This window comes from Ictalurus punctatus, chromosome 7, assembly GCF_001660625.3.
Source record: "Ictalurus punctatus breed USDA103 chromosome 7, Coco_2.0, whole genome shotgun sequence".
Taxonomy (NCBI): Eukaryota; Metazoa; Chordata; class Actinopteri; order Siluriformes; family Ictaluridae; genus Ictalurus; species Ictalurus punctatus.
This window is the reverse complement of record NC_030422.2, coordinates 2,024,302-2,084,061: the sequence shown is the minus strand read 5'-3', so window position 1 is coordinate 2,084,061 and position 59,760 is coordinate 2,024,302. Positions and strand designations below refer to the sequence as shown.

The window sequence follows — 59,760 nt, the reverse complement described above, 5'->3', positions numbered from 1 at the left end:
ATCAGGAGGTGGTGGTGCCATCAGTCACTACAGGCATTTCCTCTGGCAAGGTATGATACTCATAACTATAGTTTGGATGAAGATGTCCATTATGTGCATTCCCAGTATGCAGGTCATTTGTAATAAATAAAAAATAATGCACACTGGAAAATTTTTTACTGTTTTGTCACTTTTTCTTCAAAGTCAAATCCAACAGTCAGTCACCAAACAAACAATCTTACTGGCGCTAAACATCATGGAGGTCACCCCATCTGTGTTAGACCTCATGGAGGTCACCCCATCTGTGTTAGACCTCATGGAGGTCACCCCGTCTGTGTTAGACCTCATGGAGGTCACCCCGTCTGTCTTAAATATCATGGAGGTCACCCCATCTGTGTCAGATGTCATCGAGGTCACCCCATCTGTGTCAGACCTCATGGAGGTCACCCCAACACAGAGAATCCATGTATATACAGGGAACGTTTATGTATTGTTTGACTATTGTTTGTTTATGTAATTACCTTTCTTGTTTCATAAAAGTGTTTGAGCAGCACTTGACTAATTACATGATTATTGAAATGTCTTATCTTTTTGTACAAAGGACTTGGCGGTGATGAAACAGACTCTGCTTGCCTGTGAGTGGGTGGAGGAGAACAGACCCCACTTTGCTGGGAAAGTTCACTTACCACGGATCATGAGGATGAACGAGGATGATGCCTTGTTGGCCATCACAATGCAGGAAGAAAATCCGGGCTCCCTTCCTTTTCACCTTCGAGAGATTAGAGGACATGGAGTTTTTCATGCAGGAAATATACGATAAAAGAAATATTCATGTGTCTTGCCTGCACAACCCTCACTGCTAACAAGCTAATAAGAGGGATAGATCTGTGAAAATATTTTTACGTGTAGTTTTCGGTTTTGTAAAAAATTTTTTTTTTTTTAACCCATTAAAGTTTTGTGGGAAAAAAATGTGTTCTTGAAACCTAATATCCTAAAATTTAATTTTGTATCTTTTATCTTATTATATATTTTTTTCCTAGAGTGAAGAGTGATTTTTATGTTAGATGTACATTTTGTTAATGAAGGTGAATAGAAATAAAATAAATTCAGCAACACTTGAGGGCAGTGGAGTATGTGACTAATAAATTGTAAATTATTAACACTCCCAGTCTACTATCAATGTTCATGGAGTTGGTTGCCTTGCTACCAGTCTCAGACCACACGTGTCCTCTTGTTTTGTTCTTTAGTGTGACACGTGGCTGGGTTCAGACTGCAAGACAAGTTGCTAATTACCATTTGATGAAGACAATCACATGTGGACTGAGTCCATCCAAAATTATATTCACATATTTCCATCTAAATTATATTCACAATGATACTCTTGTTGTACATGCATTCATTTTTCTTTCATGAGGTGGAGACCCTAAGTGTACATTTAAATGCAACAAAAGAGATAAGACAAGCAGATAGGTGATCATTTTATTTATTTATTTATTTTTTATCACACCTGCAAGGGTAACTCAGTTCCCATGTTTAAAAGCAAAGAGCATATTAGGAGCACACTTTATTACATTAATGAATCACATGACTGAGAAAATTCACAAATAGCTTACATAGCCTTAATACAGTGGGGGAAAAAGAAGGTAGTCTAGTCATGCAGTTTGTCACAGAAACAGTGCAGAAAAATCATGAAATCATGAAAAATGTTAAAGAAAGGTAAGGCAGTATTAGCTATGCCAGCATCTCCAGTTCCATGCAAGTCTCATGGTTACTTTGACCTAAACTTCGTGCATTAACAATCAACATTTTTTCCCCTTTAGGTAAGTTTGATCTAATGAAGGGCTTGCATTGATGTTAACAGCCAGTAGATGGCAAAATGAGCCATAGAGGTGGAACTAGACTAGATCCATAGATTACTAGACTAGATCAAGAGAGGTGGAGCTAGACGTCCAGCTCCATCTATTTGGCTCTGCAGTGAGCAGTAGTGATGGGAAGTTCGGACCATATTTGACTCGGATCTTTGAATCTCGTTCAGCAAAATGAACAAATCTTTTTTCAAGTCATTTCTTTCATTTCAGCAGAATATAATTAAAATGTTACATGTTAAATTCACCAACACATCTAGTACTTACGCAAACGATCACATTTAGAATAAAAAATAAAATATAGGCTATTGCAGCCAAGGCCAAATTATGAGAAACAGAAATGATTAATTAATAGCTTAGCATTAGGTCTTCAGGCTATACAGTCTGTTAGTTCACCTCACCTCCCGATCCAAGTCATTCTTTCTTTTGTCACGTCGCATTTCTCACGTCTGTTCCCTGGAAACAGAAATGATTAATTCAGCTCTCGAGTCCTCGGGTCAGAGTCGTTCGTTCACCACGTTACAGCTCCATGGGCTAAATGCAGTGTTCTCTGTTGCACGGGGAGCTGCTGTTATATAAAAGCTAGATGATAAAATAATGTAAACACCTGAGACTGACAGACGCTTCAGTTTCTATCACTCTGTACGGTCTGTTGTCCTCATCAGGGTCAGCTGTAAAATACACACTCATGAACACTTCAAATTAGACTCATTAAATGTCAGGGTTTAATTTTAAGGCTAATGAAGAACACTGTGAGGTCTTACTTCGAGCTCTGTAACATTTCACTGCCAGAATGATGGTCACCAGCACATACGGAGAGGCCGCTACTGCACTGCTGAGGAGCTTCAGTACCGACAGTGGAGCTTTTCCATCTGATAGAACAGGAGGGGAAAATACCATGGATAATAAAATAATTATAATCATACTAATAATAAATTATAATTAATCATATATAAAGCATAAATGAACAGGCCATAGATCTAATACATACAAGTTTCATGAGTATTCAAATTTCAAGATATGAGTCTGAAAAGGTGTCTGAAACTTAATATGTTTCTTTAACCATATACAAGCGTTTCTCTGGAATATTTCATTGAACATTAGGACCGTTATATTTGTGCTTTACTACACAACAACACAAACGGGGTCAGGCAGAGAGCGTAGTCGAAACCGGAAACAGGGGTCGAGGATCACGAGAAGACTAACTAACTAGATCGGCTTGGTAACGCAGAGAAACGAGTTGACTGAACGTAGACTTCACATTGACTCTAGGTGAATGACATCCCTAAGTACTAGCGGTGTGTGTGTGTGTGTGTGTGTGTGTGTGATTGGTGCCAGGTGTGTCTGATCAGAACTCCGGGGATGGTGAGCGCATGCGTGCATGAGAAGTGAGTGTTGCATCTTGGGAAATTAAGTTCTGATCTGACTGAGCTGTGACAATATCATTATACTTTATATATACTGTACATGGAATTAATTTAATACATTTTTTCATAACTGAACAAACACACTGAAGTTTAAAAGGTTTTTCTTTTTTTTTTTCAAAATGCAATTTATGAGTGGTGCATAAATACACACTATTAATGAATTCACCTTCATCAGTGTGTTCACTATTATGAATGTTGAACACAGTGAATGTACAACTACACCATTCATCATTACTAGACACAGGATAAGTAACTAAACGTTGTTTTTTTTCCGGATCTGTGACATTTTAAATAAATCTTGTGACTTTAATCCACACTGCATGTAGTGATGTGATGCTGAAGGTAATAAATATTGGTGTGAGAAAGAGATTAACACACACACACACACACACACACACACACACACACACACACACACACACCTGACACAGTGAGTGTAACAGTGTTGCTGGTCTCTGAGGTCTGAGAGTCGCTTCTTCTCCGTCCGCTGCAGGTGTATTTAGCGCTGAGAGACTCTACAGCAGTGAATGAATATTTCCTGCTCTCAGTGTAGGAGGATATTTGGACACCATCTTTATTCCAGTTGTACATCCACTCAGTGTCAGCATGTCCTCGTATTTCACATGTGAAAGTGACTTCCTGTCCACTGAATATCTGTCCATCAGGCTGCAGAGTCAGAACGGCTTTTGGTCTCTCTGTACAGTTACAACAAATACATCAAACCAGTCAAACACACCCTTCTCTGACCATCTGATATTTAATCAGTGTGTTTTGTAATGATTATGTGTATCAGTGCATGTTACAGGAGTGTAAGATCAGACATGTACCTATCACTGAGAGAGTCACTTCATTACTCCATGGCGTTGACCGTACATCAATAGACCCGTAACATCTGTATTTGTGACTCTGATCTACTTTTATAGTGTAGTAATTTTCAGCAGAACTGTGACTATAACCACCATCTTTGTTCCAGTGGTACGGTCCATTTCCTCCTGAAATCCTACATGTGAGTGTAACCGTGTCTCCTCTGAATATTTGAGGTGAATTCGGCTCCACAGACAGAACTGGTTTAAACACTGCTGGAAAAATCAAAAAGCAAACACACACTGTCAATGTAAACAACTTACATTCTGCATGACAATGTACAAACAATCTTCTCCACCTTAATACAAATCCAACATGTACACAACATAGGCAATAAAATATGTATAAATCACCTTGAGCTTGTCCGACTCGGATAAGTGAAATAAGCACTAAAAAGGGAAGAGGAACAGAGAATATGATGTAACGCTGACTTGTTTCTTTTCTTTAAGAAGACAAATGAGAACAATGTCATATACTGCAACAAAATCTGTATTTAGTTTCACTTCAGCTGTAAGAAATGCAATATATCGACCTGTTTCAGTAATGAATGGTGTTTAGAAAAAGCTATTTTCTCTCAGGTCACTATGCTGCTCATTACTGTCTCATGTTTAATGTCACGTCTCGTGACGTAAGGGAGATAGGGACGGATGCAAGTGCAGTAGGAACAGTTTTATTTAATAAGAAACACAGGCAGGTAAATCCAAAACGAGATCCAAAACATGCAAGAGGTCAGGCGATCGGCAAACAGGCCTACACGGGGCAAGGCAGGAAACTATGTCGTGGTCACCGAAAACAGGTCGAGATACAAAACATGACACATAAACTATGACTATGAACTGGGAGCGGAGAAACCAGCGTGAACTACACATGAAGACTGACTGACTGACTGACTGACTGACTGACTTAATCTAATCTAATCTAATCTAATCTAATCTAATCTAATCTAATCTAATCTAACATTCCACGCTGTGTGCTGGGAGGCGCGCGGTATATATACACAAACATACTCAGCCTCGTAATGTCTGACGGCTGAGGGCAATTCAGACACACGTGAAACAATAGCCAATGACAGAGCAGGGAGGAGACATAACAAAACATAACAAATGCACGTGTCCAAACGTCACGAATGTCACCAAAGGGAAAGCAGGTGCTCGCGCACCTTGCTCGTCCACGCGCGCTCACATGTTCTAACGCGCGCGCTGCGCTGCGTTTCCTATGAGGAAAAAAACCCGATCTCAGTAGCACGTACAGGTAAATGAACACATTCAGGCTTGGACTGTGCAACGTACTGAAACATTTCTCTGAAAAAAATGTCTATGAGGATGACTGTCGAGTGTAAAACTGAAAACTGGCATGGCTTTTAAAGTTCAAAGATGTTCTCTTAAAGCTAAGACAATATAGAAGGTTCATTCAGTCTTCACTTTCTTCTGAAACAGGTGATCCTATCACAGAGCAGGACAGAGTCAAAAGGGAAATGAAGATCTGCAGGGCTGGATTACATGGTCAAAGTAGAAGTAGAAGATCTTGCTGTAGCAGATTCGGCAATCATCAGATTTTCTCAACAAGAGACGCACAAGGGAGAGATTGCTGCCTTGCAAAATGGAAGATCTGGAGTAAAGAGCAGCTGTGATATTCATAACCTTCATCCAGTGTTGATGGATGGTGTGCTCAAAGTTGGTGGAGGACTTAGTAGAGCAGCGATGCCAGAAGAGATGAAACATCCTGTTATCTTGTTAAAGGAACACCATGTATCCAAACTCATCTGGCCACATGTTCATAAAAACTAGGTCATGCTGGAGGAAGCCACATGTCAACACTTCAAAAAAGGTAATGAGTTATAAATTGAAACTCTGCCTGTAGAAATAAATTTTCAGAATGCGTTGTCCGTCAACGTCTACAGGGCAAGATGGGAGAATAAAAAATGGCTGAGACTCATGCATTAAAGTTTGATAATGGCACAAATTTCATTGGAGCAGAAAGAGAGCTCCAGACAGCTTTGAACACACTGGATCATGACTAAATCCTGCGTACATGTTTCTATCTGAGGGACTCAAATGGACTTTAATCCCCCTGCTGCATCGCATCACGGTGGCGTGTGGGAGCGGCTCATTCATCTGGTAAAGAAGGTCCTGTACTCCACTCTCCAACAACAATCGTTGGATGATGAGAATTTTCACACCATCCTTTGTGAAATTGAAGCTATTCTTAATGACCTCCCCATCACAAAGCTTCTGATGATTTAAACAACTTGGAAGCTCTTACGCCCAATCACATTTTACAGCTGAGATCAAAACCACCTCTTCCACCAAGGCTTTTTAAAGACAGTGATCTGTACATAAACATGTAAAGAGCGACAAGTCCAATACTTTGATCTTTTTGGAAAAGGTGGGTCAGAGAATTCCTTCCACTGCTCCAGGAATATCCGAAGTGGACGAACCACACAGAAGCTTCGCTGTTGGTGATATTGTGATCATCATGGGTCCAGCAACTCCATGGGGTTCTTGGCTACTTGACAAAATAACTCAAACATATCCTGAAAGTAGAGGACTAATACGAACTGCACAACTCAACACTAAAACAGGATTACTGGACAGACCTGTGATTAAAATCTGCCCGTTTTTAGAAGACACTGAGGACTGATCTTTAATGTAAACATACACACATACATATTCCGGCTCCTTTGATAATTTAATGGATTGTAGTTGCACACCAGCAATTATGGGGTCGGTGTGTAGGAGCCATTGTAGATACAGGTGTATCTAACAAAAATTTAATATGGTAGAAAAGTGTTTTTTTTCCATAATTTAATTCAAAAAGTGATGCTTTCATATTTTCTAGATTCATTACACATAACGTGAAATATTTCAAGCCTTTTTTCTTTTAATCTCAATTGGAAAGATAGGTTTGCAGTACGTTCCCCTAATGTTCTCTTAATGCTCCCATGATGTTTTGTTAATGTCCCCATAATTTCATAAATGAGAATTGAAAACTACTCAAAGTGTCTGCATAATCTTTCATAATCTGTTTGTAAAAACCTTGCTGATGGACCTATTTGATATGAATCACAATTCCCAATTCAGTGGTACAGGTAGTAAAACTTGAGGTAAAGTTCTCCAGCTCAACATTCTCAACTCAGCTAGTAGCCTATTTTTTTTATTGAAGGCTGTGGTAATTTACCTGCCAATGTATGACTTGATCAGATAAAAAGCTGGATTTATCATAAAACTTGCCTCAGGTGTTTTCATTGTTTGCAGGACTACCAGACCATAAAATATCAAAATTTTTGGCTAACACGAGACTAGGCTAGTTTGGTGTCAAGCTAAGCTAACTAAGCTATCATTGTATGGGTTTAGCTGCTACAGAACCATGCAGAGTACATTATCTGTCCTTGTGTAGCTGCTCCCAAACTTATTCTTCTGGTCAGATTAAAACATACGCTTCAACTGATTTTTGTCGTTTCTTTTATTGCATTCCTTCACAACTTAAGCGCATTCAATCACCGTCAAACACCGTAAATCACCATCAAACACTCAGTGAAAAACTGAACTAAAGTACATAACACATTCTCACATGAGCATATTGCACATAAGCATGTTCTTAAGAGTCCATGAGTATTCATTCATCTTGCTCACATATTAAACTAGCATTAATGGCCTTAGGAAACATTGCACAATTACACTACAATACAAACATGAAACGCACAACATCACAAACCAACATACCGTGTGCGCCTTCCGACCAGAAATCTAGGAGTAGCTGTAACGCTTTACTGTTTAATTATTCTCTTCTTTAGCATCTAACTCCGTGTACAGCGTAGCACCAAAAACTGCATGCACATTTTTGCACTGCTATTAGTTAGGCTAATCACATGACCACAGTAACTTAAATTCAATGCAGCTCACTAGTTTAACCTGTAGGTGTCACTATTTCTGCAACCCTTGTAGAACAAAACTCACATAGGCAAATTATTATTAATATTTACATTGCATTATTGTAATAACAACAACATAACAAATAAATACTTTAAAGGCTTAAAGAAAGAAAAGACCCATACATGTTTTGCAGCGACAGCTACATCATGTTCACGTAAACTGGAACTCATATAGACATTTACACATCAGTGGATGTTAGTGATTCAGTTTCAGTGCCTTTACTGGCTAAAAATGATTTTAAAAATCAGTGTATATCCATTTTTCCCTCACACTGACTGTGAGATGGCTTTTGGCAGAATTGAGAGCTGTCAGCAAATAAGACACAAGAATTTCCACGTATTTTCCTGTAAACCTTGTCTGATTGGTCTCACCTCCATTTACTGAAGATAAAATTACAACACTTCAGTCAGTCAGTCGGGTGGTGACGAGGGCGTTGGGGCGCTCATCGGTGCCTCCAAGCTGGTGTCACCCTAAGGACTGCCTGGTTCACCTATGTCTAGAACCGGCCCTGTCGCATGCCATGACAGTACGTACTGCATTAGATTCAGTACCTACAGCTCGTTGAAACAGTGTGTACTGATCAGTATGTGTGTAGTCTGAATACAAAGTGGACATACTACATCCGACATGTTGGTGCAGACAGCTCTTCCGTGCCAGTTCCGTTACATTATGGGATAGTGCAGTATCCACAGTGTCCACTGGATCCATACTGCAGAATCAGAAGGTCATCTGGGTATTTCTCGCCTACTGTTTTATGAATACTGAGAATTCTGACATGCTACTACTTTGGTGTACTGCTTTTCACCTACTGTGTAGTAGGGTAGTAGGGATATTCAGCCTATGGTAGTACGCCAAAAGTAATAGCACTGGACACTGTGCTATCCCATAATGCAGTGGTTCTCAACCAGGGGCTCCACTGGGTAGGTGTGAAAAAAACACAGACAGGGCATCAGTTGTGTACTCTGTGTATTTTATTGCTTTTCAAATAGAATGAGTATAAATGAAAAACTCAGAGTTTCCTCTCCCTCTGTATTTTCTCTTTTCCGGGTACAGGTGGAGTTTAGCTGCCTTTTATCTAGCTGTCACTGCAGACCAGTGTTGCCAACTTAGTGACGTTTCAGACCCCTTTAGCGACTTTCTTTTTGCAAAAAAATAAGCACCTAGTGACAAATTTAGCGACTTTTTGGACAAACCTTAGCAACTTTCCATTTGTGGCCAGTACTGTCCTGCAAGCGCGAGGTCTTGCTTTCATGCTGCACTCACACCTCCTTCTGAATCTGCTCTGTTCAGTGAGGGGCTGAGAGCCGGAGATTTAACAATGTCATGGATAACGAGACACGCCCTTCTTCCCAATGTGAATGTTTTTAGAATGCGAGACAACTGGAATGCAACATGTTTTACATAGTTCTCTTGTTCAATGTATTCAGTGTTCAGGAACACTTTATATCATTCATGTTCAATACCTGTCCGTTATATAGCTTTATAAATGTCATAAAAGTTATGAAAAGTAATAAAAAAGTACAAAAACACTAAAGCAAAAATAAAATAATCTATCTATCTATCTATCTATCAGTCAAAAACATATATATAATGTACATATTTATAATATATATATATATATATATATATATATATATATATATATATATATATATATATATATATATATATATATATATATATATATTGAGTATAGAATAGATCATAATTATACCTGGTCTCCTCTAATATGGGGGGGTGCCACATGATAGGGGAGGCTTGGGGGGGGGCTTTAGTTACAAAAGGTTGAGAACCTCTGCCATAATGCCATAATGCAACAAGACTGGTGCAGACGAGCTGTCAGAATCGGCACCAAGTATTATGTCTGGTTTGTATTCATGCTTACCACTTACTACTGATCAGTACTGTACTGTATCAACGAAAGAGCAGTAGGTACTGAATCTAATGTAGCAGGTACTGAATGTAATGCAGTAGGTACTGAATCTAATGTAGTAGGTACTGAATGTAATGCAGTAGGTACTGAATCTAGTGTAGCAGGTAGGCTACTGAATCTAATGCAGTAGACCTGTCACAGTATGCCATTTCGGATGCAGCCGCAGTTCTTACCACACAAACACGCTCACACACAACTTATCAACACTATCTTTTATTTATTTATTTAAAACTAACCACATAACACTCTGATCATGTACTCTTCCTTTCATACGTTCTAAGAAACAGAAAATGTTCATCCATGATAAAAGCCCACAAAAATATCATGAACTAAAATCTGATTCACGCTCAGAAAAAAACTCCATGCCACCTCAGACACTCTACAACCCAAAATAACACCCAAATCCTGTAGATTTTAGATTCTACACATATGCACTAAAATGAACCAAAGGAAACTGCAGTTTGTAGTGTGATTAGATTAGATTAGATTAGATTGCATTGGATTAGATCCACTACGTAATGTATGTTGTAACACGCCTGCGCCAACGGCAGACACAGTACATCACTGTTATCCATCTATGGTTAGGGTTGGGGTTAGTGTTAAGGTTAGAACATCCAGTACGTAGTATATCTAATCTAATGTCATTACACTACAGGCTGCAGTGAGGACACACCCAATTAACAGCAATCCACATAAACTATGCTGAAAATAAAAAATATTTAGTCCCCTCTGACACCATTGGAACAGCAGGCCGAGTTATTGTTATTGCTGTAGACTGAAGACATTTGGGTTTGATATCAAAAGATGAAAAGGACAAGAGAGGTTAGAATTTCAGCTTCTGTTTCCTGGTATTTATATGTAGACGTGTTAAACGACATAGAACATAGCACATTTCTTTCAGACCACCCAATTGGTAGATACTAGGAAATAAAAGCTGAAATCCTAAACTCTTGTCTCATATCCATCTTTTGATCACAAACCCAAATGTCTTTGGTGTACAGCAGAAACAAATGAATAGGCCTTGCCGTTCCAATAGTTTCAGAGGGGACTGTACTGTACGCTCCCACTGATATCATTATTAATGTAACTAACTAACACTATTCTACATATAAATGTAACCCTTACCTTAACCTCAGTAACCAAATAATAAAAAAGTTCTCACAAGGGCTCGAGTCAAATGAACTAACTCACACAACTGATATGGATGTACACTGATCCAACAATCATATCAGAGACTCTTACGAAAATGTTCTAATCACATATTAACCTCATCACACAGGACATTAGACTTCATCTGAACATATTGTTTTAAGCCGCCACTCACTCTAATGAAGAAACAAAGAAAACATTTACTCACAGATCATCACACGGAGTGGACGGAGCTCCATCCTGTCACTCAGATGAAGGACTGACTGGCCTGTGGTCTGTGTTAAAGCCACTACACTTCCTGTGTTCTTTCACACAGAGAGAAAGACAGAAAGACTTCCGTTCTGGTCAAAGTTGATGTGCTCTTTTCAGGTGAACCCAGAAATTATAACAACAATTTGCAGAACATAACTTTATTCAACTCCTGAACTTGTACAGTTCCTCTGCTACTTCACTCAGGTTCATGACTGATCTCAACAAGACATCCAGTGGACCTTTCTGTAAAGCTTTTTATCTCGTTTGATTGAGTAAGCAAGCTAACTCTTTTAAAAGAACGAGGTCTTTCCTAAATCAAGAAACTTTTCTATTCTGTCAGATTTACTTCAGGTTTTGGGTTTGATGCATTCCATAAAGATCAGAAAAGTTCACTGGACTTGATATCAGAACCTCCTATGAAGCTGGGAGGCAGGGCTTCTGCTAGTCACAAAATGGGGTTCTTAAATCTACAACCTAGATGTGATCAGTGAAAGGGATTCCGATATTTAGATTTTTCCAATAAATCTGTGCATAGCTTCATCCATTTTACAATAATAATAAAATAAATAAATAAATAAATAAATAAATAAATAAATAAATAAATAATAATAATAATAATAATAATAATAATAATAATAATAATAATAATAATAATAATAATAATTCCTTAGATGTATGGGGGGGGGGGGTCTTCTCAACCACCACCAGTGTGTATGATGCAATAGGACATCCACTACACACCATCCATTGGTGGAGAGGAGAGGAGAGTGTTGTAGCCAATTCAGAGATGGAGATTATTAGGGGGCCATGCTAGATAAGGGCCAATGGAGGACTTTCATCAGGACACCAGGGTTATACCCCTACTCTTTACAAGAAGTGTCCTGGGATTTTAAATGACCATAGTGAACCAGGACCTTGGTTTAATGTCTCATCCCAACGACTGTGCATTTGGACCCACATAGACCATTAAGTGAGCACCCCATACTGGCCTCACTAATAGGTATTTAATGTATAAATTTTATACTAATCCCCACAAGTATGATAAACAATTAGCTCTTTATTTACTGAATCCCATTAGCTTTCCACAGTTCTACAGGTTCCTGTTGCTGCTGAAGGTCACAGTGAACCTCCACTGAGTCTCAGGATTTTCCTCCTTTTTGCATCTTGCTTACTGTTAACAATTTTCAACAGACTAGCAGATAAAATATCCAGTTTATGTGAACACAGCACTATACGTAAAGCTTTTATGTTAATTCTTCTTTCTGCCTGTTGATGATTCAAGTTATTTACATTCTGAGTTCTCTGTGTTTAGATGCATTTAATGGCAGCACAAAGTAATGTGTTATAAGATGAGATAAGATCTAACATTATGTTCATCTTTTATTATTAGCTCAGCTCACTGAGTGCTGTTAGTGTTTACCACAGAAACTAGAGTGACAACATGCAGGTGTGACTGTTTTAATTGTGGCTTTACTGAGAATGTGAATGACAGCATTTCCTCATTTCTCACATAGCTCAAGTAGAGTAGAAACCAAACCACAATAATGTTTCATGTCTTAACTGTTAATCATTTAAACTGTGTAATCATTAAAATCATTTAAAATCACATATTTGCTGACGAACAAATAAGAATAAATAAACGTTTTGTGTAATAATGTCAATTAATCACAACATTTACGGAATGGTTATTTATTTATTTTTTTGATCAAGGTTTCTTTATTAACATTTTTCAAATTAAACATACAACACCAACCAAACAGACAGAACAACCCCCCCCCCCCCCCCCCCAAGTGCCAGACACAGAACATACATATTACATATTATAAAGCCAGACCACCACAGAAGAGAGCAAAAGAAATACAATTATAGACAATGATCACATAACAATACTGTCAGCATCCACGTCTCTGACAAAGAACAGAAAAGGTTGCCAGATTCTGTAAAATTTCCCAGTCACCCCCATGACAGTGTACCTAATCTTTTCCAACTTAAGAGGAGATATGACTTCCCTGACCCAATGACCATACACTGGTGGAGCAGGATCCTTCCATCTAAACAATATTAATCTCCTGACCAGGAGAGTGCAGAAGGACATCATGCTGGTCTCGCACCATCTGAAAGGAGTATTCTCCGGGGTCACCCCAAACATTGCAATAAGAGGGGACGGCTGTACTACTCTTCCCAATATCTTAGTAAAGGTCTCAAATATAGGTTGCCAGAATGTGTACAGCTTTGGACATGTCCAGAACATATGCAACAGAGTGGCTGGGGCCTGTCTGCATTGATCACATGTGGGATCTATGCCGGAATTAATCTTCGAGAGTCTAGCTTTGGACCAATGCAGATGGTGAACAATTTTAAATTGGACAACCGCATGTCTGAGACATATGGAGGAGGAGAAAATCCCCCGGATTACCTTGCACCAATCAGCGTCAGAAATTGATTCGCCTAAGTCCGCCTCCTATTTATTCTTAAGGAGATCTAGGGACGACAAATCATGCATGCTGAGTAGGTCATAGATAACCCTTATTGTCTGCTTCCTGGCCAGTTTACAGTTAAAAATTGGGAAGGGCACAACGGGAAGGTGTCCGAATTTAAGGCGACAAAGCTTCTAAGCTGCAAATATTTATAAAAATGCAATCTGGCAATGTCATATTTCTGCATGAGCTGCTCGAATGAGACAAAAACACCCTCAAAATAGAGATCAGACAGTAAGACAGCTCCCTTTCTAGACCAAGTAACGAAAGTCTTATCCAACAAAGATGGGAGAAACAGATGATTATTTGCAATTGGCTCCATGAGTGACAAGTCCCCAAGAGAGAAAGATCTTCTAAACTGATTCCAAATTTTGATTGAGTGTACAGCAACTGGATTACAGGTAAAGCTAGACTGGGGTTGTGCGAATGGTAATTTAGCACGCAGTAGGGCCGCCGGGGAGGTGGACGCGATGGACGCCCCCTCCATAATTGTCCATACAGGGGCTGCCACACTCTCCCCCATCCAGTACAACAATGATCTTATATTAGCTGCCCAGTAGTAGTACATGAAGTTTGGGAGTGCCATCCCTCCCTTCCCTCGAGGTGTCTCAATATATGCCTTTTGATCCATGGTGGCTTTTTGTTCCAGATAAAGGCTGAGATTTGATTGTTCAGTTTTGAAAAGAAGGATTTTGTAAGAAACACTGGGAAACACTGAAAAACATATCAAAATTTAGGCAGCACATTCATCTTTATAATATTGATTCTGCCCCCCAAGGAGAGAGGCAGGGGATCCCACCGCTCAATATCTTGCTTCAGATTAGATAACAGGGGCTGATGCGTAACCCACACCCCGGGATACTTGAATTTCTTTAGACTAATTTTGAAAGGGGATGAGTCCAGGGGTACCTGGAGTGCCCCCTCCCCAACAGTCATCAGTTCACTTTTTTGAATATTGACCTTATAGCCCGATATTCTACCAAAAACCTCGAGTAGGGTCATTAGTTCAGGGAGACTCTCAAGGGGCTGTGAGATGAACAATAGCATGTCGTCCACATACAAAGAAACTTCATGCTCTATCCCCGCACGCCGGATCCCCCTAATGTCAGCATTCTGTCTTAGCGCTACAGCAAGTGGCTCCATTTTTGCAATGGCAAATAGCAGTGGTGGTAGAGGACATCCCTGTCTTTTACCCCACTGGAGCTCGAAGTAGGTGGACAAATTATTATTAGTGCGAACAGCAGTCCTCGGAGACGTATATTGAAGTTTGATCCATGATATGAACCTGGGACCAAACCCAAACCTCTCCAGCACGCTGAAAAGATAGCCCCACTCCACCCGGTCAAATGCCTTTTCAGCGTCAAGTGAAGGCATCACTTCTGGGGTACCAGGTGGGGAGGGGCTATAGAGGATATTGAAAAGGCGTCTGATGTTGAAAAAAGAGTATCGATTCCTAATAAAACCTGTTTGGTACGGTGATATAATGGATGGAAGAACTCCCTCCAAGCGACGTGCCAGAGTTTTAGCAAGGATTTTAACATCGCTATTTAGTAAAGAAATTGGCCGGTAAGAACTGCACTCAAGAGGGCTTTTGTCTTTCTTAAGGAGTAAGGAGATAACTGCTTCACGCACAGTAGATGGCAGGGCTCTCAAGGAGAACGACTCCTTGAAATCCGACGATAACAAAGGGGAGAGTTGCCTTGAAAACTTTTTATAGAAATCGTTTGGATAACCATTCGGTCCTGGGGACTTGCCGCTCTGCATAGAGCCAATCGCTGATGCTATCTCCCCAACCGAGAGGTCCTACTCTAACCCTGCGGCTTCCCCTGGATCTAAGGACAGCACATGCAGGGTCTTAAAAAAGTCTTCCAATGCAGAAGGGTCTACAGAGGGCCGGAGATGTATAGTGACATATAAAAAATTGAAAACTGGAGTTAATCTTATGATTATCTGTGCATTTTGAGCCCTGCTCATCATATATTTCAGAGATGGTCAGATTAGCAGTCCTCTGTCTTAGTTGGTGGGCGAGAATTCGTCCAGCCTTCTCCCCATGCTCATAAAACCCGTATCGTGATTTGGAGATAAGATACTCAGCCTATTTCCTCGATAAAAGGTCAAACTCTGTCTGCAGTGACAAACACCTCTTCATAAAATCTGCAGAAGGTAGTTGGCTATGTGCCCTATCCAGCTCAAGAATCTCTTCCTCCAGTTCTTTGAGTCGAGCCATGTTCACTCTCTTCTGTTTAGCACAGTATGAGATGACCTGACCTCGTAAATATGCCTTCAGTGACTCCAAATCGTCAAGGAGGACATTCCAGGTGTTTGATTAATATCCAACCCCCCCCCGAAATTTCAGATGCAATAAAACTAGTAAAAACATCATCAGACAGGAGCAGAGCATTGAGTCTCCAAGGGCGGTAATTGGATTGTATATCCGGGATGCGCATTTTCATAGTCAAGGGGCAGTGATCTGAAATAACTATGGGTCCATAATCATATCTGTCTATGAGGGGAAGCATTCTTTTGTCCAAAAAGAAATAGTCTATACGGGAATATGTATTATGGACTGAGGTGAAAAAGGAGTAACTCCTGGAAGCAGGGTTGCGAAAACGCCACCACTCCATACGACTCGAGGAAGGGCTGGATAGAACGCGCAACCCTGACAGGGATGAGGATCTAGGTGAGCTATGATCCAACACGGGGGAAAGTGTACAGTTCAGGTCACCGCCGAGGATAAGGTAATGCGATGACATATTCGGTAGGCGTGAAAAAAAATTTGTGAAGAACATTGAATCATCCCGGTTTGGTGCGTAAACACTGGCCAAAATGACCGGAAAAGTATAAATTCGCCCAACGACAATAACATAGCGCCCAGCGGGGTCAGCTTCCACACGTCATCGTAAATGGTGTATTTCTATCAATTAATATAGCTGCCCCCCTAGCCTTCGAATGGAAATTTGAATGAAATATCTGTCCTGACCACTCCCCTCCCAATCTAGCGTGGTCTGATGACCGTAGATGCGTCTCCTGAAGAAATGCAATATTTATATTAAGCCGTTTCAGATGTGCAAATACCTTCTTCTGCTTCAAAGGATGATTAAGTGCCTTAACATTCCAGCTCACGAAATTAACCATACTACCATCCGATCCTCTGGGAATACTGAAGTCAGTAATAATGAGAGAAGAAAAAAAAAAGGTTAGATATCTGAGCCCTGCAGGGAACCTAGAATGACCGCAGATGGGCCACAATACAGATGTCTGGCAAATTAAACACAATAAATGACACAATAAAAGTCTGGCACACCCTCCACTTAACCCCACTCCACCCCCCACAGCACCTACAGGAACAGGGTGCTCACCATACACATCCAAAACGAATCCGTACATTCAGTGTTTGTGTGGGGGAACTCTATAGAGCCACAACAAAAGCTCCCACCGAACCCCTGGTACGAAAAATAAATTGAAAAAGTGCATCCTATCACAGTGTAGAAGCATACACCCTATCATAGCTTATATAACAGAAAATAAGACAGCGGAGTTGACCATCTTCCTTGTTACAGTAAAAGTCTGATCAAACAGTTATCATCCAGTCAGAGTTCAGTGTGAATGAATTAGCCAGGGCAACGTTACTCACTCAGCCCTCTACAGTAGTAACGATATTCTTCTTGACGTAGCTCATCGCTTTGCTTGCGTCTGTGAACTGCTTTTCTTTTCCGTTGAACGTAATACGGAGACGGGCTGGAAACACGATGCCATACCGAACCCCCTGCCGGTTACGGAGCAACTTCCTGACCTCATTGAAGGCCGCCCTGGCCTTAGCGACACTCGCAGTACAATCCGGAAAGATAGCAATCGTCTCACTGTTATGCCGGAGCGGTGCTCGAGAGCGCGCCACGCTCAGTACCTCAACGCAGTCCTGGTAGTAGTGGAGTTTGGCTATGATGGCACGTGGTTTCCCATCCTTCCTCACAGGACCCAGGCTTCTATGAGAGCGGTCCACAAGCACATCTTTATCCAGCTGTAGTATTTCTTTCAGTAGCTCTGAGACCGATGTTGTGGAGCTGGATCCATTCGCTTCCACCACCCCCAGAATTCTGATATTACAACTCCTCAGTCTGCCGTCCATGTCCTCACTCCTGTTTCTGAGTCCACTCACCTCCACTGCCAGGTCCTTCACCCTAGTCTGTAAGACTGCCACTTCATCCGACCAGGTCGTTAGCCCACCTTCCACCTCGTTAATTGCAGCTTTCATCAGGTCGATTTCGGAGTGAATTGCGGCCGTACTGTTCTGTATTTAGGCTTTCATCGCTTGCAACTCGCTCTTAAGAAAGTCGAAGCCTTCAGCAAGTGCACTTTTCAGCTCAGTTTTTATCACCACAGCAATGTCAGCCCTAAGTGAAAGTAGGATATCCATCTTCAATGATTCAGCGTCTAACTCCTGGCTGCTCGGCCGGGGCGGGGGCTCCGAACCCGGAGAGGCAGCAGAACTTGCGGCCGAGGCGGTGCTGGGCCTAGATTTGGTTGACTCTGTGAATTTATATTTCCGCAAGTTTGTCTCCATCTTCACACAAATGTACACACAATCAAATTGGAAAAATGTGTTAGGAACAGGGTTTGCTAGTATTTAACTATGAAAAAACACTTAAAAAAAACTTTTTAAAAAACATAAGTTCAACGGGAGCTCAAACGAAACACTACCTACTCCATTTCCCGCTCGACAGCGCCCCCTGAATGGTTATTTTTAATGTAAATCAGATCTGAAATGAATGATGTGAGCTAATTTGCAGTTGTGTACAGTTTTCAGATAAGACTACATAATGAAGCAGGTAGTGTCAAACTGTATCACTGCTGCCATTTGCAAAAACTTCAACGCTCATAGATTAGCATCTGCACATCTGAGCTCAGCTGTGCTGTGTGAACCTACTGGCTCTACAAGGTACTGCAAGTAAAAACATGAGAGCAAAGTAGGCTGTGAAAAACCTTTATATTTTGTTAAAAAAATTCACAAAAATTCTCTGGATATCATGGATAAACAATTGCAGACAAAACACAGGTTTATAAAAAAATATATCTTTGTTAAATATAGGTGTGCACCAATTACTGGCACCCTTTAAGTCGATACATTGGGCTACCTCACTTTGACAAGATTTGACAAGAGTCTTCTCCTATGAGAAGACTCTTCTCCTGATGAGTTTGGAGGGGAAGGGATACATGGTAAGGGATCTGAGACCGTTCCTCCATACAGAATCACATCAGATCTTTCAAACGCTGGTGGATGCTCCTCTTCAGTTCACCCCACAGGTAAATTTTTTGATATTTGCATTGAATCATTGTCCTGCTGGAAGATCCAACCATGACCCATTTGAAGCTTTCTGGCAGAGGTAGTCAGGTTTTCATTTAATATCTGTTGATATTTGATAGAGTCCATGATGCCATGTATCCTAACATAATGTGCAAGTCTTCTGGCAGAAAAACAGCCCCAAAACATTAAAGAGCCTCCACCATATTTAACCGTGGGCATGAGGCAGTTTTCCAAATGGCTACCTCTCTGTTTGCGCCAAAACCACCTCTGGTGATTATTGCCGAAAGACTCTATTTTCTGACATTTGACCATAGAACTCGATCCCATTTGAAGTTCCAGTAGTGTCTGGCAGACTGAACATGCTTGAGTTTGTTTTTGGATGAGAGTAGAGGCTTTTTTCTTTAAACCCTACCAAGACTTTATGACCCCAAGATGCAACTAACTTCTGTAATTCTCCAGCTGTGGTTCTTGGAGATTTTTGGCCACTCGAACCGTCCTCTTCACACAAGAGACGATATAGACACACAACCAATTCTAGGTTGATTCATAACATTTCCAGTTGACTGAAATTTCATAATTATTACCCTGATGGTGGACATGGACATTTTCAGTGCTTGTGCTATTTTCTTATTGCCACTTCCCATTTTGTGAAGCTCCACAACCTTTTGCCACACATCCCAGCTATGTTGCTTGGTCTTACCCATTATTATGAATGAGTAAGGGAATTTGGCCTATGTGTTACCTCATATTTATCTTGGTTGAACAATTTCTCCAGGTGTACTAAAAATAAAATATCAGTGGGAATATACTTCAAATATAATTTTCTTACATGAATTCATAGGGGTGCTAGTAATTGTTTCACACCTATATTTAACAAAGATATTTTTGGATAAACCTGTGATGTGTTTGCAATTGTTTGATATCCATGAGAACAGAGTAGTTTTGTGATTTTTTTTTAAACAAAAGATGGAAAGGTTAAACAATAAAGACAACACACAGCCTTTTCACAGCCTTCTTTGCTCATATTTACCAGTGGTGCCAATATTAATGGAGGGCACTATAACTGCAATAAATGTGGCTTCAAATATGAACAGAGAGTTATCGTTATGTTTTTTTTTTTGTTTGTTTTTTTAAAAATATACTATATACTCATGAAGTCAAGGTAAATGTGTATAATGTCTAATAATCTACCCCTTTTATTTATTACAGCATTTGCTGAGATGAACTTGACTGGTTTATATCTGTGTGAAGCTGCTTCATTCACAATAATATTATATTCTCTTTTTCTTATGTCATTATTCATTACAAGTCATCTGGACCTCCCATAGAAGTTTGTGTGACAGAAGACAAGACAGCACTCACACTCCGCCCATCTAGTTAACTTCACATCATCTCCCCACACACGCAGTAGTTTAGTCATTGTCTAGACTGCACACGTGGGTCTGCGCTACAGCTCCATTTCACACACACACACACACACACACACACACACACACACACACACACACACACACAGGTTTTTATCACATATTACTTCTCCCTGCTGATCCACATCCCCAATAATCACACTACACACACCAGATAAGTTTAAAACAGAACATCTTTATTGACGTGTCTGTATATTTGTATAGTCTGTCTTTGTTTGTGCTGTAGATTGTCCGCGTCCGTCTTCCGGGTCCAGTCCGCCGAGACTACAGCAAGAGGGAGGAGATAAACTCCTGTCCGATTTCTGCACCAGTGTTTATGTGTCTGGGGGAAAAGGGGGACTTTTATTGAAATGAACATGAGGAAGGTGGTTAATATGTGTGTATGTTCACATTATGATCATATTGTATGTTTATATCTATATGTTTATGATGTTGTATACTTATCTTTATGTGTGAGGTTGTTGTGTTCATACTTACCTGATATTTATTCTTTATAATGGTTCATGCCGAATGGGCGGAGCTTCAGCTTTATAAGTGGGCTGCTTCCCTACATGCGGGGGCTGATGGAAAGTCCGATTCATTTCCGCGAACCGGTTCTTTCGGACAGTTTGTTTCAATGAACCGGTTCATCAGTTCCTTTAACGCAGTGGTCGGGAACCTATGGCTCGCGAGCCAGATGTGGCTCTTTTAATGGCTGCATCTGGCTCGCAGACAAATCTTTAATTAAAAAAATAATAACGTTAAAAAATATAAAACATTCTCATGTATTTCAATCCATTCATTTGCTACCGCTCATGTTCATGGTTGCGGGTGGCTGGAGCCAATCACAGCTGTCCTCCGGGACAACACCAATTTTTTATTGGATAATGCGTAACGCACACGGGTCGTTGTGAGGTCAGGAAGTAAACTTCCCTCCTTTTAATCAAGTAGTCAGCTAGCTAATTGCAGAAACCCTTTTATCGAAGAAGATGTCTAAAAGAAAAAAAGATGAGTATCGTACTTTTCAGCAGGAATGGACAGAGGAATTCGCCTTTGTGGAGAGAGCAGCTTCTGCAGTGTGTCTAATATGCAATGATAAAATTGCATCGATGAAACGGTCAAATATAAAGCAGCACTTCGACACACGCCATACTACACAGCGGCTTCACATCTAATCTCCTGCAGTCATTCAAAGCGCGCTTTGGAGAATTTCGTGAGCGCACTCGTCTTTTTAAGTTCATCACCCATCCACACGAGTGTGCAGTGGACAGGCCGACCTGAGTTACAGCCCCGGTGTCTCCGTCAGAGATCCTGAGCTACAAGCTGCTGACCTGAAGGCCTCAGACATGTGGGTGAATAAGTTCAAGTCGCTGGATGAAGATTTGGGAAGACTTGCACGACAGCAAGCAGAGTTGGCGAGCAAACACAAGTGGGGAGAAATGAAAAAACTTCAACCCGCGGACCAGCTGATTGTCAAAACTTGGAACGCGCTTCCCGTCACATAGCACACACTGCAGCGTGTGAGTATTGCTCTACTGACCATGTTTGGCTCTACGTATGCATGTGAGCAGTCTTTCTCACATCTAAAGAACATTAAGAACAACCTACGATCACGTTTAACGGATGGAAGTCTCAACGCCTGCATGAAGCTTAACCTCACCACGTATCAACCAGACTACAAAGCCATCAGAAAACCCTGCAGCACCAGAAGTCGCATTAATGCCAAGAAGTACTTTATTCATCATTGGTAAGAAACAGCACAACAACGTTATTAAAAAGAATTCAGAGACTTATTGTACTTTAAAAGTGTTGGTCTTACATAAAATGCACACATTTACTTGTATTTAGTTTTAAACATATTGTATGGCTCACGGAATTACATTTTAAAATATGTGGCGTTCATGGCTGTCTCAGCCAAAAAGGTTCCCGACCCCTGCTTTAACATCATCAAGCAATGGCGTAGTGCATGTGTCTGTCATGTTGTATCAATGAAACCTTCAAATAAAGTCATTTGTGTGAACGCATATTGCTGATTATTGCCTTTTATTCACTTAAGTTAACGGTGTTCGTGGTCACAGTTTAATTTGCTGATCCTTCGTGTAAGATTCGACTGACCAGTATTGAGTAGCCTACATCTTGGACAAGTCTCCTCCATTAAAGTTTTACACCTACAGCATACATAACACACACTGATGTACAAACACAGATATGTTCTACGTGTCTGAAGTATAAGGAAAGAATAAACTAGTCTTATAAACTCCATGATTTAGCTTAACAACTTAAAATATAATCTGCATACACAATAAGCTTTAATAAAATTCATTTATATTTCTTGATAGAAAGGATTTTCCATATTTTAATAAGAATGTATTTAATAAAACTAGCCATAAGTACAATTCCAATACGTTTTGTTTGTTATTAAATAAATTTACATTTCACATCAGGCTCGTTCAAGTCATGTGCATAGTGTCAGCAACTCACTCGTCTGAATCCTCGCTGATCCTCTGCAAACCTCGACAGTTAGTTGAACCGGTTCATACGGTTCTTTTTGAGTCGGACATGCTGTGGACCGTGCTACTACAGCTGTGCATCTTGCGTCATCAACCCGGAATTAAAGTTAGATTCAGTTTGATTTTGTGAACCAGCTTAACTGATTACTTCTGGAGAATCAGCTCAAAAGAACAGTTCATTCAAGAACTGGCCATCACTACATGCAGGGGTTAGTTTGCTGGTCCATGTGGAGTTAGATGTGAGAGTGGTGTTGTCAAAAGTATTAATATTGTGAACTTTTTTGAAAAAAGCAATCCAGTCCAATTATAAAATTATTATATAATTATAGTCAAGATATATATTTTGTCAATATTAATTTATTTTCACCATCATGTAAAGATTTTTTTCTTCATTTAGCCTGAGAATGTGAAATGATGGATCAGCGGTGCAAAATCAGTTTAGCACCTCCTCTCTCTTTCTCACTGTTTAACTCACACTGCTGAGAAAAACAAAACACCACAACCGCTTTAAAGCCCAGTGATGATCAGAGTGGGAAATGTTGACTCAGTCTGACAGTCACAGACAATTCAACATAATGGCAGTATGTAAAACTGAACTCTAAAGATAAATTGAACTTTGAGACGTGTGTAAAATGTTTCCACAGCATCAAAAAATGAGAAGCTAAATATAGATAATTTGTGGTTCAGTGACACATTTTAAGTTTTGTCTCAGCTAATGTTAACACTGTCTATTATAACCGATTCATACGATTGGCATTAAATGAGCTAGCTAACATCCATCCCATACCAAAACAGTGGGCGTGAATAACCCGACACATGTGGACATTGCCTTTGGCAACTTTTAGCAAGTGTAGGCAGTGTGTATTATAAGTATAGTCGTATAGTTGCAATCAAAATTATTCAACCCCCATTGCAAATCAGGTTTATTGTCAAAATTTATAGACTTTCAACTGTTTGCAATGAACACATCAAACAAAAGCAATTGAAATAGTTCAACACAATGAATGCATCAAGTGGTTTACCCAAATTCAACTGAAAATGCAACTTATAATGACTTCTCCAGTCTCAAAATTATTCAACCCCTTCATGGCATTTTTAGTACTTAGTAGAGCACGCTTTTGCTGTTATGACCTGCTGATAACAAGATGCAGAGCTTCTGCCAGCGGTCCTGAGGAATCTCAGCCCATTCCTCATGAGCAGTGGCCTCTAGTTCAGTAATGTTCTTGGATTTATATTATATATCAATCCTGCATGGAAGGAACTGTTAATCACAGTTTAGTAAATCCGACTACGCCACCCTGGGAAAGAACCAGGGAAATACTCCCAAATAAGTTTTACCGACTGAAGGCAAAGAACATGAGAGTGAGACATGAGTATCAATAAAAGTTACATTTTATTATCACACTTAAGCATCATTAAAACTTAAATATGAAGTCACCCACCCATGAAGCACAATAAGAATTTTAAAACTAAGCAATTCTCCAGGCCCAGGCTTGGTGGGAACAACGCAGGCCAGCTACTTCCTGGGAGGTCATCCAAACCCACCTTAATTAAAACCAAATCATTAAACACTACCTACACCACAAGGAAGTTGTTGTGCCGGGACACTGAGCACGCTGTGAAGCACACACCACCGAATGAAGGCAGCTAGCTTCCCTCTGTCCACCAAGACTCACTGGCTCCTGGAGAGAAAGAAAAACACCAATTAACCCAGAATTACACAATACACTAAACAATAAGCAAAGAAAGAAAAACTAAAATATTACAGACACTGTGATGTGGTGGCTAGAACACTCAGGCCCACTGACACCACCACATGAAATAGAGGCAGTTAAACAGCTCCTAAACAGAACCAGAATGATTGTTAACAGTAAATAAAATGAAAAGTATAGCCACTATAGTGTGGAGACAATAGGACAAAGCCACAACATACACCCCATCAATAGTGTCACATGTAGCGTCTTCAGCTAGGGATTTGTCTTAGAGGAGATTTAGATGCTCAACTCCCCACTCTCACCTCAACACAAATATCAGAGTCAAACTAAATCTACCAAGTCCCAGTGTGAAAAAGGGAGAGGTGCACTTACTATTGGGTTGAACAAACTTCAGACACGAAGTTGTATGATTACGCACGCGCGGCTAATGTTACTATCACTGAACGCACGCGCGGCTAATGTTACTATCACTGAACGCACGCGCGGCTAATGTTACTATCACTGAACGCACGCGCGGCTAATGTTACTATCACTGAACGCACGCGCGGCTAATGTTACTATCACTGAACGCACGCGAGGCTAATGTTACTATCACTGAACGCACGCGCCCCCAGCGCCGCTCCAAAACTATAATAAACAAATTAGCCTTGAGATGTTCACATCATTACACCCTGAGCAAAGCCTCAACGTACCTGAACTGAACCGGGAACTGAAACTGAACCGGAAATGCCAGGAAATGCCAGGGAGCGAGGAACTCTGAATCACCAATACACATATGCGCCTGCCAAAATAAAGGTCCTTAAATCATAGCGTATCTCCGACCTTATTGATCTGCCAAAGCCATACCCCGAGCAGGGTCAATAGGGTAGTTCACTTATCCTGCCACACACACACACACGCACAGAGACACAGAGACACACAGACACACACACACACACACACACTCACACACACACACACTGTCATTAATTTTGGGAAGACACTGTCAGTATCTGTCTACGCAAGCTCTCTGGAACTGCCTGTGCAGTAACTTTGTGCAGCATCATGGAGGTCACCCCATCTGTGCTAGATCTCATGGAGGTCACCCCATCTGTGCCAGATCTCATGGAGGTCACCCCATCTGTGCCAGATAGTGTGGTGTCTTAATGCACATCACCTTCTAACCAATCAGAATCCAGTATTGAGACTGACCATGGTATAATACATTATGATCAACTTTGTATTCTGCTTACATGTGACTGCTCCAGAAGATATATTGTTGTATAATAATGAAATGTATTGTATTACTATTTGTTTATGTGATTACCTTTCCTGTTTCATAAAAGTGTTTGAGCAGCACTTGACTAATTACATGATTATTGAAATGTCTTATCTTTTTGTACAAAGGACTCGGCGGTGATGAAACAGACTCTGTTTGCCTGTGAGTGGGTGGAGGAGAACAGACCCCACTTTGCTGGGAAAGTTCACTTACCACGGATCATGAGGATGAACGAGGATGATGCCTTGTTGGCCATCACAATGCAGGACCTGTTTATCAACACTATTTTTTATGAAAGTGAAATGGACGAAGATAAAATCCGGGCTCCCTTCCTTTTCACCTTCGAGAGATTAGAGGACATGGAGTTTTTCATGCAGGAAATATACGATAAAAGAAATATTCATGTGTCTTGCCTGCACAACCCTCACCGCTAACAAGCTAATTAGTGGGGTAGATCTGTGAAAATATTGTTTTTATGTGTAGTTTTAGGTTTTGTAAAATGTTGTGTTTTTTTTTAACACATTAAAGTTTTGTGGGGAAAAAAATGTGTTCTTGAAACCGAATATACTAAAATTTAATTTTGTATCTTATTATATATATATTTTTCCTAGAGTGAAGAGTGATTTTTATGTTAGATGTACATTTTGGTAATGAAGGTGAATAGAAATAAAATAAATTCAGCAACACTTGAGGGCAGTGGAGTATGTGACTAATAAATTGTAAATTATTAACACTCCCAGTCTACTACCAATGTTCACGGAGTTGGTTGCCTTGCTACCAGTCTCAGACCACACGTGTCCTCTTGTTTTGTTCTTTAGTGTGACACGTGGCCGGGTTCAGACTACAAGACAAGTTGCTAATTACCATTTGATGAAGACAATCACATGTGGACTGAGTCCATCCAAAATGATACTCACATATTTCCATCTAAATTATATTCACAATGATACTCTCGTTGTACATGCATTCATTTTTCTTTCATGAGGTGGAGACCCTAAGTGTACATTTAAAAGCAACAAAAGACAAGCAGATAGGTGATCATTTTATTTATTTATTTATTATTTTTATCACACCTGCAAGGGTAACTCAGTTCCCATGTTTAAAAGCAAAGAGTATATTAGGAGCATACTTTATTACATTAATGAATCACATGACTGAGAAAATTCACAAATAGCATACATAGCCTTAATACAGTGGGGAAAAAAGAAGGTAGTCTGGTCATGCAGTTTGTCACAGAAACAGTGCAGAAAAATCATGAAATCATGAAAAATGTTAAAGAAAGATAAGACAGTATTAGCTATGCCAGCATCTCCAGTTCCATGCAAGTCTCATGGTCACTTTGACCTAACCTTCGTGCATTAACAATCAACATTTTTTCCTCATTAGGTAAGTTTGATCTAATGAAGGGCTTGCATTGACGTTAACAGCCAGTAGGTGGCGAAATGAGCCATAGAGGTGGAACTAGACTACATCCATAGAGGTGGAACTAGACTAGATCCATAGATTACTAGACTAGATCAAGAGAGGTGGAGCTAGACGTCCAGCTCCATCTATTTGGCTCTGCAGGGAGCAGTAGTGATGGGAAGTTCGGACCATATTTGACTCAGATCTTTGAATCTCGTTCAGCAAAATGAACAAATCTTTTTTCAAGTCATTTCTTTCATTTCAGCAGAATATAATTAAAATGATACATGTTAAATTCACCAACACATCTAGTACTTACGCAAACGTTGATCACATTTAGAATAAAAAATAAAATATAGGCTATTGCAGCCAAGGCCAAATTATGAGAAAGAGAAATGATTAATTAATAGCTTAGCATTAGGTCTTCAGGCTATACAGTCTGTTAGTTCACCTCACCTCCCGATCCGAGTCATTCTTTCTTTTGTCACGTCGCATTTCTCACATCTGTTCCCCGGAAACAGAAATGATTAGTTCAGCTCTTGAGTCTTCGGGTCAGAGTCGTTCGTTCATCACGTTACAGCTCCATGGGCTAAATGCAGTGTTCTCTGTTGCACGGGGAGCTGCTGTTATATAAAAGCTAGATGATAAAATAATGTAAACACCTGAGACTCAGACAGACGCTTCAGCTTCTATCACTCTGTACGGTCTGTTGTCCTCATCAGGGTCAGCTGTAAAATACACACTCATGAACACTTCAAATTAGCCTCTTATTAAATGTCAGGGTTTAATTTTATGTCTAATGAACACTGTGAGGTCTTACTTCGAGCTCTGTAACATTTCACTGCCAGAATGATGGTCACCAGCACATACGGAGAGGCCGCTACTGCACTGCTGAGGAGCTTCAGTACCGACAGTGGAGCTTTTCCATCTGATAGAACAGGAGGGAAAAATACCATGGATAATAAAATAATTATAATCATACTAATAATAAATTATAATTAATCATATATAAAGCATACATTTACAGCTCATACATTTAAGTTTCATGTGAAGATATGAGTCTGAAAAGTTGTCTGTAACTTAATGTTTCTTTAACCACTTACATTTAATTGAACATTAGGGCAGTTATATTTGCCTTTATGCTAGTGATAAAGGTGATACTGACATCCAAAAAGTCTCATCTCTCTGTAATCTTTTTCCCTCTTTTTTCTCCTCTGAGTCTGATCTTTGTGTGCAGATGTGTGTATAATCCTCTGTGTCTCAGATCTCTGCAGCCCTGAACACAGCACTATCTGTTGGTCTTTTGTTAGAATCGACTGAATAAAAACATCAAATCTGTGTCACCCTAGACACTGCACTCAGTTTCTTTATAACAATATTATCATTTATTTTCACCAATTCAGTAGATTATAAAAGTGTTATCTTTATTCCTGTATATTGTACATCTGTTACTGATGAGAACATTGAAGACTCACGGTGCACTGTGATGTTGACAGGATTACTGCGTCCTCCAGATTCAGACTGACACCAGTAAACTCCAGTGTGTGATGGAGAGAGGGAGCTGATGTTACATGTAGATCCTGAAACTGATGAACAATCATACACTGTCTCACTGTGTGTGTATCCTCTCACTGTCCATGCAGTAGAGTCACTCTGGTCCTCACAGTTCAGTGAGAGAGAGTCAGCAGTAAAGTGTTGAGTTCTGCTGGGATTGATGATCAGAGACACTGGAGGAGATTCACCTGAAACACACACATTATAATTCAGCTCTTATTCTGAAAATTAACATGTATTTTTATTTTATTATGATGTTAATTTCAGTGTACAGTTTAGTAAACATGTGTAACATTAAAATTACCACAGGACTAATACTTGCTCTGATTAGACAATGAAATCCGAATAAAAATCTACTATCAGGTGCTTATTCAGCTGCTTTACACATTCCTCACTAAGGAGTTTAAATATAAACAGTTATTATACAACACATTAGCACAGATACAACACTTAATATTAATAAATGTACATCTGCTACACTCCAACTCAACTCTATTGTTGATTTATTTCCTCACCAGTGATCCACAGTGGCTGTAGGTTACTGTCCCGTGTGTGAAAGACTGGTTCTCCTCTCTCTGCTCTGCACATATAAACTCCTGTGTGATTCACAGTAACAGGACTGAGAGTGTAGGAGCCTCCAGATCCTCTGCTGCTGTCTGAGAGGAGCGCTGTACTGTACCTGAGGGAACCCTGACTGTCTCTGGAGGGAACCTCTGTGTACCAGCTGAATGTCCAGCCTGTAGAGGAGTGTTTAACCTCACAGCTTAGAGTCACTGAGTCTCCTTCAGTCAGCCAGCGCAGTGGAGACACACTCACTACTGCCTCTGCTGCATCTGATGGACAACAAATGTAAAAATAAATAAATAAAATCATACAGAGTGGTAATCTCGTTATATATAATTAATGATAAGATAAAACAAATTCACACACTCACCTGATACAGTCAGTGTAACAGCATCACTGATCTCTGATCTCTGAGAGTCACTTCTCCTCCCTCTGCAGGTGTATTCAGCACTGTCATCATTTCTAACTGAGCTGAAGCTGAACTCCTGTGTTCTACGGTATGGGTAGAGTGTGTTATCTTTCTTATACCAGCTGTATGTCCACTCAGTGTCTCCTCCTCCCTGTATTTCACATCTGAGAGTCACAGTCTCTCCTCTGAACACATGTTTATCAGGCTTTATGGTCACCACAGCTTTAGGACTCTCTACAGAAACATAATTTTATTATTAATTTTGTTATTTTATATTTGTTTTATAATTAACCCAAATACAAACACACTTCAATAATATACAGTTCTAATACTACAACTGCTGTATATTTAAGTGATTAGTGATGATGCAGTGTTTTGCAACCTGTTTTTACTCACCAGTAACATTTACCCAGAGTGCATCACTGTAGTGTGTGTAGTAGACTGGGTTTCCTCTTCCAGCTCTGCACCTGTACTGACCCCCATCAGAGTCTCTAACGGAGCTGATGTTGTAGTAGTCTGTTTCAGTCTCAGTCTCAGTGCTCTGTGTGGGTTTGATCCAGTAAAACTTCCATCCAGCAGACTGCAGCTTCAGTGTACAGGACAGAGTCACTGGGTTTCCTTTCAGTACAGCTCCTTCATGACTTGGTGTGAGTTTAGGTTTAGGTTTTTCTGCAGTTGGAGATGAAACACACAGTTCAGGATGTTAACTGTTCATGTTCTGCTCTCAGAGTGTTTAACACACTAATCACTACTACAGACAAACACACTATTACTGATACACTGTAAAGACTCCTGTCATAGTGAAATTATTCATGAATATCTATCAAAATATTTTGTGGTACTTATGAAAGTAATTTAGTTTTTGTGAGAGTAGATTTAATGTGGAGTACATTGTTCTCTTATTCAAAAAAAAGTGTACAGACAAAATGTACTGCATTATGTTTGACTGTTATTTAAAACATCCTTCAATATGAAATATTTGAATTTTTGTGACTTTAATCCACACTGCATGTAGTGATGTGATGCTGAAGTTAATAAATATTGGTGTGAGGAAGAGATTAACACACACACACACACACACACACACACACACACACACACACACACACACACACACACACACACACACCTGACACAGTGAGTGTAACAGTGTTGCTGGTCTCTGAGGTCTGAGAGTCGCTTCTTCTCCGTCCGCTGCAGGTGTATTTAGCGCTGAGAGACTCTACAGCAGTGAATGAATATTTCCTGCTCTCAGTGTAGGAGGATATTTGGACGTCATCTTTATTCCAGTTGTACATCCACTCAGTGTCTGCATGTCCTCGTATTTCACATGTGAAAGTGACTTCCTGTCCACTGAATATCTGTCCATCAGGCTGCAGAGTCAGAACGGCTTTTGGTCTCTCTGTACAGTTACAACAAATACATCAAATCAGTCAAACACACCCTTCTCTGACCATCTGATATTTAATCAGTGTGTTTTGTAATGATTATGTGTATCAGTGCATGTTACAGGAGTGTAAGATCAGACATGTACCTATCACTGAGAGAGTCACTTCATTACTCCATGCCGTTGACCATCCATCAATAAACCCGTAACATCTGTATCTGTGACTCTGATCTACTTTTATAGTGTAGTAATTTTCAGCCGATCTGTGAACATTAACACGATCTTTGTACCAGTAGTACGGTCCATTTCCTCCTGAAATCCTACATGTGAGTGTAACCGTCTCTCCTCTGAATATTTGAGGTGAATTCGGCTCCACAGACAGAACTGGTGAAAAAGTCAAAAAGCAAACACACAGTGTCAATGTAAACAACTTACATTCTGCATGACAATGTACAAACAATCTTCTCCACCTTAATACAAATCCAACATGTACACAACATAGGCAATAAAATATGTATAAATCACCTTGAGCTTGTCCGACTCGGATAAGTGAAATAAGCACTAAAAAGGGAAGAGGAACAGAGAATATGATGTAACGCTGACTTGTTTCTTTTCTTTAAGAAGACAAATGAGAACAATGTCATATACTGCAACAAATCTATATTTAGTTTCACTTCAGCTATAAGAAATGCAATATATCGACCTGTTTCAATAATGAATGGAGTTTAGAAAAAGCTATTTTCACTCAGGTCACTATGCTGCTCATTACTGTCTCATGTTTAATCTGATCCACATCTGCTAATCTGAAACTGGATTACACACTTCCTTCTCTGTGTCTCACATGAGAAAGGCGCTCCTGTGCACTAAAGCTGTGGTGTAATACATACAGCCTGCAGGATGATGTGTCATATATCAGGAAAAACCTGAGCTCAGTAGCACATACTGGTTAATGAACACACACAGGCTAATGAACACACACAGGTTAATGAACACACACAGGCTAATGAACACACACAGGATAATGAACACACACAGGTTAATGAACACACACAGGTTAATGAACACACACAGGATAATGAACACACACAGGTTAATGAACACACACAGGATAATGAACACACACAGGTTAATGAACACACACAGGATAATGAACACACACAGGCTAATGAACACACACAGGTTAATGAACACACACAGGCTAATGAACACACACAGGTTAATGAACACACACAGGTTAATGAACACACACAGGCTAATGAACACACACAGGTTAATGAACACACACAGGCTAATGAACACACACAGGTTAATGAACACACACAGGCTAATGAACACACACAGGTTAATGAACACACACAGGCTAATGAACACACACAGGCTAATGAACACACACAGGCTAATGAACACACACTGGTTAATGAACACACACAGGTTAATGAACAAACACAGTTTAATGAACACACACAGGTTAATGAACACACACAGGTTAATGAACACACACAGTTTAATGAACACACACTGGTTAATGAACACACACAGGTTAATGAACACACACAGGTTAATGAACACACACAGGCTAATGAACACACACAGGCTAATGAACACACACAGGCTAATGAACACACACTGGTTAATGAACACACACAGGTTAATGAACAAACACAGTTTAATGAACACACACAGGTTAATGAACACACACAGTTTAATGAACACACACTGGTTAATGAACACACACAGGCTAATGAACACACACAGGTTAATGAACACACACAGGCTAATGAACACACACAGGCTAATGAACACACACAGGCTAATGAACACACACTGGTTAATGAACACACACAGTTTAATGAACACACACTGGTTAATGAACACACACAGTATAATGAACACACACAGGTTAATGAACACACACATGTTAATGAACACACACAGTTTAATGAACACACACATGTTAATGAACACACACAGGTTAATGAACACACACAGTTTAATGAACACACACAGGATAATGAACACACACAGGTTAATGAACACACACATGTTAATGAACACACACAGGTTAATGAACACACACAGTTTAAGTATCTTATTTAGCGTCTGAAGGGCAGTACTAAATGGAAAAAATAAGATCTTTAAATAAATACACAATTTAAACTGATCACCCTGTTCAAAAGTTTACACCCCCCTGAATCTTAATGTATCGTGTCACCTTCTCGAGCATCAGTGAGTGTTTTGCACCTTATGTAATAGTTGTGTATGAGTCCCTCAGTTGTCCTCAGTGTGAAAAGACAGATCTGAACATCATATAGCCTGTGTTGGAAAGGGCTAAAATATGCAGAAGATGCTGGAAAAGCAAAGAATGTGCAGGACCTGGAGGATTTTTCTGAAGAACAGGGGGCAGTTTAACTGCTCAGGAGAAACAAGGGACTCGTGAACAACTCTCACAAAACATAAAAACACTCGTGGATCATCCAGGTAACGACACAGTATTAAGAATCAAGGGTGTGTAAACTTTTGAACGGGGTAATTTTCATAAGCTCAGCCATTGTCTTGTGGACTATATGTAAACATCTGTTATGTGAAATAGCTTATTCATGACAGGACTAAATGAACAACAACATGGGATTTTTATGATCAATCTTATTTTGTTAAAAGTATTAAGATTTTGCAGATTCAGCAAGGGGTATGTAAACTTCTGATCACAACTGTATGTTCTCTATATGTCTTTTCTTTACAAAAAGTAAATATATTTGTTTAACTTATTTTGTTATTTGTTAATGAATATTCATATTACATTCATATTATATGAATTCATATTGTTCATATTGTATTTTTAATTGTTTATAAAAGTCCTTGATGTTTTTAAGTGGTTGAATTTTTGTGTGCGTGTGTTGGTAGCAGTGTGTGTGTGTGTGTGTGTGTGTGTGTGTGTGTGTGTGTGTGTGTGTGTGTGTGTGTGTGTGTGTTTGTGTGTGTGAGAGAGAGAGATAATTTGCTTTTGCCTTTAAATATACTGTAAATATATTTATTTGTTATTTTGTTGTTTTTCAAAGTGTGTTGTTAATAAATGTTCAGATTGTAGTGTATTTGTTAATGTTTAATAAAAACCCTTAATCTTATTAAATGGTTGAATTTGAGTTTCCCTACTAAAATGAAGTACATTTAGCAGTTTCTGGGCCACATCTGGCCCGGGGACCAAGCCGACTCTCAGCCAGATCTGTCTTACAGTGCCTGGGCCAGACCCGGGCCAAATAAAACAATATAATTCACTTCATAGTGTGTGGGCCGGATCTGGGCCTGAGGAAATTGTGTGTGTCGGTTTGCAGTGTCTGGGCCGGATCTGGGCCTGAGGAAATTGTGTGTGTCGGTTTGCAGTGTGTGGGCCGGATCTGTGCTGGAGGAAATTGTGTGTGTTGGTTTGCAGTGTGTGGGCCGGTTTTGGGCCGGGGACCCAGGCGCATACTGGACTAGAACTAAAGCAAGTATGTGGACCACAAGTGGCCAGACAAATTTAGCAATCTGGGTGAGAGACGGAGATTTAACAATGTCATGGATAAGGAGACGCGCCCTTCGTCCCTATTCGTCCCAATGTGAATGTTTTTAGAATGCAAGACGAATGTAATGCAAGATGTGTTACATGTAAAATAGTCCATGTTATTACAGTCTAGTTCTCTGTTCAAAGTAGTTATAGTGTTCAGAAACATTTCATATCATTCATGTTCAATACCTGTCCGTTATATACTTTTATAAAAGTCATAAAAGTTATTTTTTTAAATCATGAAAGTTATGAAAAGTAATAAAAAAGCACAAAAACAAAAGCAAAAAAAAAAAAATCTATCTATTTATTGATCTATCTCTCTATATATCAAAAACAGATTTTATATATATATATATATATATATATATATATATATATATATATATATATATATATATATGTGTGTGTGTGTGTGTATATATATATATATATATATATAGATCATCATTATACCTGGTCCCCTACAATATGGAGGGGGGATGGGGGGCATGCCACATGATAGGGAAGGCTTGGGGGGGTTTAGTTACAAAAGGTTGAGAACCTCTGCCATAATGCCATAATGCAACGGGACTGGCACAGACGAGCTGTCAGGATCGGTGCCGAGTAGTATGTCTGGTTTGTATTCATGCTTACCACTTACTACTGATCAGTACTGTACTGTATCAACGACAGAGCAGTAGGTACTGAATCTAACGTAGCAGGTACTGAATCTAATGTAGCAGGTACTGAATCTAATGCAATAGGTACTGAATCTAATGTAGCAGGTACTGAATCTAATGTAGCAGGTACTGAATCTAATGCAATATGTACTGAATCTAATACAGTAGGTACTGAATCTAATTCAGCAGGTACTGAATCTAATGCAGTAGACCTGTCACAGTATGCCTTTTTGGATGCAGCCGCAGTTCTTACCACACAAACACACTCACGCACAACTTATCAACACTATCTTTTATTTATTTATTTAAAAGTAACAACATAACACTCTGATCATGTACTCTCCCTTTCATACCTTATAAGAAACAGAAAATGTTCATCCATGATAAAAGCCCACAAAAATATCATGAACCAAAATCTGATTCACGCTCAGAAAAAACTCCACGTCACCTCAGACACTCTACAACCCAAAATAACACACACATACTGAAGATGGTAGATTTTAGATTCTACACATATGCACTAAAATTAACCAAAAGGTCTTCACTGCAGTCTGTAGAGTAATGACACATTGGATTTTATCCACTACGTACTGCATGTTGTAACACGCATGCACCAACGACAGACACAGTACATCACTGTTATCCATCTATGGTTAGGGTTGGGGTTAGTGGTAAGGTTAGAACATCCAGTACGTAGTATATCTAATCTAATGTCATTACACTACAGGCTGCAGTGAGGACACACCCAATTAACAGCAATCCACATAAACTATGCTGAAAATAAAAAATATTTAGTCCCCTCTGACACCATTGGAACAGCAGGCCAAGTTATTGTTATTCCTGTAGACTGAAGACATTTGGGTTTGAGATCAAAAGATGAAAAGGAGAAGAGAGGTTAGAATTTCAGCTTCTGTTTCCTGGTATTTATATGTAGACATGTTAAACGACATAGAACATAGCACATTTCTTTCAGACCACCCAATTGGTAGATACTAGGAAATAAAAGCTGAAATCCTAAACTCTTGTCTCAATCCATCTTTTGATCACATACCCAAATGTCTTTGGTGTATAGCAGAAACAAATGAATAGGCCTTGCCGTTCCAATAGTTTCAGAGGGGACTGTACTGTACGCTCCCACTGATATCATTATTAATGCAACAAACTAACACTATTCTACATATAAATGTAACCCTTACCTTAACCTCAGTAACCAAATAATAATAAAACTTCTCACAAGGGCTCAACTCAAATGAACTAACTCACACAACTGATATGGATGTACACTGACCCAACAATCATATCAGAGACTCTTACGAAAATGTTCTAATCACATGTTAACCTCATCACACAGGACATTAGACGTCATCTGAACATATTGTTTTAAGCCGCCACTCACTCTACTGAAGACACAAAGAAAACATTTACTCACAGATCATCACACGGAGTGGACGGAGCTCCATCCTGTCACACTGATGAAGGACTGACTGATCAGTGGTCTGTGTTAAAGACACTACACTTCCTGTGTTCTTACACACAGAGAGAAAGTGAGAAAGACTTCCGTTCTGGTCAAAGTTGATGTGCTCTTTTCAGGTGAACCCAGAAATTATAACAACAATTTGCAGAACATAACTTTATTCAACTCCTGAACTTGTACAGTTCCTCTGCTACTTCACTCAGGTTCATGATTGATCTCAACAAGACATCCAGTGGACCTTTCTGTAAAGCTTTTTATCTCGTTTGATTGAATAAGCAAGCTAACTCTTTTAAAAGAACAAGGTCTTTCCTAAATCAAGAAACTTTTCTATTCGGTCAGATTTACTTCAGGTTTTGGGTTTGATGCATTCCATAAAGATCAGAAAAGTTCACTGGACATGATGTCAGAACCTCCTATGAAGCTGGGAGGCAGGGCTTCTGCTAGTCACAAAATGGGGTTCTTAAATCTGCAACCTAGATGTGATCAGTGAAAGGGATTCTAAGATTTAGATTTTTCCAATAAATCTGTGTGTATTTTCATCCATTATATTTGGATAATAATAATAATAATAATAATAATAATAATAATAATAATAATAATATCAATAATTCCTTAGATCAATGTAAGGCTTTTCTAGGCACTCAAAGCGTTTTGTATTGTAGGGGGGGGGGGGGGGGGGGGGGGGGTATGCCAGAACACCCAGTACACCCAGAACACCCAGAACACCCAGATATCGGTGGAGAGGAGAGTGATGTAGCCAATTCAGGGATGGAGATTATTAGGGGGCCATGATGGGGGCCAGTGGGGGAATTTCACCAGGACACCAGGGTTATACAGAAAAATAAGTGTTCTGGGATTTTAATGACCATAGGACCTTGGTTTAATGTCTTATCCCAAAGACTGTGCATTAGGACCCACACTGAGCACCCCACAGAATGAGCACCCCATGCTCTCTTTGCTGCTCCAGCAGCAAGCTTAGTTTTCCCCAGAGAGTCTTCCATGAAGGTAATGGCCAAACTCACCCCTGCTTAGCTGCAGTGGGAAACCAGACGAGATCTACAGGGGGATATGGCTCGAGCAAATGATAAGATAACAATCTGTAAAGCTTCATGTGAAAGTAGGAGGTGTTTTTCTGGAGATGAACAAGTACTGAGTAATGCTGATGACAGGTACTGAATAAATAGGCTTGAGAAATAAAATGCTATTGAAATCTAAAAAAGTTTTAAATGAAAACAAATTAAATGGAAAAAGTGAAAAGAGTCTGATACGTACTCGGGTAAAAGTCTGGAAAAGCAACACAAAAGAAGGAATTAATAATTTGGTGATGTCAGTGAGCTGCAGGCTTGATGAAGTTATTGCAAGCAAGAGATATGCAACCAAACATTAAGTGTTATTTACTTCAGTTTACTTCAACTTATCTGTTCCTACACTTTTGCTCACCTAAAAGTTGTTTGGTCTGATACAAAAGGTTCTATGTTTTATGATGTTTAACACCAAGATGTAAATACCAAGAAATACAAACTCTAAACTCTTGTCTCATATCCATCTTTTGATATGAAATCCAAAGGTCTACAGGTGTACAGCAGAAACAAATGAATTGGCCTTGCTGTTCCAATAGTTTCAGAGGGGACTGTATGTACTAATCCCATAAATAAGTGTTTAGATCTTTTATATTTATTAATCCCCATAGTTAATGTGTGTTTAGATCTTTTATATGTATTAATCCCCATCACTAATTCATGTTTAGGTCTTTAATGTATGCTGCAGTGAGATCTAACATTATGTTTGCTGTTAGTGTTTGCCACAGAAACTAGAGTGAGAACATGCAGGTGTGACTGTTTTAATTTTGGCATTACTGAGAATTTGAATGGCAGCATTTCCTCATTTCTCACACAGCTCAACTACAATATAAACCAAACCACAATAATGTTTCATGTCTTAACTGCTAAACATTTAAAATGTGTAAGCATTAAAATCATTTAAAATCACATATCTGCTGACGAACAAATAAGAACAAATAAACTCTTTGTGTAGTAACGTCAATTAATCACAACATTCATTGCTAGATATAAATGGTTATTTTTTAATGTAAATCAGATCTGAAATGACTGACGTGAGATAATGTGCAGTTGTGTACAGTTTTCAGATAAGACTACACAATGAAGCAGGAAGTCTTAAACTGTATCACTGCTGCCATTTGCAAAAACTTTATCTTCATAGATTAGAGTCTGCACATCTGGAGCTCGACTGTGCTGTTTGAACCTACTGGCTCTACAAGGTACTGCAAGTAAAAACATGATATACAGTGCCCTCCACTAATATTGGCACCCTTGATAAATATGAGCAAAGTAGGCTGTGAAAGACCTTTATATTTTATTCAAAAAATTCACAAAAATTCTCTGGATATCATGTAAAAATATCATGCAAAAAGGAACTCGCTTATCTCCGGACAGAGCTCTCGAAATCTCTGCAGGAATTTACCCCTACTAAACCATCTCACGTCAGTGTGTAGCAGGAGCTCAGAGTGGCTGCCCTCTACATCATCCATAACATCTATTTTTATTTTAATGGAGATCTACCAGCACTTCCTTTGAGATCGACCGGACGTATTGGGCACCCTGATCTACCCCTTTTATTTATTACAGTATTTGGTGAGATGAACTTGACTGGTTTATATCTGTGTGAAGCTGCTTCATTCACAATAATATTATATTCTCTTTTTCTTATTTCATTATTCATTACAAGTCATCTGGACCTCCCATAGAAGTTTGTGTGACAGAAGACAAGACAGCACTCACACTCCGCCCATCTAGTTAACTTCACATCATCTCCCCACACACGCAGTAGTTTAGTCATTGTCTAGACTGCACACGTGGGTCTGCGCTACAGCTCCATTTCACACACACACACACACACACACACACACACACACACACACACACACACACACACACAGGTTTTTATCACACATTACTTCTCCCTGCTGATCCACATCCCCAATAATCACACTACACACACCAGATAAGTTTAAAACAGAACATCTTTATTGACGTGTCTGTATATTTGTATAGTCTGTCTTTGTTTGTGCTGTAGATTGTCCGCGTCCGTCTTCCGGGTCCAGTCCGCCGAGACTACAGCAAGAGGGAGGAGATAAACTCCTGTCCTATTTCTGCACCAGTGTTTATGTGTCTGGGGGAAAAGGGGGACTTTTATTGAAATGAACATGAGGAAGGTGGTTAATATGTGTGTATGTTCACATTATGATCATATTATATGTTTATATCTATATGTTTATGATGATGTATACTTATCTTTATGTGTGAGGTTGTTGTGTTCATACTTACCTGATATTTATTCTTTATAATGGTTCATGCCGAATGGGCGGGGCTTCAGCTTTATAAGCGGGCCGCTTCCCTACATGCGGGGGCTGATGGAAAGTCCGATTCATTTCCACGAACCGGTTCTTTCGGACGGTTTGTTACAATGAACCGGTTCATCGGTTCTTTTGCGTCATCAGACAATGGCGTCACTACACATATCTTTTCTAACAACTCAGTGTCATGTTGCATCAATGAAACCTTCAGATAAAGTCATGTGTGTGAACGCATATTGCTGATTATTGCCTTTTATTCACTTAAGTTAATGGTGTTTGTGGTCATTAACCATTAGTATTTCTAAAAAAAAAAAAAAAAAAAAAAACACAAATTAAAAACAAATGTAAAATGTACATTTTCAAAGACATAGAATTTAATAATGCATAGACTTTTCTAAAATGAATTATACCCAGAAGATGGCACTGCTGTAATCTTTTGACAAGTGCGTAAAGGTGATAAAATGACCACTTTAAAATATTTCCTCATCTGAAATTTTTCATGCTCTCTGTTTAGCTTTAGCCACTTTTTAAACATAATATTAATGAGAAACAGAGCTGATGATTTCTACTGCAATGCAGGTATTTTTCTTGTAGAGTACAACAATAATGATGCATGAGAATGAATATATGCATTGTTTCATAGGACGTCATCACTTGTAAAGCAACTGGAGGTTAATCAGTGAATAACGCCCCTTAATAAAATACAGCTGCTTTGTATACATGTATATTTTAATGCAGGGTATCATTTGTGTGACCTAAAAGTACAACTGTAATTGCTGAAATGCTTACAAATTTAAACCAAAGAATACAATACATGCTTAATACAATGAAACAATGAAGTGATGTTTGTTATGATGAAATGATACATGATCTTTTTAACTGTCGGCTGGAGATTGTGGTTGTACCGTGTGGTGGAAAATACATCAGTGTATCTCTGTATGTGATCATAACGACTTTCAGTTCTGTAGGTGTGAACTGCACACAGATGACATGATGAAGCCCCTCACATGAGTGAAAAAACACTTTCAAGAATAAAAGTTCAGTCACATTGACTTATTACTCTTACTATTACTACTAAATCCTTTTGCTTTACAACCAGTCCTAATAGTGGCACAAGTAATCAATAAAATACACCCTGTAAATACTTCTTAATGCTGTCCATACACACGTTCTTAATCCCCCCCCCCACACACACACATTTTAAACCAAATAAGTGCAAAGAACCTGTACAAAACAATCTCACTCCGATTTTACTGTCACTGCACACATGATGAACTTCTCTCTCTCTTCTCTCTCGTCTGTTCAGTTGTGTATTCACTCCTCCAGCACCTGTAAATGAACATTTACAGCAGTTTTAGATTTTAGTTCCTGAAATGGTTAAACTTTGGTGTTTTAAGCCAACAGCAAATCATTAAGGAACATTTAAAAGGCAATGCAAATTTATATTTCAGTATATTCAGTAATTATAAAATATAAAGCAGTAAATAGTGATGGCTTATTTAAGGAGAAACTGTCATGTATGTTATTACACTGCAATATTTGCACTTCTTATAGGAGTGTCAGTGTACTATACGAGGAGGAAATTACATGAAAATGCATCAAAGATGTGATTTTAAACCACTTTATCTTTTATTAATAGAAATGTTACTAGGGTATTTTGCAAAAAATTGGATTGGAAGTAGAGTCAACAATTGATGATTGTTTGATGTCGTCTTGAACAAGAGACACGGGCTTGTTTAATCCACACACTGTATTCCACAGTAACTAATGATACATCAGCAAAAACGAGTCTTTGTGAATGTAAAATTATAGGGCCAGGTAGTGGTGGGAGATATATACATATAGTACAAATAAAAAGTGTATTAAACCCAGTTTCTACTGTGAAAAACTGTGAAGGCAGCTGATTTATTTGTCATAATATGCATTATACGTTCAGCTGTGGGATCTGGTTGCCATAGGGTTGTTTTTTTTTTTTTCTATAGACTGAGGTTTATTTGTTTTCCTAAATTTGTTTAGAAGTTTTCTTTAAAAGTAAAGATCAAGCCCAGGAAATGAAAGTTCTAGAGGACTCTCACTTTGTGTACTGAGTGTTTGAGCTGTGAGAGGAACCAGAATGCACAGCTCTATTTTCTACTGCTAAGAGCTATAGAGCATTTCTACAGTTGACTCACTTCCGCTGTGATTACATCATGATACCCAGCAGCTGGTAAGACTTGCAGCAACAGGAAGAGGGGACACTGGAGCTGCTTTTTGACATTATTTGATTTTAGAATTGCTTTAGGTGTAGTAATTTAGAAAGTTGTTAACAATCTAACTGAGGCTGTAGCATTTATATTACACTATTTATATTTATAACTGTTTATAACTCCGACTGAACTCCTACTGAGCAAGGCACAAAACTTGAACTAGGTTTTCTATACAATTCTAAGATCTCTCCAAGTATTTCTATCTCAATTTGAGATTTGAAAATAGAACAGATTTTGTCTTACCTATGTGTTCTGCTTCAGCTGTGAGTAAACAGTTCCATACTCTACACTGGCCTTCACTAGATGTAAACAAGAAACGCTGAATTAATGTCATTAATGCCATCTCAACTGTTAAATACACATGAACTATATGAATTGGTTAATAAATCAGAAAACAATAAAAAGTAATGTACATGCAGATTTATATAAATATGTACAGATAGCTTTACCCTGATTTTTCTTTGCTTTTTTCTGTGGCTTGATTTCAAGCTCAGTGTAAATCACATCACTGGGTCCAGCATCATCATCTGCAGTGACGGTGAACAGAACAAAACAAACACAGATAACATTTTAATCTGAATCAACCTTTGTAAAAAAAAAAAAGAAACGAAAAAGAAAAAGAGATCAGTGTGGAGAATTACAGGTGCATGATGGGATGTAACTGAACACAGTTTTAAATGTGGAGCTTATCGTCACTTCTCCTTGTTATGGGTTTGAACTACATGTTCAATTATTATTTTTTATTTTTAAACTTGAAAAATTTTGTATGCACATTTACTGATGCTTAGTGTGTGTGTGTGTGTGTGTGTATATATATATATATATATATATATATATATATATATATATATATATATATATATACACACACACACACACACACACACACACACACACACACACACACACACACACACACACACACACACACACAATGGCACATGTCAGGGGTGGGATATATTAGTCAGGAAGTGAACAATCAGTCCTTGAAGTTGATGTGCTGGAGGCGACTTTGACAAGGGCCAAATTGTTATAGCTAGACGACTGGATCAGAGCATCTCCATAATGCAGTGGGTAGTATCTACCAAAAGTGGTCTAAGGAAGGACAACCAGTGAACCGACGACAGCATCATGGGCACCCAAAGCTCACTGATGCATGTGGGGAGCAAAGGCCAGCCTGCCTATTCTAATCCCACAGAGGAGCTACTGTAGCACAAACTACTGCTGTAAATGTTAATGCTGGCTATGTTAGAAAGGTGTCAGAAAACACAGTGCATCGCAGATTGCTGTGTATAGGGCTGTATAACAGCAGACCAGTCAGAGTGTCATGGAAGAAGGTGGCCTGGTGTGATGAAGCACTTTTTCTTTTACATCATGTGGACGGCCAGGTGCGTGTGCATCGCTTATCTGCGGAGGAGATGGCACCAGGATGCACTATGGGAAGAGCGCAAGCCAGTGGAGCCAGTGTGATGCTCTGGGCAATGTTCTGCTGAGAAACCTTGGGTCCTAGCTTTCATGTGGATGTTATGTTGACACATACCACCTACTGAAACATTGTCGCAGACCAAGTACACCTTAATGGCAACGGTATTCCCTAACGTGGCCTCTTTAGGGAAATAAAATAACACAAAAAATAACCGTTATTTCTAATCTTTTCAGTCAAATACTGTGCTGCAAACATCAATGTTAGATTTATCTTGTCAGTACTGGCAAGTGACCATGGTATAACTGCACATCGAGTGGTTCTTTGCCTCCACGTAGTGTATTAAAATCATGTAATGTACACCTAGCCAAGGATTATCCCTTACACATGTGGTATTATGTAGAATATATTATATAATAAACAGGTTTTAGTAGTTCCTTTCTTTCTGAGGTTTATAGTGGAACTGACACCTAAAATGGGAGGTGCATGCAGATTTTTAGTATAGTAGATGATTGAATGTACTGTAGACTGTAAATATTTTTTATATATAAAATGTGAAGTTGCAGTATAAAAATACTCCACCTTTATTCTTGTATGACTCCTTTTTCTTCATGACCTGTGCATAAACGGCCCCACTGAGTTCAGCTGCAGCTTCACCTAATCACAGTGCAATGTGATCGTCACTACAGGAGATGTATTTACTGTATGGTGTTAATCTGAGATTTATTCCTTCTAGTGCAAGTGGAAATATCTGACATGAAATAAAGAAATCTCTCACTTTTACTTGCGTTCTCCACAGTGGCATAAATGTGCACATCTACAGAAAGGAGTGCAAATAAAGAATAAACAGGAGAAATTTTCAGACAATTCTGAAAACAATTCCACTGAAATGAACATTGTTAAATTAGCTTGTTAGTAAGAACATGATCTTATATTGAATTACTGTATATGTAGTGAGGTGTGCCGTGACTAAAACGTCATCCTTATTAACTACATGGCCAATGGGCTCTCTCCCTACCATAGTATATAAGCTGTTGTTTAGGCCTCACGGAATGCGTCATGATCGAAAACCCACGCCTTCTTTTCGTTGCTACGGACTACAGAGGTATGTGGTTTTAGCTTTATTGCTTAGCTGTTTGATGCTAGCGTTGTCCACTTATCATGCGATTTATTTATTTAGAGTGACGTTAGGCTGCCGAGACTGTGCATGTGTGGTGTGCCGTCAGGGCTCTCAACTGTGTAGCATGGTAGTTTAACGTAGCTCCGGTCGGAGCACCAGCTGTTGCCGTCACAACTATTAAAGACGCTATCATGATTTTCGGATGTTCCATTGTGAGTATCATGTCATCGGATCACGGTAGGTAAATCGTTTAGTTCTATTACTCGAGCTAAACTCTATTGCATGCATTCCTAATTGAGGTTGTAACACCTGTTTGTTCTTAGGGTCCTCGATTTTGCATGCGTTAAGGCGGGCTGAGTGAGATGTGGTCATATCGGTATAACGCCTCCCCCTCATTCGTGGAGCCACGTTGCTGCTTGGTTGCTTTGGGGCTGCTTGCTGTTTGGTTTTGCTGCTTGATGGTCTGATTTGGTTTTATTTTGTTCTGCTTTGTTTCGTTATTTTGTTTTGTGTTGGTTACTGTCACTAAGATCAGTTTTCTTTAATTAACTGTGTTGTAACAGTCTTTATCAGTTATGCTGATACTGCTATGTGGTACTAGTGGTTTTGGTCAGTCTTGGTAAACTTGCTACCAGTAATCAGTTTGAGTGTGAGGTTGTGTGTTTTTGTGACAGTAAGTTTGTCTTTGTTTTGTTTTATTCTGTCGTTTGTCAGATTTGAGCGTATTGTAATTGATTTTGTGTGTTTTTGTTATCTCCTTGTAGGAGCTGAGTGCTTCCTGAGGCTGGGAGGAGTTCTTTGCTGCACCTTTGTCTTTACTTAATTAAGGGTCATTATTATTGCTGTGTTTATTCTCGGTGAATTTTGAGGGTATGATTTTGATTAGTGGGGTGCTTTTGCCTTTTGTATAGTTGGTGCTGTCGTACTAGCCTGCCCTTCATACAGGAAGCCTCAGTCCTCCTATGATTATTGTTAACTTCCTCTTGTGACTGTTTTATTTGACCAATGCCTGACTGTGTTGGATGTTGTTTCTTTTAAATAATTCTTGACCAGTCTTTTTAACTTTAAAATAAAATGTATTCTTGTATGGAAACCCATGCCTCTTGCCCGTTCTAAGTGGAACGTACTTGCGTGTCTTTATTTGGGTTATTTTCCCTGTTTTCTCAGTGGCGTAGTTGGTACAAAAACGAAACAAATGAGTCGCATAGCTACACGTGGCGTAGTTGGCAGGATTTATGAGGATCTCCATAGTACAGTTTGTTGTTGCAAAAAAAAGAGCCACATTGCTACATATACATAAGGAAAGTATTCATTATGTGACACATTCTCTGACCGGTCTGAAGTGGAGTGTGTCCTGACTGAGAATCCTCAGCTCCTGACTGACTCGGGTTCTGGCCTGGTGTCTGATTGCTGTTCTGCTGTATGTCTCTGTCCTTTCCTGTATGAGAAGACAGAAATTCTTCATTTGCTCAATTTATAAACCATACAAACTTTATTTTAGAGAACGCTTATAAGTTAGTGTATATGTCGCTGAAATGTACCAACAGTAATTACAAGCCACTAAATGTGTAAGCAACAATTGGTCTCATTTATGAAGCTGGATATGAACAAATTTATTTGAAAATCATTCACAGGAGCCTTTTCATACATAATGTGTTACTCATGAGAATCCAGTTAGTTTAGAAAACAATAGTGTATCCTACAAGAGCTCTTGAGTGCTGAGACGGATGTACTTGCAGAATAAAGTTTAATAAAGCAAAACATACACAAATCAATACAGACGAGGCAGGAGAGCATACTTGACAAAGTGGGAGAAACAAAGCCAGACACAGAGTGAGCTGCGAACAGTGACTATATACAGACTGGCGCTTATTAACCAGAAAGAGAGTCAGGTGCGGGTGGTCATGTGACTGGTACAGACTTGTGGTGGCTGCTGGGATTTGAAGTCCAGAATGCCTTCTGGGAATTCATATAACACTGTGTCATAAATGCACTTGATTCAATTTACAGCTGATTGGAATTTATCATACACATGAGTATGAAGAAAAGCAGCAATGCTAAGACTTGTGTAAATCTAGTGGGATTTTTTTTTTTTTTATTAGATTGGCCTACAAAAACATTTAGACACAAGTTGAATTTGATAAAAATTAATAAATGAGCACCAAATTGTGCAATTGTAAGTGCACTGTGTCCCAATTAGTATTCTTTTCCTATTTTTATTAGTTTGGTAACTATTTCTTATTTAATGGAAGCATTGTACGTTAGTTGAATGATAATTAAGGATGTGTAAAATCCTGTGTAACGAGAGTAATTATTGAGTGTCAGATACCAGTCATGGACCATTTTGTTAACGTTTATTTCCATGTTAGTGTAATGTATACTATTTCATGTTTAATAGACTAAGCTTTGTAGAAGTACTGATTATATTATAAGCAATTTAGTGAAAACTAGTTATCAGACCTTGGATGGATTTGTGCCACCAACGCAGGATCAGTAAAAGGATGATGAACAGCAAGGCCAAACTCAGTCCCACAGACACAAATACTATATCAGTACTGGATCCAGACCCTGAGTCTGAGGAAAGAAAGACACAAATGAAAAAACCTGCTGTCATTACAGTTCGCAAAAATACTAGCCTTGACACTAACGTACATTCTAATAATAGTCCAATTTCTAATCTTCCATTTCTGTTCAGACGGTTTTAAAGAGTGTTTACCAGCAATCTCTCTGAGCCTTTCCAATCACATCTACATTCTCTACTCAGACTGCTCTTCAACAGGCCACTCATAATCTACTCCTTTCTGCTGATGCTGGTGCCTTTCCTCTATCAGGATTTCTAGCTTGGTTCATGTTTCCTTTTCTCTCCTGCCCCGTCACACATGATATCCCAGTCCTTGGCCCCCTCCTTTTCACTACAGGTACAGTATATGCATCCACTTGCCCACATATGCATCCACTTTCCACATCATTAACTGTATACATTCATGATCTAAAATAATGGATGGACTCCAACGTTCTTAAATTAAATTAAACTGATAAAACAGACATTTTTCTAGCACCCAAAACTCCACTGTTATGAATTCCAGGTATTTCATTTGATATTGATGGCATTACCGTTACACCTTCTGGAAACGTTCACAATCTAGTTATAATTTTTTGATAACACACTTTCATTTGAACTCTGCATTAGGTCACTCACAACAATCTTTTTTTTTTTTTTTATCAGCTCTTATTGATCCTTTTTTGCTGTAGTCCTTACTCAAACCAAGCACAGATTAGATTTGTACTCTATCATTAACACTGTTTACCCATCTCACAGAGAATCAAACAAACACTCTCTTAATTCTCACACAGTACATGGCCTCGCCGTAACTCTCTACACCCTGGAGTCTTAGATCCACCAGTACTGATCTACTAGTGGCTCCTAACGACCAGACTGACAAGAATGAGCAAAATATTTAGTGCCGTAATCCACCTCTAGGCCTTTAACTGCACCTCCTTAATCCTAAAACATACATTTTTTACTAACACAAAAATGACCTCTTTTTCTTCCTGTTCGTCATTTAATTAACAGCCAGTTTCAGTTTTAGGTGCTACGTGCTACAGAATCAAATTTATTATTATTATTATTATTATTATTATTAGTAGTAGTAGTAGTAGTAGTAGTAGTAATCACTGCACGTTTTAATGTTATTTTTACAAAGGGAATCAAATACTTTGAAAGCTGACTGAAAACACTGTGCATATAAACTTTGTTAATAAAAAGAGAATCAAATAAAAAGAAATTCTCTCAAGGTTTTTCACCTCTGACTGAAACCCAGCTTTTGGGTGACTCTCCTCTCTCTGGGTGTTTACAGTGGTAGAAACCTTCATCTGACTTTGAGACAGTACTGATGGTCATCTCTCCTGTAATCTGGGACTGGACAACTGAACTATCTTTATAGAAATCAACACCAGAAGCTGAGGTCTTTGAGTTGCGAGATAAACAATGTAAAGTCAGAGGATGTCCCTCAGTCACAGGATGGACAGGACTGTCCAGGATCACATGACCATCTGTAGGAAAGAGAAAGAAGACACTGAAATCAGAAAGTGTGTAAAATACAGTAATGATTTTAACACAGAGAGCTACAGTAAATCAGTGGTAGATATCAGAGAGAGTGTACACAGTGCAGCGCTCACAGAGTCTTCATGTGTGAAAGAGAAAATGTGCTTAAATGCCAGTTTTATCAGTAACATTCAGATGTGAAAGCAGCTTTCACTGTAATATTCTTAACATCCTGAAACTAAACTAGTCTTCATGAGTTATTCTTATTTCTGTTTATATTCTTATTGTTAAAACATTGTGAGAAGCTTTTTTAGGTTTACCCTCTGCAGTCTAACTTCTATATGGGGATAATAGTTTTATTTACGTAAGTCTAATGTCTTTATGCCTCTATTGCTATCATCTCTTTGTATTTTTCTTCTCTTTTTCTTCTCTGAGTCTGATCTTTGTGTACAGATGTGTGTATAAACCTCTGGGTCTCAGATCTCTGCAGCCCTGAACACAGCGCTATCTGTTGGTCTTTTGTTAGAATCGACTGAATAAAAACATCAAATCTGTGTCACCCTAGACACTGCACTCAGTTTCTTTATAACAATATTATAATTTATTTTCACCAATTCAGTAGATTATAAAAGTGTTATCTTTATTCCTGTATATTGTACATCTATTACTGATGAGAACATTGAAGACTCACGGTGCACTGTGATGTTGACAGGATTACTGCGTCCTCCAGATTCAGACTGACACCAGTAAACTCCAGTGTGTGATGTAGAGAGGGAGCTGATGTTACATGTAGATCCTGAAACTGATGAACAATCAGACACTGCCTCACTGTGTGTGTATCCTCTCACTGTCCATCCAGTAGAGTCACTCTGGTCCTCACAGCTCAGTGAGAGAGAGTCAGCAGTAAAGTGTTGAGTTCTGCTGGGATTGATGATCAGAGACACTGGAGGAGATTCACCTGAAACACACACATTATAATTCAGCTCTTATTCTGAAAATTAACATGTATTTTGATTTTATTATGATGTTAATTTCAGTGTACAGTTTAGTAAACATGTGTAACATTAAAATTACCACAGGACTAATACTTGCTCTGATTAGACAATGAAATCCGAATAAAAATCTACTATCAGGTGCTTATTCAGCTGCTTTACACATTCCTCACTAAGGAGTTTAAATATAAACAGTTATTATACAACACATTAGCACAGATACAACACTTAATATTAATAAATGTACATCTGCTACACTCCAACTCAACTCTATTGTTGATTTATTTCCTCACCAGTGATCCACAGTGGCTGTAGGTTACTGTCCCGTGTGTGAAAGACTGGTTCTCCTCTCTCTGCTCTGCACATATAAACTCCTGTGTGCTTCACAGTAACAGGACTGAGAGTGTAGGAGCCTCCAGATCCTCTGCTGCTGTCTGAGAGGAGCGCTGTACTGTACCTGAGGGAACCCTGACTGTCTCTGGAGGGAACCTCTGTGTACCAGCTGAATGTCCAGCCTGTAGAGGAGTGTTTAACCTCACAGCTTAGAGTCACTGAGTCTCCTTCAGTCAGCCAGCGCAGTGGAGACACACTCACTACTGCCTCTGCTGCATCTGATGGACAACAAATGTAAAATAAAATAAAATCAAATCATACAGAGTGGTAATCTTGTTATATATAATTAATGATAAGATAAAACTAACTCACACACTCACCTGATACAGTGAGTGTAACAGCATCACTGATCTCTGAGCTCTGAGAGTCACTTCTCCTCCCTCTGCAGGTGTATTCAGCACTGTCATCATTTCTAACTGAGCTGAAGCTGAACTCCTGTGTTGTGCGGGATGGGTAGAGTGTGTTATATTTCTTATACCAGCTGTATGTCCACTCAGTGTCTCCTCCTCCCTGTATTTCACATCTGAGAGTCACAGTCTCTCCTCTGAACACATGTTTATCAGGCTTTATGGTCACCACAGCTTTAGGACTCTCTGCAGAAACATAATTTTATTATTCATTTTATTATTTTATTTTTGTTTCATTATTAAACCGAATACAAACACACTTCAATAATATACAGTTCTAATACTACAACTGCTGTATATTTAAGTGATTAGTGATGATGCAATGTTTTGCAACCTGTTTTCACTCACCAGTAACATTTACCCAGAGTGCATCACTGTAGTATGTGTAGTAGACTGGGTTTCCTCTTCCAGCTCTGCACCTGTACTGACCTCCATCAGAGACACTAACGGAGCTGATGTTGTAGTAGTCTGTTTCAGTCTCAGTCTCAGTGCTCTGTGTGGGTTTGATCCAGTAAAACTTCCATCCAGCAGACTGCAGCTTCAGTGTACAGGACAGAGTCACTGGGTTTCCTTTCAGTACAGCTCCTTCACGACTTGATGTGAGTTCAGGTTTAGGTTTTTCTGCAGTTGGAGATGAAACACACAGTTCAGGATGTTAACTGTTCATGTTCTGCTCTCAGAGTGATTAACACACTAATCACTACTACAGACAAACACACTATTACTGATACACTGTAAAGACTCCTGTCATAGTGAAATTATTCATGAACATCTATCAAAATATTTTGTGGTATTTGTGAAAGTAATTTAGTTTTTGTGAGAGTAGATTTAATGTGAAGTACATTGTTCTCTTATTCAAGAAAAAGTGTACAGACAAAATGTACTGCATTATGTTTGACTGTTATTTAAAACATATTTCAATATGAAATATTTGAATTTTTGTGACTTTAATCCACACTGCATGTAGTGATGTGATGCTGAAGTTAATAAATATTGGTGTGAGGAAGAGATTAACACACACACACACACACACACACACACACACACACACACACACACACACACACACACGCGCGCGCACACACACACCTGACACAGTGAGTGTAACAGTGTTGCTGGTCTCTGAGGTCTGAGAGTCGCTTCTTCTCCGTCCGCTGCAGGTGTATTTAGCGCTGAGAGACTCTACAGGAGTGAATGAATATTTCCTGCTCTCAGTGTAGGAGGATATTTGGACACCATCTTTATTCCAGTTGTACATCCACTCAGTGTCTGCATGTCCTCGTATTTCACATGTGAAAGTGACTTCCTGTCCACTGAATATCTGTCCATCAGGCTGCAGAGTCAGAACGGCTTTTGGTCTCTCTGTACAGTTACAACAAATACATCAAACCAGTCAAACACACCCTTCTCTGACCATCTGATATTTAATCAGTGTGTTTTGTAATGATTATGTGTATCAGTGCATGTTACAGGAGTGTAAGATCAGACATGTACCTATCACTGAGAGAGTCACTTCATCGCTCCATGCCGTTGACCGTCCATCAATAGACCCGTAACATCTGTATCTGTGACTCTGATCTACTTTTATAGTGTAGTAATTTTCAGCAGAACCGTGACTATAAACACCATCTTTGTACCAGTAGTACGGTCCACTCCATCCTGAAATCCTACATGTGAGTGTAACCGTGTCTCCTCTGAATATTTGAGGTGAATTCGGCTCCACAGACAGAACTGGTTTAAACACTGCTGGAAAAGTCAAAAAGCAAACACACACTGTCAATGTAAACAACTTACATTCTGCATGACAATGTACAAACAATCTTCTCCACCTTAATACAAATCCAACATGTACACAACATAGGCAATAAAATATGTATAAATCACCTTGAGCTTGTCCGACTCGGATAAGTGAAATAAGCACTAAAAAGGGAAGAGGAACAGAGAATATGATGTAACGCTGACTTGTTTCTTTTCTTTAAGAACACAAATGAGAACAATGTCATATACTGCAAAAAATCTATATTTAGTTTCACTTCAGCTATAAGAAATGCAATATATCAACCTGTTTCAATAATGAATGGTGTTTAGAAAAAGCTATTTTCACTCAGGTCACTATGCTGCTCATTACTGTCTCATGTTTAATCTGATCCACATCTGCTAATCTGAAACTGGATTACACACTTCCTTCTCTGTGTCTCACATGAGAAAGGCGCTCCTGTGCACTAGAGCTGTGGTGTAATACATACAGCCTGCAGGATGATGTGTCATATATCAGGAAAAACCTGAGCTCAGTAGCACATACAGGCTAATGAACACACACAGGTTAATGAACACACACAGGTTAATGAACACACACAGGTTAATGAACACACACAGGATAATGAACACACACAGGTTAATGAACACACACTGGTTAATGAACACACACAGGATAATGAACACACACAGGATAATGAACACACACTGGTTAATGAACACACACAGGTTAATGAACACACACAGGTTAATGAACACACACAGGATAATGAACACACACAGGTTAATGAACACACACTGGTTAATGAACACACACAGGATAATGAACACAAACAGGTTAATGAACACACACAGGCTAATGAACACACACAGGCTAATGAACACACACAGGTTAATGAACACACACAGGCTAATGAACACACACAGGATAATGAACACACACAGGTTAATGAACACACACTGGTTAATGAACACACACAGGATAATGAACACAAACAGGTTAATGAACACAAACAGGCTAATGAACACAAACAGGCTAATGAACACACACAGGTTAATGAACACACACAGGCTAATGAACACACACAGGATAATGAACACACACAGGTTAATGAACACACACAGGTTAATGAACACACACAGGCTAATGAACACACACAGGTTAATGAACACACACAGGCTAATGAACACACACAGGTTAATGAACACACACAGGTTAATGAACACACACAGGCTAATGAACACACACAGTTTAATGAACACACACTGGTTAATGAACACACACAGGATAATGAACACACACATGTTAATGAACACACAGTTTAATGAACACACACAGGTTAATGAACACACACAGGATAATGAACACACACTTGTTAATGAACACACACAGGTTAATGAACACACACAGGATAATGAACACACACAGGTTAATGAACACACACAGGTTAATGAACACACAGTTTAAGTATCTTATTTAGCGTCTGAAGGGCAGTACTAAATGGAAAAAATGAGATCTTTAAATAAATACACAATTTAAACTGATCACCCTTTTCAAAAGTTTACACCCCCCTGAATCTTAATGTATCGTGTCACCTTCTCGAGCATCAGTGAATGTTTTGCACCTTATGTAATAGCTGTGTACGAGTCCCTCAGTCGTCCTCAGTGTGAGAGACAGATCTGAACATCATATAGCCTGTGTTGGAAAGGGCTAAAATATACAGAAGATGCTGGAAAAGCAAAGAATGTGCAGGACCTGGAGGATTTTTATGAAGAACAGGGGGCAGTTTAACTGCTCAGGAGAAACAAGGAACTCGTGAACAACTCTCACAAAACATAAACACACTCGTGGATCATCCAGGTAACGACACAGTATTAAGAATCAAGGGTGTGTAAACTTTTGAACGGGGTAATTTTCATAAACTCAGCTATTGTCTTGTGGACTATATGTAAACATCTGTTATGTGAAATAGCTTATTCAGGACAGGACTAAATAAACAACAACATGGGATTTTTATGATCAATCTTATTTTGTTAAAAGTATTAAGATTTTGCAGATTCAGCAAGGGGTATGTAAACTTCCGACCGCAACTGTATGTTCTCTATATGTTTTTTCTTTACCAAAAGTAAATATATTTGTTTAACTTATTTTGTTATTTGTTAATGAATCTTCATATTACATTCATATTATATGAATTCATATTGTTCATATTGTATTTTTAATTGTTTATAAAAGTCCTTGATGTTTTTAAGTGGTTGAATTTTTGTGTGCGTGTGTTGGTAGCTGTGTGTGTGTGCGTGTGTGTGTGAGAGACAGAGAGAGAGAGAGAGATAATTTGTTTTTGCCTTTAAATATACTGTAAATATATTTATTTGTTATTTTGTTGTTTTTAAAAGTGTGTTGTTAATAAATGTTCATATTGTAGTGTATTTGTTAATGTTTAATAAAAACCCTTAATCTTATTAAATGGCTGAATTTGAGTTTCCCTACTAAAATGAAGTACATTTAGCAGTTTCTGGGCCACATCTGGCCCGGGGACCAAGCCGACTCTCAGCCAGATCTGTCTTACAGTGCCTGGGGCAGACCTGGGCCAAATAAAACAATATAATTCACTTTACAGTGTGCGGGCCGGATCTGGGCCTGAGGAAATTGTGTGTGTCGGTTTGCAGTGTGTGGGCCGGATCTGGGCTGGAGGAAATTGTGTGTGTCGGTTTGCAGTGTGTGGGCCCGGGGACCCAGGCGTATACTGGGCTAGAACTAAAGCAAGTATGTGGCCCACAAGTGGCCAGACAAATTTTGCTATGTGGGTGAGAGACGGAGATTTAACAATGTCATGGATAAGGAGACGCGCCCTTCGTCCCTATTCGTCCCAATGTGAATGTTTTTAGAATGTAAGACGAATGTAATGCAAGATGTTTTACATGTAAAATAGTCCATGTTATTACAGTCTAGTTCTCTGTTCAAAGTAGTTATAGTGTTCAGAAATATTTCATATCATTCAGGTTCAATACCTGTCCGTTATATCTATATTTTTATTGATCTATCTATCTATCTATCTATCTATCAAAAACAGATTATAGAATATATATATATATATATATATATATATATATATATATATATATATATATATATATATATATATATATATATATAAAATAGATCACTATTATACCTGGTCCCCTCTAATATGGAGGGGGGATGGGGGGCATGCCAAATGATAGGGGAGGCTTGCAGGGGGTTTAGTTACAAAAGGTTGAGAATCCTTCCATAATGCAACGGGACTGGCACAGATGAGCTGTCAGAATCGGTGCCGAGTAGTATGTCTGGTTTGTATTCATGCTTACCACTTACTACTGATCAGTACTGTACTGTATCAACGACAGAGCAGTAGGTACTGAATCTAGTGTAGCAGGTACTGAATCTAATGTAGCAGGTAGGCTACTGAATCTAATGCAATAGGTACTGAATCTAATGTAGCAGGTACTGAATCTAATGCAAAAGGTACTGAATCTAATGTAGCAGGTACTGAATCTAATGCAATAGGTACTGAATCTAATACAGTAGGTACTGAATCTAATGCAATAGGTACTGAATCTAATATAGTAGGTACTGAATCTAATGCAGCAGGTACTGAATCTAATGCAGCAGGTAGGCTACTGAATCTAATGCAGTAGACCTGTCACAGTATGCCTTTTCGGATGCAGCCGCAGTTCTTACCACACACACACTTAAGCACAACTTATCAACACTATCTTTTATTTATTTATTTAAAAGTAACAACATAACATGTTCCTGTACTCTTCCTTTCATACCTTCTAAGAAACAGAAAATGTTCATCCATGATAAAAGCCCACGAAAATATCACAAACCAAAATCTGATTCACGCTCAGAAAAAACTCCACATCACCACATACACTCTACAACCCAAAATAACACACAAATCTTGAAGATGGTAGATTTTAGATTCCACACATATGCACTAAAATTAACCAAAAGGTCACTGCAGTCTGTAGCGTAGTGACACATTGGATTTTATCCACTACGTACTGCATGTTGTAACACGCATGCACCAACGGCAGACACAGTACATCACTGTTATCCATCTATGGTTAGGGTTGGGGTTAGTGTTAAGGTTAGAACATCCAGTACGTAGTATATCTAATCTAATGTCATTACACTACAGGCTGCAGTGAGGACACACCCAATTAACAGCAATCCACATAAACTATGCTGAAAATAAAAAATATTTAGTCCCCTCTGACACCATTGGAACAGCAGGCCGAGTTATTGTTATTGCTGCAGTCTGAAGACATTTGGGTTTGAGATCAAAAGATGAAAAAGAGAAGAGAGGTTAGAATTTCAGCTTCTGTTTCCTGGTATTTATATGTAGACGTGTTAAACGACATAGAACATAGCACATTTCTTTCAGACCACCCAATTGGTAGATACTAGGAAATAAAAGCTGAAATCCTAAACTCTTGTCTCATATCCATCTTTTGATCGCAAACCCAAATGTCTTTGGTGTACAGCAGAAACAAATGAATAGGCCTTGCCGTTCCAATAGTTTCAGAGGGGACTGTACTGTACGCTCCCACTGATATCATTATTAATGCAACTAACTAACACTATTCTATATATGAATGTAACCCTTACCTTAACCTCAGTAACCAAATAATTAAAAAAAAAGTTCTCACAAGGGCTCAACTCAAATGAACTAACTCACACAACTGATATGGATGTACACTGATCCAACAATCATATCAGAGACTCTTACGAAAATGTTCTAATCACATATTAACCTCATCACACAGGACATTAGACTTCATCTGAACATATTGTTTTAAGCCGCCACTCACTCTAATGAAGACACAAAGAAAACATTTACTCACAGATCATCACACGGAGTGGACGGAGCTCCATCCTGTCACTCTGATGAAGGACTGACTGATCAGTGGTCTGTGTTAAAGACACTACACTTCCTGTGTTCTTACACACAGAGAGAAAGTGAGAAAGACTTCCGTTCTGGTCAAAGTTGATGTGCTCTTTTCAGGTGAACCCAGAAATTATAACAACAATTTGCAGAACATAACTTTATTCAACTCCTGAACTTGTACAGTTCCTCTGCTACTTCACTCAGGTTCATGACTGATCTCAACAAGACATCCAGTGGACCTTTCTGTAAAGCTTTTTATCTCGTTTGATTGAGTAAGCAAGCTAACTCTTTTAAAAGAACGAGGTCTTTCCTAAATCAAGAAACTTTTCTATTCTGTCAGATTTACTTCAGGTTTTGGGTTTGATGCAGTCCATAAAGATCAGAAAAGTTCACTGGACATGATGTCAGAACCTCCTATGAAGCTGGGAGGCAGGGCTTCTGCTAGTCACAAAATGGGGTTCTTAAATGTAAAACCTAGATGTGATCAGTGAAAGGGATTCTAAGATTTAGATTTTTCCAATAAATCTGTGTGTATTTTCATCCATTATATTTGGATAATAATAATAATAATAATCCAATTCAGGGATGGGGATTATTAGGGCGCCATGATGGGGGCCAATGGAGGAATTTCACCAGGACACCAGGGTTATACAGAAAAATAAGTGTTCTGGGATTTTAATGACCATAGGACCTTGGTTTAATGTCTCATCCCAAAGACTGTGCATTAGGACCCACACTGAGCACCCCACAGAGTGAGCACCCCATGCTCTCTTTGCTGCTTCCAGCAGCAAGCTTAGTTTTCCCCAGAGAGTCTTCCATGAAGGTAATGGCCAAACTCACCCCTGCTTAGCTGCAGTGGGAAACCAGACGAGATCTACAGGGGGATATGGCTCGAGCAAATGATAAGATAACAATCTGTAAAGCTTCATGTGAAAGTAGGAGGTGTTTTTCTGGAGATGAACAAGTACTGAGTAATGCTGATGACAGGTACTGAATAAATAGGCTTGAGAAATAAAATGCTATTGAAATCTAAAAAAGTTTTAAGTGAAAACAAATTAAATGGAAAAAGTGAAAAGAGTCTGATATGTACTCTGGTAAAAGTCTGGAAAAGCAACACAAAAGAAGGAATTAATAATTTGGTGGTGTCAGTGAGCTGCAGGCTTGATGAAGTTATTGCAAGCAAGAGATATGCAACCAAACATTAAGTGTTATTTACTTCAGTTTACTTCAACTTATCTGTTCCTACACTTTTGCTCACCTAAAAATTGTTTGGTCTGATACAAAAGGTTCTATGTTTTATGATGTTTAACACCAAGATGTAAATACCAAGAAATACAAACTCTAAACTCTTGTCTCATATCCATCTTTTGATATGAAATCCAAAGGTCTACAGGTGTACAGCAGAAACAAATGAATTGGCCTTGCTGTTCCAATAGTTTCAGAGGGGACTGTATGTACTAATCCCATAAACAAGTGTTTAGATCTTTTATATTTATTAATCCCCATAGTTAATGTGTGTTTAGATCTTTTATATTTATGAATCCCCATCACTAATTCATTTTAGGTCTTTAATGTATGCTGCAGTGACATATAGCATTATGTTTATCTTTTATTATTAGCTCAGCTCACTGAGTGCTGTTAGTGTTTGCCACAGAAACTAGAGTGAGAACATGCAGGTGTGACTGTTTTAATTTTGGCATTACTGAGAATGTGAATGGCAGCATTTCCTCATTTCTCACACAGCTCAACTACAATATAAACCAAACCACAATAATGTTTCATGTCTTAACTGCTAATCATTTAAAATGTGTAAGCATTAAAATGATTTAAAATCACATATCTGCTGACGAACAAATAAGAACAAATAAACTCTTTGTGTAGTAACATCAATTAATCACAACATTCATTGCTAGATATAAATGGTTATTTTTTAATGTAAATCAGACCTGAAATGACTGACGTGAGATAATGTGCAGTTGTGTACAGTTTTCAGATAAGACTACACAAT

General features: G+C 39.0%; 3 protein-coding genes, 2 long non-coding RNA genes and 1 pseudogene across 6 annotated transcripts; 1 reads left to right on the top strand and 5 right to left on the bottom strand.

Annotated features, from left to right (window-relative positions):
- Positions 1-1,479: 1,479 nt before the first annotated feature.
- LOC108268270 (B-cell receptor CD22) lies at positions 1,480-4,741 on the bottom strand. Its single transcript, XM_053681430.1, has 6 exons — positions 4,734-4,741; positions 4,489-4,577; positions 4,099-4,347; positions 3,697-3,966; positions 2,609-2,728; positions 1,480-2,515 (listed from the first exon to the last, which is right to left on the bottom strand). Exons 1-6 carry the CDS (start codon positions 4,739-4,741, stop codon positions 2,427-2,429), a joined length of 825 nt encoding a protein of 274 aa, XP_053537405.1. The 3' UTR covers positions 1,480-2,426.
- A 5,505-nt stretch (positions 4,742-10,246) lies between these two features.
- Positions 10,247-10,373, bottom strand: LOC128633144 (uncharacterized; annotated as a pseudogene).
- Positions 10,374-21,558: 11,185 nt separating this feature from the next.
- LOC108262005 (uncharacterized) lies at positions 21,559-25,497 on the bottom strand. Its single transcript, XR_001811741.2, has 2 exons — positions 25,184-25,497; positions 21,559-24,938 (listed from the first exon to the last, which is right to left on the bottom strand). It is a non-coding gene; the product is annotated as an uncharacterized LOC108262005 (long non-coding RNA).
- A 4,884-nt stretch (positions 25,498-30,381) lies between these two features.
- On the bottom strand, positions 30,382-37,047 carry LOC128632967 (Fc receptor-like protein 5). Its single transcript, XM_053681313.1, has 5 exons — positions 37,017-37,047; positions 31,913-31,948; positions 31,535-31,825; positions 31,130-31,402; positions 30,382-30,669 (listed from the first exon to the last, which is right to left on the bottom strand). The coding sequence occupies exons 1-5, from the start codon at positions 37,045-37,047 to the stop codon at positions 30,389-30,391; spliced, it is 912 nt and encodes a 303-aa protein (XP_053537288.1). The 3' UTR covers positions 30,382-30,388.
- Positions 37,048-41,433: 4,386 nt separating this feature from the next.
- Positions 41,434-57,739, bottom strand: LOC100862731 (Fc receptor-like protein 5). The gene is made up of 16 exons (XM_053681576.1): positions 57,709-57,739; positions 52,945-52,980; positions 52,555-52,803; positions 52,150-52,422; positions 51,409-51,681; positions 50,974-51,246; positions 50,554-50,871; positions 49,960-50,226; positions 49,028-49,276; positions 47,684-47,797; positions 46,557-46,661; positions 44,882-44,920; positions 44,686-44,760; positions 43,130-43,207; positions 42,924-42,979; positions 41,434-41,763 (listed from the first exon to the last, which is right to left on the bottom strand). The coding sequence occupies exons 1-15, from the start codon at positions 57,737-57,739 to the stop codon at positions 42,924-42,926; spliced, it is 2,436 nt and encodes an 811-aa protein (XP_053537551.1). The 3' UTR covers positions 41,434-41,763.
- Positions 45,128-46,316, top strand: LOC128633040 (uncharacterized). 2 transcript variants are annotated; one of them, XR_008396724.1, is made up of 4 exons: positions 45,128-45,208; positions 45,284-45,460; positions 45,547-45,684; positions 45,988-46,316. It is a non-coding gene; the product is annotated as an uncharacterized LOC128633040 (long non-coding RNA). The 2 variants fall into 2 exon arrangements; XR_008396723.1 differs by having other exon boundaries at positions 45,547-46,316.
- Positions 57,740-59,760: the final 2,021 nt, after the last annotated feature.

Excerpts from the sequence above, each read along its gene's own strand:
- LOC108268270 (XM_053681430.1), bottom strand. Across the intron at positions 4,348-4,488 it reads CCGAGTCGGACAAGCTCAAG|TGTTTAAACCAGTTCTGTCT; the intron begins GTGATTTATACA and ends TTTTTCCAGCAG. Across the intron at positions 3,967-4,098 it reads AGTGACTCTCTCAGTGATAG|AGAGACCAAAAGCCGTTCTG; the intron begins GTACATGTCTGA and ends GTAACTGTACAG.
- LOC128632967 (XM_053681313.1), bottom strand. The coding sequence starts at position 37,047 with ATGGAGCTCCGTCCACTCCGTGTGATGATCT. Across the intron at positions 31,826-31,912 it reads CCGAGTCGGACAAGCTCAAG|AATGTAAGTTGTTTACATTG; the intron begins GTGATTTATACA and ends ATTGTCATGCAG. Across the intron at positions 31,403-31,534 it reads AGTGACTCTCTCAGTGATAG|AGAGACCAAAAGCCGTTCTG; the intron begins GTACATGTCTGA and ends GTAACTGTACAG.
- LOC100862731 (XM_053681576.1), bottom strand. The coding sequence starts at position 57,739 with ATGGAGCTCCGTCCACTCCGTGTGATGATCT. Across the intron at positions 44,761-44,881 it reads TGTGGAGAACGCAAGTAAAA|GTGAAGCTGCAGCTGAACTC; the intron begins GTGAGAGATTTC and ends CACTGTGATTAG. Across the intron at positions 43,208-44,685 it reads GGAGTCATACAAGAATAAAG|ATGATGATGCTGGACCCAGT; the intron begins GTGGAGTATTTT and ends CCGTCACTGCAG.